This window comes from Prunus avium, chromosome 3 (genome assembly GCF_965620075.1).
Source record: "Prunus avium chromosome 3, drPruAviu1.hap1.1, whole genome shotgun sequence".
Classification (NCBI taxonomy): domain Eukaryota; kingdom Viridiplantae; phylum Streptophyta; class Magnoliopsida; order Rosales; family Rosaceae; genus Prunus; species Prunus avium.
In genome coordinates, this window is record NC_142286.1 from 13984977 (window position 1) to 14057065 (window position 72089).

The following is a 72089-nucleotide window of genomic DNA, read 5'->3' on the forward strand; positions in this document are numbered from 1 at the left end:
TCATTTGGTGAGTTTTGAGTGAAATCCAATCGCTAGAAGTATGGAATCCACCTAGCACTCCAATTAGGAATGAACTGCCGTTGAACTTGAATTGTCCAATTTCTTACACCTACAGATTTCGGATCGAGCCCAAAACTTGGGCAACATCATAATATGGTGGGAGGAGTCATTTGGTGTGTTTTTTGTGAAATCCAATCGCTAGAACTATGAATTACCCCAACCACTCCAATTTGGAACGAACTGCTTTTGAACTTGGATTGTCCAATTTCTTACACCTATTAATATCTGATCGAGCCCAAAACATGGGCAACATCATAATATGGTGGGAGGAGTCATTTGGTGAGTTTTGAGTGAAATCCAATCTCTAGAACAATGAATTACCCCAACCGCTCCAGTTTGGAACGAACTGCCTTTGAACTTTAATTGTCCCATTTCTTACACCTATTGATTAGGGATCGAGCCCAAAACTTGGGCAACATCATAATACGGCGGGAGGAGTCATTTTGTGAGTCTTTAGTGAAATCCAATCGCTAGAAGTATGGAATACACCAAGCACTCCAATTAGGAACGAACTGCCGTTGAACTTGTATTGTCCAATTTCTTACACCTATAGATTTCGGATGGAGCCCAAAACTTGGGCAACATCATAATATGGTGGGAGGAGTCATTTGATGTGTTTTGAGAGAAATCCAATCGCTAGAACTATGAATTACCACAAACACTCCAATTTGGAACGAACTGCTTTTGAACTTGAATTGTCCAATTTCTTACAACTCTTGATTTTGGATCGAGCCCAAAACTTGGGCACCATTGTAATGTGGTGGTAGGAGTCATTTGGTGAGTTTTGAGTGAAATCCAATCGCTAGAAGTATGGAATCCACCTAGCACTCCAATTAGGAATGAACTGCCGTTGAACTTGAATTGTCCAATTTCTTACACCTACAGATTTCGGATCGAGCCCAAAACTTGGGCAACATCATAATATGGTGGGAGGAGTCATTTGGTGTGTTTTTTGTGAAATCCAATCGCTAGAACTATGAATTACCCCAACCACTCCAATATGGAACGAACTGCTTTTGAACTTGGATTGTCCAATTTCTTACACCTATTAATATCTGATCGAGCCCAAAACATGGGCAACATCATAATATGGTGGGAGGAGTCATTTGGTGAGTTTTGAGTGAAATCCAATCTCTAGAACAATGAATTACCCCAACCGCTCCAGTTTGGAACGAACTGCCTTTGAACTTTAATTGTCCCATTTCTTACACCTATTGATTACGGATCGAGCCCAAAACTTGGGCAACATCATAATACGGCGGGAGGAGTCAATTGTCAAGTTTTGAGTGAAATCCAATCGCTAGAAGTACGGAATACACCAACCACTCGAATTAGGAACGAACTGCCGTTGAACTTGAATTGTCCAATTTCTAATACCTGTTTATTTCGGATCGAGCCCGAAACTTGGGAAAATCATAATATGGTAGGAGGAGTCATTTGGAGAGTTTTGAAACAAATCCAATCGCTAGAAGTATGGAATACACCAACCACTCCAAATTGGAACGAACTGCCGTTGAAATTGAGTTGTCCAATTTCTTACTCCTATTGATTTCGGATGGAGCCCAAAACTTGGGCAACATCATAATATGGTGGGAGAAGTCATTTGGTGAGTTTTGAGTGAAATCCAACAGCTAGAAGTATGGAATACACCAACCACTCCAATTTGGAACGAACTGCCGTTGAACTTGAATTGTCCAATTTCTTACACCTGTTGATTTCGGACCAAGCCCAAAACTTGGGCAACATCATAATACGGTGGGAGTCATTTGGTGTGTTCTGAGTGAAATCCAATCGCTAGAAGTACGGAATACACCAACCACTCCAATTAGGAACGAGATGCCGTTGAACTTGGATTGTCCAATTTCTAATACCTGTTGATTTCGGATCGAGCCCAAAACTTGGGCAACATCATAATATGGTGGGAGGAGTCATTTGGAGAGTTTTGAGTGAAATCCAATCGCTAGAACTATGAATTACCCCAACCACTCCAATTTGTTACGAACTGCCTTTGAACTTGAATGGTCCAATTTCTTCCACCTATTAATATCTGATCGAGCCCAAAACATGGGCAACAACATAATATAGTGGGAGGAGTCATTTGGAGTGTTTTGAGGGAAATCCAATCGCTAGAAGTATGGAATACACCAACCACTAGAATTAGGAACGAACTGCCGTTGAACTTGAATTGTCCAATTTCTAATACCTATTGATTTCGGATCGAGCTCATTATGTGGTGGCAGGAGTCATTCGGTGACTTTTGAGTGAAATCCAATCGCTAGAAGTATGGAATACACCGACCATTCCAATTAGGAACGAACTGCCGTTGAACTTGAATTGTCCAATTTCTTACACCAATTGATTTCGGATCGAGCCCAAAACTTGGGCAACATCATAATATGGTGGGAGGAGTCATTTGGTGTGTTTTCAGTGAAATCCAATCGCTAGAACTATGAATTACGCTACCCACTCCAATTTCGAACGAACTTCCATCGAATTTGAATTGTCCAATTTCTTACACCTACTGATTTCGGATCAAGCCCAGAACTTGGGCAACGTCATAATATGGTTGGAGGAGTCATTTGGTGAGTTTTGAGTGAAATCCAATCGCTAGAAAGATGAATTACCCTAACCACTCCAATTTGGAACGAACTGTCGTGGAACTTGAATTGTCCATTTTCTTACACCTATTGATTTCGGATCGACCCCAAAACTTAGGCAACATCATGATATGGTTCGAGGAGTCATTTCGTGAGTTTTGAGTGAAATCCAATCGCTAGAAGTATGGAATACACTAACCACTCCAATTAGGAACGAATTGCCGTTGAACTTGAATTGTCCAATTTCTTACACCTATTGATTTCTGATCATCCCAAAACTTGGGCAATACCATAATATGGTGGGAGGAGCCATTTGGCGTGTTGTGAGTGAAATCCAATCGCTAGAAGTGTGGAATACACCAACCGCTCCAATTAGGAACAAACTGCCGTAGAACTTGAATTGTCCAATTTCTTACACCTATTGATTTCGGATCGACCCGAAAACTTGGGCAACACCATAATATGGGGGGAGGAGTCATTTGGTGTGTTTTGGGTGAAATCCATTCGCTAGAAGTATGGAATACACCAACCACTCCATTTAGGAACGAACTGCCGATGAACTTGAATTGTCCAATTTCTAGAACCAATTGATTTCGGATCGAGCCCAAAACTTGGGCAACATGATAATATGGTGGGAGGAGTCATGTGGCGAGTTTTGAGTGAAATTAAATCGCAAGAGGTATGGAATACACCAACCACTCCAAATAGGAACAAACTTCCGTTCAACTTGAGTTGTCCAATTTCTTACACCTATTTATTTCTGATTGAGACGAAAACTTGGGCAACAACATAATATGGTAGGAGGAGTCTTTTGGTGAGTTTTGAGTGAAATCTAATCGCTAAAAGTATGGAATACACTAACCACTCCAATTAGGAACGAACTGTCGTAGAACATGAAATGTCCAATTTCTTACACCTATTGATTTCGGATCGGGCCCAAAACTTGGGCAACATCATAATACTGTGGGAGGAGTCATGTGGTGTGTTTTGAGTGAAATCCAATCTCGTGAACTATGAATTTCCCCAACCACTCCAATTTGGAACGAACTGCCTTCGAACTTGAATTGTCCAATTTCTCACCCCTATTGATTTCAGATCGAGCCCAAAACTTGGGAAACATCATAATATGGTGGGAGGAGTCATTTGGTGTCTTTTGAGTGAAATCCAATTGCTAGAACTATGAATTATCTCAACCACGCCAATTTGGAACGAACTGCCGTTGAACTTGAATTGTCCAATTTGTTACACCTATTGATATCGGATCGAGCCCAAAACTTGGACAACATCATAATATGGTGGGAGGAGTCATTTGGTGAGTTTTCAGTGAAATACAACCGATAGAAGTATGAAATACACCAACCACTCCAATTTGGAATGAACTGCCGTTGAACTTGAATTGTCCAATTTCTTACACCTATTGATTTCGTATCGAGGCCAAAACTTGGGCAACATCATAATATGGTGGGAGGAGTCATTTGGAGTGTTCTAAGTGAAATCGAATCACTAGAACTATGAATTACCCCAACCACTCCAATTTGGAACGAACTGCCGTAGAACTTGAATTGTCCAATTTCTTACACCTATTGATTTCGGATCGAGCCCAAACTTTGGGGAACATCATAATATGGTGGGAGGAGTCATTCGGAGTGTTTTGGGTGAAATCCAATCACCAGAAGTACGGAATACACCAACCACTCAAATTAGGAACGAACTGCCGTTGAACTTGAATTGTTCGATTTCTAATACCAATTGATTTCAGATCGAGCCAAAAACGTGGGCAACATCATAATATGGTGGGAGGAGTGATTTGGTGAGTTTTGAGATAAATCCAATCGCTAGAAGTATGGAATACACCAACCATTCCAATTAGGAACGAACTGCCGTTGCACTTGAATTGTCCAATTTCTTACACCTATTGATTACGGATCGAGCCCAAAACTTGGTCAACATCACAATACGGTGGGAGGAGTCATTTGGTGTGTTTTGAGTCAAATCCGATCGCGTGAACTATGTATTACCCCAACCACTCCAATTTGGAACGAACTGCCGTTGAACTTGAATTGTCCAATTTCTTACACCTATTGATTTCGGATCGAGCCCAAAACTTGGGCAACATCATAGTATGGTGGGAGGGGTCATTTGGTGTCTTTTGAGTGAACTCCAATCGCTAGAACTATGAATTATCCCAACCCCTCCAATTTGGAACGAACTCCCTTCGAACTTGAATTGCCCAATTTCTTACAACTATTGATTTCGGATCGAGCCCAAAACTTGGGCAACATCACAATATGGTGGGAGGAGTCATTTGGTGTCTTTTGCGTGAACTCCAATCGCTAGAACCGTGAATTATCCCATCCACTCCAATTTGGAACGGACTGCCTTTGAACTTGAACTGTATAATTTCTTACACCTATTGATTTCGGATTGAGCCCAAAACATGGGCAACATTATAATATGGTGGGAGGAATCATTTGGTGAGTTTTGAGTGAAATCCAAACGCGAGAATTATGGAATACACCAACCACCCCAATTAGGAACGAACGGCCGTTGAACTTGAATTGTCTAATTTCTTACACCTATTGATTTCGGATCGAGCCCAAAACATGGGCAACATCATAATATGGTGGGAGGAGTCATGTGGTGTGTTTTGAGTGAAACCCAATCGCTAGAACTAAGAATTACCCCAACCACTCCAATTTGGAACGAACTGCCTTCGAACGTGAATTGTCCAATTTCTTACACCTATTGATCTCGGATCGAGCCCAAAACTTGGGCAAAATCATAATATGGTGGGAGGAGTCATTTGGTGAGTTTTGAGTGAAATCCAAACGCTAGAAGTATGGAATACACCAACCACTCCAATGAGGAACGAATTGCCGTTGAACTTGAATTGTCCAATTTCCTACACCTACTGTTTTCAGATCGAGCCCAAACCTTGAGTAACATCATAATGTGGTGGTAGGAGTCATTTGGTGAGTTTTGAGTGAAATCCAATCGCTAGAAGTATGGAATACACCAACTACTCCTATTTGGAACGAACTGCCGTTGAACTTGAATTGTCCAATTTCTTACACCTATTAATTTCGGATCGACCCCAAAACATGGGCAACATCAAAATATGGTGGGAGGAGTCATTTGGTGAGTTTTGAGTGAAATTCAATCGCTAGAAGTATGGAATACACCAACCACCCCAATTAGGAACGAACTGCCGTTGAACTTGAATTGTCCAATTTCTTGCACCTATTGATTTCGGATCGAGCCCAAAACTTGGGCAACACCATAATATGGTGGGAGGAATCATTCAGTGAGTTTTGAGCGAAATCCAATCGCTAGAAGTACGGAATACACCAACCACTCCAATTAGGAACGAACTGCCGCTGAACTTGAATTGTCCAATTTCTTACACCTACTGTTTTCAGGTCGAGCCCAAAACTTGGGCAACATCATAATATGGTGGGAGGAGTCATTTGGTGTGTTTTGAGTGAAATCCAATCCCTTGAACTACGGAATACACCAACCACTCCAATTTGGAACGAACTGCCGTTGAACTTGAATAGTCTGATTTCTAATACCTATTGATTTCGGATCGAGCCCAAAACTTGGGCAACATCATAATACGGTGGGAGGAGTCATTTGGTGAGTTTTGAGTGAAATCCAATCGCTAGAAGTACGGAATACACCAACTACTCCTATTTGGAACGAACTGCCGTTGAACTTAAATTGTCCAATTTCTTACACCTATTAATTTCGGATCGACCCCAAAACATGGGCAACATCAAAATATGGTGGGTGGAGTCATTTGGTGAGTTTTGAGTGAAATTCAATCGCTAGAAGTATGGAATACACCAACCACCCCAATTAGGAACGAACTGCCGTTGAACTTGAATTGTCCAATTTCTTGCACCTATTCATTTCGGATCGAGCCCAAAACTTGGGCAACACCATAATATGGTGGGAGGAATCATTCGGTGAGTTTTGAGTGAAATCCAATCGCTAGATGTATGGAATACACCAACCACTCCAATTAGGAACGAACTGCCGTTGAACTTGAATTGTTCAATTTCTTACACCTATTGATTTCGGATTGAGCCCAAAACTTGGGCGACACCATAATATGGTGGGAGGAGTAGTTTGGTGTGTTTTGAGTGAAATCCAATCGCTAGAACTATGAATTTCCCCAACCACTCCAATTAGGAACGAACTGCTGTTGAACTTGAAGTGTCCAATTTCATACACCTATTGATTTCGGATCGACCCCAAAACTTGGGCAACATCATAATATGGTGGGAGAAGTCATTTTTTGTATTTTGAGTGAAATCAAATCGCTAGAACTATGAATTACCCCAACCACTCCACTTTGGAACGAACTGCCTTTGAACTTGAATTGTCCAATTTCTTACACCTGTTGATTTCGGATCGAGCCCAAAACTTGGGTAACATCATAATATGGTGGGAGGAGTCATTTGGCATTTTTTGAGTGAAATCCAATCGCTAGAAGTACGGAATACACCAACCACTCCAATTAGGAACGAACTGCTGTTGAACTTAAAGTGTCCAATTTCATACACCTATTGATTTCGGATCGACCCCAAAACTTGGGCAACAACATAATATGGTGGGAGAAGTCATTTTTTGTATTTTGAGTTAAATCAAATCGCTAGAACTATGAATTACCCCAACCACTCCACTTTGGAACGAACTGCCTTTGAACTTGAATTATCCAATTTCTTACACCTGTTGATTTCGAGCCCAAAACTTGGGCAACATAATCATATGGTTGGAGGAGTCATTTGGTGAGTTTTGAGAGAAATCCAAACGCTAGAACTTTGAATTACCGCAACCACTCCAATGTGGAACGAACTGCCTTCGAACTTGAATTGTCCAATTTCTTACACCTATTAATTTCGGATCGAGCCCAAAACTGGGGCAACATCATAATATGGTGGGAGGATTCATTTGGTGTGTTTTGAGTGAAATCCACTCGCTACAAGTACGGAATACACCTACCACCCCAATTAAGAACGAATTGCCGTTCAACTCGTACTGTCCAATTTCTTACACCTATTGATTTCGGATCGAACCCAAAACTGGGGCAACATCATAATATGGTGGGAGGATTCATTTGATGTGTTTTGAGTGAAATCCACTCGCTACAAGTACGGAATACATCTACCACCCCAATTAAGAACGAATTGCCGTTCAACTCGAACTGTCCAATTTCTTACACCTATTGATTTCGGATCGAGCCCAAAACTTGGGCAACATCATAATATGGTTGGAGGAGTCATTTGGTGTGTTTTGAGTGAAATCCAATCGCTGGAAATACGGAATAAACCAACCACTCCAATTAGGAACGAACTGCCGTTGAACTTGAATTGTCCGATTTCTAATACCTATTGATTTCGGATCTATCCCAAAACTTGGGCAACAACATAATATGGTGGGATGAGTCATTTGGTGAGTTTTGAGTGAAATCCATTCGCTAGAAGTATGGAATACACCAACCACTCCAATTAGGAACGAACTGCCGTAGAACTTGAATTGTCCAATTTCTTACACCTATTCATTTTGGATCGAGCCCAAACCATGGGCAACATCATAATATGGTGGGAGGAGTCCTTTGTTTTGTTTTGAGTGAAATCCAATTGCTAGAACTATGAATTACCCCAACCACTCCAATTTCGAACGAACTGCCTTTGAACATGAATTGTCCAATTTCTTACACCTATTGATTTCGGATCGAGCCCAAAACTTGGGAAACATTATAATATAGTGGGAGTAGTCACTTGGTGAGTTTTGAGTGAAATCCAATCGCTAGAAGTATGAATTACCCCATCCACTCCAATTTGGAACGAACTGCCTTTGAACTTGAATTGTCCAATTTCTTACACCTATTGATTTTGGATCGAGCCCAAAACTTGGGCAACATCATAATACGGTGGGAGGATTCATGTGGTGTGTTTTGTGTGAAATCAAATCGCTAGAAATACGGAATACACCAACCAGTCCAATTAGGAACGAACTGCCGTTGAACTTGAATTGTCCGATTTCTAATACCAATTGATTTCGGATCGAGGCCAAAACTTGGGCAACATCATAATGTGGTGGGAGGAGTCATTTGGTGAGGTTTGAGTGAAATCCAATCGCTAGAAGTTTGGAATACACCAACCACTCCAATTCGGAACGAACTGCCGTTGAACTTGAATTGTTCAATTTCTTACACCTATTAATTTCGGATCGAGCCCAAAACTTGGGCAACATCATAATATGGTGGGAGGAGTCATTTGTTGTGTTTTGAGTGAAATCCAATCGCTGGAACTATGAATTACCCCAACCACTCCAATTTGGAACGAACTACCTTCGAACTTGAATTGTCCAATTTCTTACACCTATTGATTTCGGATCGAGCCCAAAACTTGGGCAACATCATAATACGGTGGGAGGAGTCATTTGGTGTGTTTTGTGTGAAATCCAATCGCTAGAAATACGGAGACACCAACACTACTACAAAAATCGAAATAGACGACAGTAATCCACCGTCGTGGATTCTGTTTTTCAACCGTCGTGAAAGCGAGCGACATCTTTTGATGCATAAAACCACGACGGTAAATCCCCGTCGTCTATTATTTGTAAAGACGACGCTTTTACTCAAAACCGTCGTCTATTATATGTAAATAGACGACGCTTTTACTCAAAACCGTCGTCTATTATTAAGTGAAGATGACGTTTTGTTTATAAAAAGGGTCGTCTATTATGAAGTGAAGACGACCCTTTTTATATGAAAATGGTCGTCTATTATGAAGTAAAGACAACCCTTTTCGTATAAAAAGGGTCGTCTATTATATGTAAAGACGACAGTTTTTTTTTTTAAAAAGGGTCGTCTATTATTAAGTAAAGAACTATGTTTTATTATATCCAAAGACGTCGGTTTTGTTAAAAAGCCATCATCTATTAAATGTGAAGACGACGATTTCTTGAAATATTGTCGTCTATTAACTCTAAGACAACGACTTTTTAGTAAAACCGTCGTTGATTGTATATAAAAAGACGTTATGGTGTTAAAAGAGGTCATTGATAATATATACAGATGACAGTTTTTCCAATAAAACCATCGTTTTATTATCTTTAGTGTTTTGAAGAGTCAATAGTTATTACATAGTCAACCAATCTTTATTCTATTACATACTTCCTACCTATAATTAGAAATAACGGAGCTCACAAATTCTACTAATTTGATTTTAACTTCATCAATTTGTTCTTGGGTTCACTTAGCTCTGCCTTCTTGCACATTTTCCAAGTTGTTGGTGTCGGAAAAGGAAAGACCTGCATGAAAGAGACCCCAATACTCTTAAACATAAACTTGTTTAGCAGTAACCTAACCTTAGCAAAAAGATCTATGCAGCTCTAGAATGACAGCAGAACACAATTGGCATAATTGGCAAAGTACCTGTTCTTGTGGTGGCACCATAACAAATGAAAAATCAGAGTTTCAGAAAATTAACAATGAAATTCCAAAATAATTAAAGTAAACAACAAAAACAAAAAGTATTTTGGACCTGATGATGTTGTCGGTCCAAAAACAAACGGATCTAGTGAGGGATGGGTATATTTTGCCTCATCTTCTTCGTCAGCTTCTTCTTGATTACGAAGGCCTTGTGGGACGGCTGTGCATATTTATAAAAAACCAAAATGAGAAACTCACTTAAATCCCACAAAATTAGCACAATACATGAACAAACATATATATATATATATATATAGACCGATTTCCATAAGTCTTTCTAGATCGAGTCGCTGAGTTTGATGAGCGAGTTGAGTGCCTGAGAGCGAGATCTTCTTTGAAGAAAGTGAAGGTCGAGATCTTTCAAATCAAACCTTTCAACCAGTTTTGATTCTCAAATACAGAACCTCCCTCTACATCTTATGGATCTGCGAAGACCTCAATCTCTCAACTCCTTCATTGATATCGATTTTTTGATGATTTTGTAGAGAGTTTCATGAGGGTGTTTTAGAGAGTGCGGGAGGGTTTCAAGGAGGGAGAGATAAGGTTTTCAGAGACGGGGGAAAATATGAAAATTTGTCGAGCGTGAATTCACTTAAGAAGCCTTTTTTTAGCGTGTTTTAAAAGACGACGCTTGTTAATGAGAGATAAGGTTTTCAAAGACGGGTGAAAATTTGAAAATTTGTCAAGCGCAAATTCACTTAAGTGGCCATTTTTTTAGCGTGTTTTAAAAGACGACGCTTTTAAAAAAAACCGTCATCTTAACATATAATAGACGACCCTTTTTTAAAAAAACCGTCATCTTTACATATAATAGAAGACCCTTTTTATATGAAAAGGGTCGTCTTTACTTCATAATAGACGACCCTTTTTATTAAAAAAACCGTCGTCTTTACTTAATAATAGACGACCCTTTGTTTTAAAAAGCGTCATCTTTACTTCATAATAGACGACCCTTTTTTTAAAAAAACCGTCATCTTTACTTCACAATAGACGACCCTTTTTTTATTTATACTTTCATTAAATACAACATAAGATTTTGTGGTATCCACTAGTGTAAATATTTTAAATTGAAGATCAAATTGAGTCATTGTATTCATATAGGGTCAAGGAGTGTAGCTGTAAAAAATCATCAAAATCGGAGTTAAAATAACCGTTAAATCTTGATTTTTCGTTTACAACCGTCGAAATGTTTTGTCCCGTTACTTGATCTCTGAATTTTTTTTTTTCCAATTTTTGGCGTATATGATCTCAATGTGTAAACAAACAAGTTTGACGATTGGATCGTTGAAACTAGTTTCGTAGAATGCGTATGCCATCAAAACAATATATTCACTAACAATTAAGAGTTTATTTATGGAAAATGCTAGGGAGACCAACTTGGGATACCAACTTGTGTACCAACTCTCTAATAGAGCGTGGGACCCGTTGTATTGGTGGGCTCCACCTTTATTAGAGAGTTGGTACACAAGTTGGTATCCCAAGTTGGTCTCCCTAGCATGACCCTTTATTTATACTTTCATTAAATATAACATAAGATTTTGGGGTATCCACTAGTGTAAATATTTTAAATTGACGATCGAATGCAGTCATTGTATTCATAGTGTAGCTGTAAAAAATCATCAAAATCAGAGTTGAAATAACTGTTAAGTCTTGATTTTTTGTTTATAACCGTCGAAATGTTTTGTCCCGTTACTTGATCTCTGATTTTTTTTTTTTTCCGATTTTTGGCGTATATGATCTCGATGTGTAAACAAACAAGTTTGACGGTTGGATTGTTGAAATTAGTTTCGTAGAATGCGTATGCCATCAAAACAATATATTCACTAACAATTAAGAGTTTATTTATACTTTCATTAAATATAACATAAGATTTTGGGGTATCCACTAGTGTAAATATTTTAAATTGACGATCGAATGCAGTCATTGTATTCATAGTGTAGCTGTAAAAAATCATCAAAATCAGAGTTGAAATAACCGTTAAATCTTGTTTTTAAAAAAACGTCATGTTTACTTCACAATAGACGACCCTTTTTAAAAACAAACCGTCATCTTTACATATAATAGACGACCCTTTTTATAAAAAAAACCGTCGTCTTTACATATAATAGACGACCCTTTTTATATGAAAAGGGTCGTCTTTAATTCATAATAGACGACCCTTTTCATATAAAAAGGGTCGTCTTTACTTCATAATAGACGACCATTTTCATATAAAAAGGGTCGTCTTTACTTCATAATAGAAGACCCTTTTTATAAAAAAAACCGTCATCTTTACATATAATAGACCACCCTTTTCATATAAAAAGGGTCGTCTTTACTTCATAATAGACGACCATTTTTATAAAAAAACCATCGTCTTTACATATAATAGACGACCCTTTTTATATGAAAAGGGTCGTTTTTACTTCATAATAGACGACCATTTTCATATAAAAAGGGTCGTCTTTATTTCATAATAGACGACTCTTTTTATAAAAAAAACCGTCGTCTTTACTTAATAATAGACGACCCTTTTTATAAAAAAAAACCGTCATCTTTACATATAAAAGACGACAGTTCTTTCAAAACAACCATGTCTTTACCAAAAAAAGGACACTTGATTTTTAAAAGACGACGCTTGTCATACCTGCTGTCGTTGTTTTTTGGTCAGATTTTAACTCTGAAGAAAAGTTTTTTAATAAGACGACGCTTTTTTATTTGTGTGCGTCGTTATAAAAAAATTCTCAACAGTATCTCCATTTTTTAGTTGTTTAAGTCACTTATCCATGACGGTTTTTTGTTACCGTCGTCTTTTTAAAAACAACGACGGTTTATTGTTCTATCGTCGTCTTTTTCTGGTCGTCTTTTGCCCTTTTTGTAGTAGTGCAACCACTCCAATTAGGAACGAACTGCCGTTGAACTTGAATTGTCCAATTTCTAATACCCATCGATTTCGGATTGACCCCAAAACTTGGTCAACATCATAATATTGTGGGAGGAGTCATTTGGTGTGTTTTGAGTGAAATCCAATCGCTAGAAGTTTGGAATACACAAACCACTCCAATTAGGAACGAACTGCCGTTGAACTTGAATTGTTCAATTTCTGACACCTATTGATTTCGGATCGAGCCCAAAACTTGGGCAACACCATAATATGGTGGGAGGAGTCATTTGGTCTATTTTGAGTGAAATCCAATCTCTAGAACTATGAATTACCCCAACCACTCCAATTAGGAACGAACTGCCGTTGAACTTGAATTTTCCAATTTCTAATACCTATAGATTTCAGATTGAGCCCAAAACTTGGGCTACATCATAATATGGTGGGAGGAGTCATTTGGTGTGTTTTGAGTGAAATCCAATCGCTAGAAGTACGGAATACACCAACCACCCCAATTAGGAACGAACTGCCGTTCAACTGGAATTGTCCAATTTCTTACACCTATTGATTTTGGATCGAGCCCAACACTTGGGCAACATCAAAATATGGTGGGAGGAGTCATTTGGTGTGTTTTGAGTGAAATCCAATCGCTAGAACTATGAATTATCCCAACCACTCCAATTTGGAACGGACTGCCTTTGAACTTGAATTGTCCAATTTCTTACACCTATTGATTTTGGATTGAGCCCAAAACTTGGGCAACATCATAATAGGGTTGGAGGAGTCATTTGGTGTGTTTTGAGTGAAATTCAATCGCTAGAAATACGGATTACACCAACCACTCCAATTTGGAACGAACTGCCGTTGAACTTGAATTGTCCGATTTCTAATACCTATTGATTTCGGATTGAGCCCAAAACTTGGGCAACAACATAATATGGTGGGAGGAGTCATTTGGTGAGTTTTGAGTGAAATCCAATCGCTAGAACTTTGAATTACCTCAACCACTCCAATTTGGAACGAACTTCCTTCGAACTTGAATTGTCCAATTTCTTACACCTATTGATTTCGGATCGAGCCCAACACTTGGGCAACATCATAATATGGTGGGAGGAGTCATTTGGTGTGTTTTGAGTGAAATCCAATCGCTAGAACTATGAATTATCCCAACCACTCCAATTTGGAACGGACTGCCTTTGAACTTGAATTGTCTAATTTCTTACACCTATTGATTTCGGATCGAGCCCAAATCTTGGGCAACATCATAATATGGTTGGAGGAATCATTTGGTGTGTTTTGAGTGAAATACAATCGCTAGAAATACGGAATACACCAACCACTCCAATTAGGAACGAACTGCCGTTGAACTTGAATTGTCCGATTTCTAATACCTATTGATTTCGGGTCGAGCCCAAAACTTGGGCAACAACATAATTTGGTGAGTTTTGAGTGAAATCCAATCGCTAGAAGTATGGAATGCACCAACCACTCCAATTAGGAACGAACTGCCGTAGAACTTGAATTGTCCAATTTCTTACACCCAAGGATTGAAATATCGGCCGATACACCGATTTATCGGCCGATATATTTATATTTTGAACTGTCGACACCGAAACTTGGGGGTAAGGCCATATGTTCCCCTGTATCAACGATATATCCCCGATAAGTGCGATATCCCCGATATATTGCCGATATCCCCGATATTTCCCAATACCCATAACAGAACCTAAAAAAAATTCAGAATTTTTTAAGACAATTGAAGCAAATTAGGACCCAAAAATAGCTAATCCTTGCCCATAACCCTATAATTTATTAATATGAAGAATCTATGCATAGTCCACTACCCACATACCTCCAATACATCTGAAGAGGACGTGGCGATCAGTTTTGGATCTGTGGGCATAGGAACTAGACCTAGTACGAACTCAAATGAATCTGATGGCTATGGTTATGTCATGTCTGATTATAGTGGAATTAGTTATAGAGCTCAAGATGATGAAACAGATTATAAGCCTACTAGTTTAGTTAATCCTAACTATCCCATATATGGGAGGATATTAGTGTCTGCCGCGCAGATCTCACGCCCTGGAGTTCCGGGCCGAGGGGATATGCGTTAACACGGGGTTTCCTGCTTTTGGGTGCGGTGCGGTTGTGCGCGGGCGTGCCAGCACGGTTTACCGTGCGTTGATGTTTCGATGAGTTTTGGATGGGTGAATGGTGCGCCTGTTTGATCTGTCTTCCTAGTCAAATGATTGTAGCCGAGAGAGGAACTGGTCTCGGCTGCTAGGTTCACGGCCTGAACTACAAGGCCGTCGAGTGATGGTGTTGGTGGTGGATTTTGGGCGGTGCTCCGGCGCGCTGCTCAGGGAGCGACGGTCGTGTGATATATGGGGTGAGTGAACGAACAACAAGGATGGTGCTCCGGCGCCTTGAAAATCAAGGGTCGTATGATATATTGATGAATGGATTCTGCTTACAATCTAACACTACTCCTAGGAAAGCAAGTAAAGATATTGAAAGTGCATTACAGAAAAAAAATAAGTTGCTCCGTGGGAGGCTTGTTTTGGTGTTTGAACCCTTTGAATGTAGCTTGAGTCTTGTATTTATAGGAAGAGTCCCTGGATGAGTAATCGAGGCTGAATTTGCGCATAGTGGAGTCTGATTAGCGCAAGTGGGCAATCCAATCAACATTTGGGATCGTGAAGTATGGTGATGAGACCCCAGAAATCCTGGTGAATCTCGGCCGCCGCGCTCAATCGTGGGTTTTGAACCTCTGGCCGTGGAGACGCATTTATTGCCTGAATAGCTGGTGAACCAACATCTCAAGCTGTCAGAATCCTTGTGAGAATGTCCACGTCTAATCACTCTGATCTTCATCACCAAATCCTGACTTCAGTCACTTCCCACCTTCCCTCATGCATTAAATGCTACTTTGTGGCCAATGGGTTTTGCTGCATTAAACAGGCACTACTTCATTAAATGCAGCCTGGGACCCTGCTATCACGTGATGATTTGCCTTTAAAGCCTTGGCCGCAATTTTGTTCGACCTCGGCCTCGGCCTAAGCTTGAGGCCGAGATGATTATGCATTGGCATTTCCTCTTTGAATTTTAAAGAAAGAGAAATGCCCTGGCGAAACGCTGCGTTTCAGCCTCTGTGAACAAGTGCCAAGGCCGAGAGAAAGGGCTCCTTCGGCCAGCTCATGGCCGAGATTTATCAGGCACAAACATTGTCCCCACATCCCTGGATTCTTCGGCCTCGGCATGGGTTGGGGCCGAATGGATTCCAAGGGATGGACCCTTTGCATTCCTTTCTGAAGTGATTGACAACTGGGGTATTAAATGCGCAGGCCAGTCGGCGCATTCCGCGCATTTAATGCCTCAAACACATCGCGCAGGCCATCATTGCCCAGGGCGTCGCGTCGCCTCGTCAAATGAAACGACGGTCACTGTCATAACTTCGCGTGCTCTGAATGTGCTGTCAGGCCGTTTCATCTTTCGAGATCAAACCTCCGTTTTGAGCTCCAGTGCTAGTATAAAAACCCAAACTCCTTCGTATTTTCCTTCACACTCCCAGGCTTCCTGAACTCGTTTTTTTTTTCTTTGAAGGTTCATACTGTCCTTCCCCAGTTACTTCCCCCTCATTCCCTAAACTTAACATTATTATCCAGCGAGCCTCTTTCTTGCTCCAATCGTTCTGGAACCCTTTTTTTGACTCCTGGGCTTCGGCCTGGACTCCGCCCTCCCTTATTACCAACTGTCCTAATGATCTTTATTGTAGCTTCCTCAAAACCAGGGAGCCAAACCTGCTGAGTCGCATGACTTGGCAATTTGGCCTGGTCCAGATGACTTGGCAGTTCGATGAGGGATGATGACCTCGACGGCCGAATACTTGGATCACACCCATGGCCGGAGCGACGGCCTTTATCAAGGCTGAAGTGATGGCTTCTACCATAACCGGAATGACGACAGCTTACCATGTCCGTAGTGATGGCCGCAGTCACGGTCTAAACGATGGCCGCTGATCGGTTCATAATTGTATATCATTTTGTACCCTTCTAGCTTATGATTTGGTTATGTTTTTGAGTTAAACTTGTGCTTTTAATCCTTTTTGTGTTTATCTTTCAGCTTTAGGTAACAATGATGGCTTTGGATAGGAAATGATGCAATCCATGCATGTTAAAGCCTGATTTGGATAAAGGGAAGAAGTGCTTAAAGACAAACTCAATTTGGCTACAGCCCCCTGCCAGTCCAGTTCCGTAGGTCATATTGCAAGCTTTGTTTCAACAACCTACATAGCTCGAATGAGGCCACATTCTTCATGAACGTTGTTCCAATTGGTGTGTACTATAACATATCCAAAATTCAGCCCCATTGGATAAATCTGGAGTCCGTTACCTAGCAAACACAGAACCATGCTCAGGATGGATCTTATCAGGGCGGAAAATGAGTTAGCAATTTGTTTCGGCCTTAACTTCTTCCTCCGACCTTGGATTGGCCCAAATAACATATGGCTGGAAAGCAGACATTCTGAACTTCAATTTCGAGTGCTTAAAGTCCTAATTTGAGTAAGCGAAGCCCAAGTTGTAAGCCCTTGAAGTTGCTGGTCATGCTGACCTCAGCATGTGCTGGTTGGATGCTTGGTCAAGGTGAGCTAGGTATGAGCTATCATTTCTGGTTGGAAGCTTGGTCATGGTGACATGAAGATGAGCTAGGGCTGCTGGTGGGATCTATTGGTGAAGTGCATCAACCAATTCAAGATTTTCTAATACAAGTGCATCACCCAATTTAGATTTTCTAATACAAGTGCATCAACCATTTCAGATTTTATAAAACAAGTGTTGTATGCATTAGCCATATTGAATTCAGATTTTCACTTCCCCTAGGCCTATAAATAGGGAAGTTCTCTAAGCTTGTAAACACACCCCAAGGGGGGGAGCTCTCAAACACTTCTCTAGAGCTCCCTTCCCTTCTCTCCCTCAAATTCTCTTAGTTTCATTTTCTAGTTTTCAATTGTTGTAATGAAATATTTGTGCTGAAATTCTCCTTAAGTTTTTCTTAGTTCCACTTTACTTTTCATTATGTAAATTCTTTTCTTTAGTTTTTCAAGTTTGATTAGTTTCCAAGTTTCAATTATGGTTCATGTTCTTATTCATTATGCTTATAAGTTAATATGCTAGTTTGAATGATTGATCACCATTTAGGCTTGCATGTTAGCTATCTTGGTTTGAATTAAGAGTATACACCATGCTTTAATTCGAATTGAACTATGAATAGGAAGAGTATGTATGGACATTCGACAACAGGGATTAGATACATGCTTGGTTGTTTAAATTGTTCTTCTATGCTTAATGGGTTCCTAATGCTTAATTTTAGGTTAGACAACAAATGATCAAATTAGGGAATTAGGAACACAAGGTTATGACCACACACCATGGCTTAATCATACTTTAGCTAGAATCAATCCATTAATCTAATTGAACTTGGGAACTTATCTGCTTGAGTTAGTTATTTCTTTCTTCCTTGTTTTATTTATTTCCTTTCTTTTTCATTTCTGTTTTGTGTAGGGAAACTAAATTGGATCATTCAATCACCAATCCTCGTGGGATCGACCTCGCACTTACATATGCTATACTACCAAACGGCTCGTGCACTTGCGAGTATCACAAGTTGAGGATGCAACTGAATCATTTTGGGGCAGCTGTATTTACACAACAGCCGCTGCCACCGCAGGAATGGCGATTGCTTACCACGGCTAGAATGGCAGTGGCCATCCGTGTCCGGAGTGACGGCCCATGCGCCTCCCATGGCCTGGAGTGAGGCCCTGGGCGTAGGCTGGCCGTGGATGATGACGACATAGGTAGCGAAGGTCCTGCCTCGGGGGAAACGTCTGATCGTCTCGCAGAAAGGACCGAGGAGCCGAAGCGCGTAGATTTAGGGTGTGACTTTTCTTATGTGTTTGTACTCGGCCAGGACCTGGCCGTCTTTTTGTAAACGCACCCCTCTTTCATCCTAAATGAATAAAATGAAGTATGATTTCTTTTAATTTGTCTTTGTTACTTTGTATACCCCACTTCGTCGTTTGCAAATCTCACAACCCTTCCGCGGCCGTCTCCCATAATGACGGGATATACTTCTTCAGATATTGGCCGTTGATCGGCAAGTTGTGCCGTTCCCCATCTCTATCCTTCAACGGAAATGCACCTCGGCCAAGAATTCGCTCGATGATGAACGGTCCTTCCCAGTTGGGCGAGAATTTGCCGAACCGAGGGTCCTTTGTCCCAATAGGAAGTACGGCTCGCCAAACTAGGTCGCCTTCGGCGAAGGCCTTTTGCTTAACCCTTTTGTTGTAAGCTCTCGCCGCGATTTGCCGAGTCGCATGACTTGGCAATTTGGCCTGGTCCAGATGACTTGGCAGTTCGATGAGGGCGAGAAGATCTGGGATGATGACCTCGACGTGGCCGAATTTGGGCGGCCGAATACTTGGATCACACCCATGGCCGGAGCGACGGCCTTTATCAAGGCTGAAGTGATGGTTTCTACCATAACCGGAATGACGACCGCTTACCATGTCCGGAGTGATGGCCGCAGTCACGGTCTGAACGATGGCCGCTGCCACCGCAGGAATGGCGACTGCTTACCACGGCTAGAATGGCAGTGGCCATCCGTGTCCGGAGTGACGGCCCATGCGCCTCCCATGGCCTGGAGTGAGGCCCTGGGCGTAGGCTGGCCGTGGATGATGACGACATAGGTAGCGAAGGTCCTGCCTCGGGGGAAACGTCTGATCGTCTCGCAGAAAGGACCGAGGAGCCGAAGCGCGTAGATTTAGGGTGTGACTTTTCTTATGTGTTTGTACTCGGCCAGGACCTGGCCGTCTTTTTGTAAACGCACCCCTCTTTCATCCTAAATGAATAAAATGAAGTATGATTTCTTTTAATTTGTCTTGGTTACTTTGTATACCCCACTTCGTCGTTTGCAAATCTCACAACCCTTCCGCGGCCGTCTCCCATAATGACGGGATATACTTCTTCAGATATTGGCCGTTGATCGGCAAGTTGTGCCGTTCCCCATCTCTATCCTTCAACGGAAATGCACCTCGGCCAAGAATTCGCTCGATGATGAACGGTCCTTCCCAGTTGGGCGAGAATTTGCCGAACCGAGGGTCCTTTGTCCCAATAGGAAGTACGGCTCGCCAAACTAGGTCGCCTTCGGCGAAGGCCTTTTGCTTAACCCTTTTGTTGTAAGCTCTCGCCGCGATTTGCCGAGTCGCATGACTTGGCAATTTGGCCTGGTCCAGATGACTTGGCAGTTCGATGAGGGCGAGAAGATCTGGGATGATGACCTCGACGTGGCCGAATTTGGGCGGCCGAATACTTGGATCACACCCATGGCCGGAGCGACGGCCTTTATCAAGGCTGAAGTGATGGTTTCTACCATAACCGGAATGACGACCGCTTACCATGTCCGGAGTGATGGCCGCAGTCACGGTCTGAACGATGGCCGCTGCCACCGCAGGAATGGCGACTGCTTACCACGGCTAGAATGGCAGTGGCCATCCGTGTCCGGAGTGACGGCCCATGCGCCTCCCATGGCCTGGAGTGAGGCCCTGGGCGTAGGCTGGCCGTGGATGATGACGACATAGGTAGCGAAGGTCCTGCCTCGGGGGAAACGTCTGATCGTCTCGCAGAAAGGACCGAGGAGCCGAAGCGCGTAGATTTAGGGTGTGACTTTTCTTATGTGTTTGTACTCGGCCAGGACCTGGCCGTCTTTTTGTACACGCACCCCCCTTTCATCCTAAATGAATAAAATGAAGTATGATTTCTTTTAATTTGTCTTGGTTACTTTGTATACCCCACTTCGTCGTTTGCAAATCTCACAACCCTTCCGCGGCCGTCTCCCATAATGACGGGATATACTTCTTCAGATATTGGCCGTTGATCGGCAAGTTGTGCCGTTCCCCATCTCTATCCTTCAACTGAAATGCACCTCGGCCAAGAATTCGCTCGATGATGAACGGTCCTTCCCAGTTGGGCGAGAATTTGCCGAACCGAGGGTCCTTTGTCCCAATAGGAAGTACGGCTCGCCAAACTAGGTCGCCTTCGGCGAAGGCCTTTTGCTTAACCCTTTTGTTGTAAGCTCTCGCCGCGATTTGCTTTTGCGCCTGCATCAAGTTATAGGCATCGAGCCTAGATTGCTCCAAATCTTCCAAACCCTTAGCCATGGCCTGTGCATAACGCTCCTCCTCATGCCCAGGCTGCTCGGCCACACGAAGAGACCGAACCTTTAACTCCATCGGGACGATGGCGTCGTGACCGTAGGTTAAGGCGTAAGGAGATGTGCCCGTGGCCGACCGCTTTGAGGTTCGATAAGCCCAAAGAGCTTCGGGGAGTAAGTCGTGCCACGCCCTAGGCTTTTCCTCGATCATCTTCTCTAGGATGCCCTTGATTACTTTGTTACTTGCTTCGGCCTGTCCATTGGATTGAGGGTAGTAAGGTGTTGAGTGGATCAATTTGATCCCCATCTTTTCAGTGTATTCCCGCGTCTCGGCCGATGCGAATACCGGGCCGTTGTCGGCCGTGATAGTCTCTAGAATACCGAACCGATGAACGATGTGATTGTCAAAGAATTTGACCACCTGTGCGCTGGATATTGACCGATAGGACTCGGCCTCGACCCATTTGGTGAAATAGTCGGTTGCCACTAAAATCCAAGCGTGTTGGTTGGACGCGGCCGGATGGATTTTTCCGATGATATCCACGGCCCACCCTCTGAATAGCCATGGTTTGGTAACCGGGTGGAAGGTTTCGGCTGGTACCCTTTGTATGGGGCCGTAGATTTGACACTTGATACATCCCCTTGCATACTCTATGCAATCTTTCAAAATGGTCGGCCAGTAATAGCCGTGCCTCCGGACCAACCACCTCATCTTGACCCCAGACTGATGAGCACCACAAATCCCCTCGTGAGACTCATTCATGATGACCTTGATGTCCTTGGCGCTAGGACATAGGAGCAACAAACCGTCTGATCCCTTTCGGTACAGCTCATTTTGATAAATCAAATAACACCGAGCTTGGAACCGTGTAGTCCTTTCATGGCTGCCAGAAGGGTTGCGTAGATACTTCACTATGGGGTAGCGCCAATCGGCTTCGGCCGTATCGATCTCGTCGGTGATGTCAGCCGAAAACACTTGCATTGTCATTCCTCGCTCGGTCAAGGCTGGCAAGGTACGTCTCTCGATTCTTATCACACGATCGCAGTCAGTGCTTGGGATGTTTACGCCAGACGCTACCTGGGCCATCTCATTGGCCTCGCCGTTTTCGGCGCGCGGTATGTGAACAAAAGAAATTCTAGAGAATCCATCGGCCGTGTTGAGGGCCGTCACATAATATACGGCCAAATTCTCACTCGTACATTGGTATTCCCCAGTCAACTGGTTAATCACCAGCTGAGAGTCGCCGTAGACCAAAACACGTGTTGCCTTCATTTCTCTTAAAATCTCGAGACCAATGATGAGCGCTTCGTACTCAGCTTGATTATTAGTGCATTTGAAATCGAGTTGGAAAGCGAACTGCCACTTCTGCCCTTGAGGAGATTCAATCACAACTCCGGCTCCTGACCTAGCCTCGGTGCTGGAACCGTCAAAGAACATGGTCCAAAAATTCTTTTCCATGCGGGCCATACCGATCTCGACCTCCAACTCGTCTTCTTGTCCCTGGGCCGGGTGATGAGCCAGAAAATCAGCCAAAGCCAGACCCTTGACCGATTTCTGAGCCACGTATTGAAAGGTGAATTCGGACAATGCCATCGTCCATTTCCCGATGCGGCCGCGGATGATCGGCCGGGTAAGCATATATTTGATGAGATCGGTTTTAGAAATGATCTGAACAACCGAAGGAAGCATATAATGCCGCAATTTGGTGGCCGCGAAATAGAGGGCTAGGCATAGTTTTTCGATCGGCGAATAGTTCAATTCGGCCGTGTTGAGGGTGCGGCTCAGATAGTGCACTGCTTGTTCTCGCCCAGACTCGTTGTTCTGAGCCAGCAGACAGCCGATAGAACCCTCTGAAGCCGAAATGTAAAGCCTCAATGGTTTCCCCCTTTTCGGCGGCATCAGGACCGGTGGTTGGGACAAATACTTCTTGATGTCGTCGAGGGCCGCCTGATGCTCTGCTCCCCATACGAACCGCTCGGTGTCTTTGAGTTTGAGCAAGGGAGACAACGGCTGAATTTTTCCCGCTAGATTAGATATGAAGCGTCGTAAAAAGTTCACCTTACCGAGAAAGGACTGCAGCTCCTTCTTAGTCCTCGGCGGAGGGGCCGCCATAATGGCCGTAGCCTTATTTTTATCGACCTCGATTCCTCGTTGGTGAACCAAGAAGCCGAGGAAATTCCCGGCGGTGACACCAAAAGCACATTTCTTCGGGTTCATTTTTAGGCCGTGCGCTCGCATTCGGTCAAAAGCCTGTCGAAGATGTCCTACGTGGTCGGCTCTGGACGGGGACTTTACAACCACATCGTCGATGTAGACTTCAACGGTTCGGCCTATAAGGTCGTGGAAAATAAGGTTCATGGCTCTCTAATATGTTGCGCCGGCATTTTTTAGGCCGAATGGCATGACCACCCACTCGTAGGTGCCGATTGCCCCTGGACACCTGAACGCCGTTTTATGAACATCTTCCTCGGCCACAAAAATCTGGTTGTAACCCGCATGGCCATCCATGAAAGACAGGAGTTCGTGCTTTGCGGCTCCGTCCACCAGGAGATCCGACATGGGCATGGGATATTCGTCTTTGGGGGTCGCGAGGTTCAGATTTCGGAAATCGGTGCAAACCCTCAAAGCCCCAGACCTTTTCAAGACTGGCACAATGTTGGCCAGCCATTGAACGTACCGGGCCGTTCGTATGAAGCCGGCTTTAAGGAGCCGCTCAATCTCCTCCTTTACCCTAAGCTGTACCTCGGTCGAGAAACGCCTTGCCGGCTGTTGGAAAGGCTTGAACCCTCCTTGATTCTTAATTCATGCTCGACCAAACTTCTTGGCAAACCAGGCATTTCATGATAATCCCAAGCAAAACAGTCCTTATATTCATGGAGCAAGCCGATAACCTCGGCCGCTAACTCAGGATCCAAAGATGGCTTACAAAAAGAGGCCGTGGTTCGGCCTCGGTCCCTACATTAATTTCTAACAAAGGGTCCTGTACTTCAGGGTAGTTGTCCTCCATTTCGGCGGGCGCTATTTCTAGGTCATCCAACGTCAATGCGTCCGTTTCGTCCGCTTCATGGAGGAATTCGATCAGGTTGATTGGTGAATTTGGCCGTAAGGATTCCGCCGCCCAGTGTTCCAGCAGACGCTCTACCAAATCCCTCACGGCCTCTACCCCCTCTTCTTTAGTGGCCTTCTCTGTCATTTAAAGACTGGTGAGGTCGATCAACACTTCAAGCGCCGAATCCTGTCGGATATTCTCGGCGCCTAACTCCAGCACTTTCTGGGCCGTCGTCCTGGTTGGTCGGCCGTTTGCATCGTGGCTGGTGAGGACAACCCATCCAACATCATCGTCGTAAATTCGAGCTTGCACGGCGTTGGCCTCGAATGGTTTTTCGTCGGCCGGGTGTATGGAGACCTTTTGGCCGTCCCAAAAGAATAACAATTGGAAAAGGGAAGACGGTATACACCCAGATTGATGGATCCAATCACGGCCGAGTAATACGTTGTAGTCGACACTTGATTCGACCACGTAGAAGGCCGCGACCCTCGTCTGAACGGCCACGGCAATCTTCAGGGGCAATACGCCAATGGTTTTTTACTTATCGCCGACAAAACTACTCATGACCACGTCGCTGGGGATGAGGTCCTCCTTCGACTTGTCCAGCTTTCTCATTAAGGAACAGGGAAGGATGTTGACTGTCGCCCCACAGTCAACGAAGACCTTGGATATAGGCACGCCCTCTATGTGAGCCGAGATATACAACGGCTTCAAGTGCCGGTATTTGTTCGGCTCGTCTCTTGGTATTACCTCGTTAAACGCAACGGCCAGCAATTCCTCCTTAGTTTTTGGCCTCTGATCAAATTGCTCCACGGGCACATCATCCTCTAAATGTTTGTGCCTGATAAATCACGGCCACGAGCTGGCCGAGGGAACCCTTTCTTTCGGCCCTGGCACTTGTTTGCAGAGGCTGAAACGCAGCGTTTCGCCAGGGTACTTCGCCTTCTTAAAAATAAAGGAAGGAAATGCTAAGGCACGATCATCTCGGCCTCAAGCATAGACCGAGGCCGAGGCCGAACAAAATTGCGGCCAAGACATTAAAGGCAAATCATCACGTGACAGCAGGGACCTAGGCTTCATTTAATGAAGTAGTGCCTGTTTAATGCAGCAAAACCCATTGGCCACAAAGTAGCATTTAATGCTTGAGGGAAGATGGGAAGTGACTGAAGTCAGGATTTGGTGATGAAGATCAGAGTGATTAGACGTGGACATTCTCACAAGAATTCTGACAGCTTGAGATGTTGGTTCACCAGCTATCTAGGCAATAAATGCGTCTCCACGGCCAGAGGTTCAGAACCCACGATTGAGCGCGGCGGCCGAGATTCACCAGGATTTCTGGGGTCTCATCACCATACTTCACGATCCCAAATGTCGATTGGATTGCCCACTTGCGCTAATCAGACTCCACTATGCGTAAATTCAGCCTCGATTACTCATCCAGGGACTCTTCCTATAAATACAAGGCTCAAGCTACATTCAAAGGGTTCAAACACCAAAACAAGCCTCCCACGGAGCAACTTATTTTCTTCTGTAATGCACTTTCAATATCTTTACTTGCTTTCCTAGGAGTAGTGTTAGGTTGTAAGCATAATCCATTCATCAATATATCATACGACCCTTGATTTTCATGGCGCCGGAGCACCATCTCTGTTTGTTCGCTCACTCACCCCATATATCACACGACCGTCGCTCCCTGAGCAGCGCGCCGGAGCACCGCCCAAAACCCACCACCAACACCATCACTCAACGGCCTTGTAGTTCAGGCCGTGAACCTAACAGCCGAGACCAGTTCCTCTCTCGGCTACAATCGTTCGACCAAGAAGACAGATCAAACAGGCGCACCATTCACCCATCCGACGCTTATCAAAACATGAACGCACGGTAAACCGTGCTGGCACGCCCGCGCACAACCGCACCGCACCCAAAAGCAGGAAACCCCGTGTTAACGCACGTCCCCTTGGCCCGGAACTCCAGGCCGTGAGATTTGCGCGGCAGACACTAAACCGCCGGTCTGCCCTCTCGGGGCTGAAAACTCGAATGGCAGCACCAGGACCATGTTGATGCCGACTTCCTCCGGCTCCTGCGGGTTTCCCCTACCGGCTTCCCCTTCGGTCTCAGAGCCGTCTTTGGTGAGAGCCGTTTCCTCGACCATCCCTAGGATTCCTTCATATTCTTCATCGGAGATTCCTATTGTGGGGTCGTCCTCGGCCTCATGTCCAAAGAGAGGATCTTCGAAACCCTCGTCCATCAGCTTCACGGCCCCCGCACTATCGGTTATGGATGTTTTGACCTCAGGGGGTTCTGAGGTTTCTACTTCCATTCTGAGGGTCAGTCTGGCCTCTGCCAACGCGTCCCTGGCTGCTAGGTAATCGTCTAGGCGGCTTACTCGGCCATTTTCCTCAGTCGTCAAACCAAAGAACGTGTCCGTCGGTGTAACAGCAAAATATCGGCGGAGATATTCCAAATCGCCCCTGCTGAAGGGGATTTTAGCCTCTAATCCGCCAAGGTTGGGCTGGTAACTCGGCAGGCCTCTTGCCCTGGACTCCCTGTTTGCCTGGTATACGGCCTTAATGGCCGAGTCAGAACCGCTGGTGATGAGGAGTGCTTTTGCCTTTGTGTTCTTGAGGGCCAACTCCACGATTTCTCGGTTCTCAGGGGTCATACCATATAGATCCACGGCCGAATGGTCTTTATGGAATTCTTTGAGGAAGGATAGACCGTTGGCCGAAAAAGGGGGATCCCTCCCGTGGTAGATGTCGACGACACCCTCGCCCATTCCTTCCGCGACCGCGGCCTTTGGCTGGGTTGAAATGGCCGGCGAACCACGGGGACTTTCGTCGTGCCTAGGGCACCACGCCCTCAAAGGCCTGGTGCCGGCTGCTCTTACGGCTGGGGAGACAACCTGTCAAACGTCGCCACTTTCTTCTGGCGTTTGAAGCTCTCGGCCTCGTTCGTCTGCTGAACCTGCCTCTGCATTCTCCTTAGCTGGGTTTTCGTCAGTGGTTCGGTCCTGCCCCCAGGCCGTGCATGGTACCAACGGTCATCCTTTATGACTGGGGGTTTGAACGTTTTTACCGATCTTGGGGGAGCCTCTTCTCCGCGACTGGCCGAAGCGCTGGGGTTTTGTGGCCCTAGTCGGCTGAAAACAGCTCTGTTGGTCGGCTGCCGACCGTACTGACCACCGAATCTTCTTGCGGCCGTTTGAGATGGCTCGGTGGCCTTCCTCTTGTTCTCCTGCGGCTCGGGCTGGCCGATCTTACACCTGCATCGTTCGCAAAGGGCTGGCTCGAGTTCGGCCAAAGGCTCCTTTCCTTTTGCCGAACTGCGAACTCCTCTATCCTCGGCCGGGAGTTGAGCATCGACCATGTTCACGACAGGTGGAGGGAATGGCTTGGAGTCGACCTGCATGGCCGCCTTCTCCGGAAACTGGAGCTTCTTCTCGTCTATCAATTTCTGGATAACGTCTCGCAAGACAACGCAGTTGTTGGTGTTATGAGACCAAGAACTGTGGTACTTGCAAAACGTTTTTCCTTTGAGCTCTTCGGGCTTCGGAGTCTTATGGCCGAAGGACAATTTTACCTTCTTCTCGACCACCAGCAGGTCGAAGATAGCTTCGGCCCTTGTTAAGTCAAAAGTGTATGCCTTCGTTTCCCGGGTCGCGAACTTGGCGTCGGGGATCTTTGTGCGGCTGTTGTCAGTTTTAACGAACCCTCTGCAAACGAAGGGTTTGTCTATGCTGACTTCGGCCGAGCTCATCTCGATCTCATCGCCCTCGGCCTCTGCGGAGCCGTCTGCTTCGGCGTAGCTGACGATGGGATTCCTGTAATAGGTTCCCTTTGAGGCCGTTTTCTTCTGCATCTCCTCTTTCAACAAGGACGCATATCTGTCCACCTTGTTGGTCAGGTCATGCATGTCCCGAAATTCGATCCCCTGGAATTTCTTCCAGTATTCGAATTCCAATCCTTCCTCGGCCATCTTGACGAACTCCCTCTCTGGTAGGTTCGTGCGGCACCAATTCCTACATGTTTTGAACCGCTGTAGGTAATCGCGAGGTGATTCGTCCGATGCTTGGCTCATTCTTGCCAACTCGGCGACCGTAATTTCTCGGTTGGTCTGGTAGAAATGTTCGTGGAACACCCTTTCCATATCAGACCAATCCCTTATTGAGTTCGGCGGAAGGTTTGTAAACCACGAAAATGCCGCGCCGGTCAACGAATGAACAAAAAGTCGGAGTCTCTGAGCGTCCGAATCGGCCTCTCCACACTGGGCCGTGAAACGGCCGATGTGTTCAATGGAAGAGGTCTGCCCATCCCCGGAGAAAAGCATGAACTCTGGCAATCGATAGTTCCGGGGGAGGAGGGTTCGGTCAATTTCTAGCGGATACGGCCTCGTGTATCTTGGCATGTCCGGCCGCCTCTGAGCTAAGCCGTCTTCGATCATCCGCCGGACATCTTCGTGCCTCCTGTTGGGCTGCAAACGGCCGCGTGGCCTGTGGCACCTCGTTCTGAGGCCTTGCCTGCTGGGCCATTTGAACAAAAAGCTCGGCCGGGATGACCGAGCTGGTCGATGCTAGATGAGCACCGTAGGTTTGACCAGCGTGCATATGCGTTGTTGCTGGGACGGCCGACCCATAGTGAAGGTGGGAGCCCAACGGACACGACGACGCCTGCAAAGGTGGTGAGACGGTCAGGCTCCCCTGACCGTACTGTTGTGTCGTCACTGCGGATGCTTTGCTTGGGCCAGGATGGGTGCGGACGACGGCAGTATGAACCGAGCCGAGCGGGTGAACCGCGAGATGTGTGAAACTGTCGTGCCCTAGTGATACGGCCAAAGCATGGAGCGGTCCGCGCGTTGTCTCTGCCGAGTAGGTTGGTCGGGAATTCGTCCAAACGGGCTGGGATTGCTCCCAGCTGTTTGTTGGTGGCAGAGAATGCTGGCCGTAGCCGGATGCTTGGGTATGGGCCGAGACGCCGAGGCTGCTGCTTTCGCCGTAGGGCTCGATTCTGTCGCGCTCTTGGCTCCTCGGTCCGGTTCTGGGAGGTGTGGCGGGCGAGGCCACCGGCATCCTCTCTTGAAAGAGCGTTCGCAGTTCTGAGGAGAACCTGTCCATCGCGGCCATGAAGGATGTTTCTATCCTGTAAGCCTGCTTGGACATCAGTTCCTCCACCACTGCTTGTTCCTGCATGGATTCGGCCGTGCGATCCGTCGTTACTGGAGCGCCGGCCGAGATCCCGACCGTATGTTCGGTCTTGATACTTGTGATTGGTGAGATGGACTCAGGAGTCTCAGAAGTCATTTCGACTGCTTTGTTTTTCAGCTTTGCCTGTGCCCTGGTTTCCACCATAAGTTTTTGACAGAGATCCCACCGGGCGTGCCAAAAGTGTCTGCCGCGCAGATCTCACGGCCTGGAGTTCCGGGCCGAGGGGATATGCGTTAACACGGGGTTTCCTGCTTTTGGGTGCGGTGCGGTTGTGCGCGGGCGTGCCAGCACGGTTTACCGTGCGTTGATGTTTCGATGAGTTTTGGATGGGTGAATGGTGCGCCTGTTTGATCTGTCTTCCTAGTCAAACGATTGTAGCCGAGAGAGGAACTGGTCTCGGCTGCTAGGTTCACGGCCTGAACTACAAGGTCGTCGAGTGATGGTGTTGGTGGTGGATTTTGGGCGGTGCTCCGGCGCGCTGCTCAGGGAGCGACGGTCGTGTGATATATGGGGTGAGTGAACGAACAACAAGGATGGTGCTCCGGCGCCTTGAAAATCAAGGGTCGTATGATATATTGATGAATGGATTCTGCTTACAATCTAACACTACTCCTAGGAAAGCAAGTAAAGATATTGAAAGTGCATTACAGAAAAAAAAATTAAGTTGCTCCGTGGGAGGCTTGTTTTGGTGTTTGAACCCTTTGAATGTAGCTTGAGTCTTGTATTTATAGGAAGAGTCCCTGGATGAGTAATCGAGGCTGAATTTGCGCATAGTGGAGTCTGATTAGCGCAAGTGGGCAATCCAATCGACATTTGGGATCGTGAAGTATGGTGATGAGACCCCAGAAATCCTGGTGAATCTCGGCCGCCGCGCTCAATCGTGGGTTTTGAACCTCTGGCCGTGGAGACGCATTTATTGCCTGAATAGCTGGTGAACCAACATCTCAAGCTGTCAGAATCCTTGTGAGAATGTCCACGTCTAATCACTCTGATCTTCATCACCAAATCCTGACTTCAGTCACTTCCCACCTTCCCTCATGCATTAAATGCTACTTTGTGGCCAATGGGTTTTGCTGCATTAAACAGGCACTACTTCATTAAATGCAGCCTGGGACCCTGCTGTCACGTGATGATTTGCCTTTAAAGCCTTGGCCGCAATTTTGTTCGACCTCGGCCTCGGCCTAAGCTTGAGGCCGAGATGATTATGCCTTGGCATTTCCTCTTTTAATTTTAAAGAAAGCGAAATGCCCTGGCGAAACGCTGCGTTTCAGCCTCTGCGAACAAGTGCCAAGGCCGAGAGAAAGGGCTCCTTCGGCCAGCTCATGGCCGAGATTTATCAGGCACAAACAATTAGGGAGCTCAAGAGAGACGTATGTGCACCATGTTCAAACATGGCTTACAAAGTTGTTCCTCATTGTTTCAACCTCATAGGAGCTCTTCATTTATGTAGATGGACACTTATCTAAATTGTAATCCAAAGTTTAAACAAACTATGGATTTATTCATGGTTTATTCATTCTAATCAACATTTTATTTTCAAACTTTTCATTAACGCGAATTACATACCACTTATATTTCATCATATGTATATCTTATTATTAGTAAATTTTGAGTTTTATTTGTTCAATACATTCATTGATAATGTAAATAACATTTATGAAAGTTTTACACCAAAATTATGCATTTCAATGCCTATATCTATCATTTTTGTTGATTTTAACCGATACGTAAAACGATAACGATATATCCCGCGAAATATTCGTAAATTGGAGGTCCGATATTATCTGCACGGCCGATATTTTAATCCTTGCTTACACCTATTAATTTTGGATCGAGCCCAAAACTTGGGCAACATCATAATATGGTGGGAGGAGTCCTTTGTTTGTTTTGAGTGAAATCCAATCGCTAGAACTATGAATTACCCCAACCACTCCAATTTGGAACGAACTGCCTTCGAACATGAATTGTCCAATTTCTTACACCTATTGATTTCGGATGGAGCCCAAAACTTGGGCAACATCATAATATGGTTGAAGGAGTCATTTGGTGTGTTTTGAGTGAAATCCAATCTCTAGAAATACGGAATACACCAACCACTCCAATTAGGAAAGAACTGCCGTTAAACTTGAATTGTCCGATTTCTAACACCTATTGACTTCGGATCGAGCCCAAAACTTGGGCAACATCATAATATGGAGGGAGGAGTCATTTGGTGAGTTTTGAGTGAAATTCAATTGCTAGAAGTATGGAATACACCAACCACTCCAATTAGGAACGACATGCCGTAGAACTTGAATTGTCCAATTTCTTACACCTATTAATTTCGGATCGAGCCAAAAACTTGGCCAACATCATAATATGGTGGGAGGAGTCCTTTGTTTTGTTTTGAGTGAAATCCAATCGCTAGAACTATGAATTACCCCAACCACTCCAATTTGGAACGAACTGCCCATGAACTTGAATTGTCCAATTTCTTACACCTATTGATTTCGGATCGAGCCCAAAACGTGGGCAACATCATAATATGGTGGGAGGAGTCATTTGGTGTGTTTTGAGTGAAATCCAATGGATACAACTATGAATTACCCCAACCACTCCAATTTGGAACGAACTGCCTTTGAACTTGAATTGTCCAATTTCTTACAGCTATTGATTTCGGATCAAGCCCAAAACTTGAGCAACATCATAATATGGAGGGAGGAGTCATTTGGTGAGTTTTGAGTGAAATTCAATTGCTAGAAGTATGGAATACACCAACCACCCCAATTAGGAACGAACTGCCACTGAACTCGAATTGTCCAATTTCTTACACTTATTGATTTCGGATCGAGCCCAAAACTTGGGCAGCATCTTAATATGGTGGGAGGAGTCATTTGGTGTGTTTTGAGTGAAATCCAATCGCTAGAACTATAAATTACCCCAACCACTCCAATTTGGAACGAACTGCCTTTGAACTTGAATTGTCCAATTTCTTACACCTATTGATTTCGGATCGAGCCCAAAACTTGGGCAACATCATAATATGGTGGGAGGAGTCATTTGGGGTGTTTTGAGTGAAATCCAATCGCTTCAAATACGTAATACACCAACCACCCCAATTAGGAACGAACTGCCCTTGAACTCGAATTGTCCAATTTCTTACACCAATTGATTTTGGATCGAGCCCAAAACTTGGGCAACATCATAATATGGTGGGAGGAGTCATTTGGTGTGTTTTGAGTGAAATCCAATCGCTATAAGTATGGAATACACCAACCACTCCAATTTGGAACGAACCGCCGTAGAACTTGAATTGTCCAATTTCTTACACCTATTGATTTCGTTTCGTGCCCAAAACATGGGCAACATCATAATATGGTGGGAGGAGTCATTTGGTGTGTTTTGAGTGAAATCCAATCGCAAGATGTACGGAATACACCAACCATTCCGATTAGGAACGAACTGACGTTCAACTTGAATTGTCCGATTTGTAGTACCTATTGATTTGGGATCGAGGCCAAAACTTGGGCAACATCATAATATGTTGGGCGGAGTGATTTGGTGAGTTTCGAGTGAAATCCAGTCGCTGGAAGTGTGGAATACACCAACCATTCCAATTTGGAACGAACTGCCGTTGAACTTGAATTGTCCAATTTCTTATAGCTATTGATTTCGGATCGAGCCCAAAACTTGGGCAACATCATAATATGGTGGGAGCAGTCATTTGGTGTGTTTTGAGTGAAATCGAATCACTAGAACTATGAATTACCCCAACCACTCCACTTTGGAACGAACTGTTTTCGAACTTGAATTGTTCAATTTCTTACACCCATTGATTTCGGAACGAGCCCAAAACTTGGTCGACAACATAATACAGTGGGAGGACTCGTTTAGTGTGTTTTGAGGGAAATCCAATTGCTAGAACTATGAATTACCCCCAACCACTCCAGTTTGGAAAGAACTGCCCTCGAACTTGAATTGTCCAATTTCTAACACCTATTGATTTCGAATCGAGCCCAAAACTTGGTCAACATCATAATATGGTGGGAGGAGTCAATTGGGGTGTTTTGAGTGAAATCCAATCACTAGAAGTATGAATTACCCCAACCACTCCAATTTGGAACGAACTGCTGTAGAACTTGAATTGTCCAATTTCTCACACCTGTTGATTTCGGATCGAGCCCAAAACTTGGGCAACATCATAATATGGTGGGAGGAGTCATTTGGTGTGTTTTGAGTGAAACCCAATCGCTAGAAGTATGGAATACACCAACCACTCCAATTTGGAACGAACCGCCGTAGAACTTGAATTGTCCAATTTCTTACACCTATTGATTTCGTGTCGTGCCCAAAGCTTGGGCAACATCATAATATGGTGGGAGGAGTCATTTGGTGTGTGTTGAGTGAAATCCAATCGCAAGATGTACGGAATACACCAACCACTCCAATTTGGAACGAACCGCCGTAGAACTTGAATTGTCCAATTTCTTACACCTATTGATTTCGTTTCGTGCCCAAAGCTTGGGCAACATCATAATATGGTGGGAGGAGTCATTTGGTGTGTTTTGAGTGAAATCCAATCGCAAGATGTACGGAATACACCAACCACTCCAATTAGGAACGAACCGCCGTAGAACTTGAATTGTCCAATTTCTTACACCTATTGATTTCGGATCGAGCCCAAAACTTGGGCAACATCATAATATGGTCGGAGGAGTCATTTGGTTAGTTTTGAGTGAAATCCGATCTCAAGAACTACCTAAAACACCAACCACTCCAATTAGGAACGTACTTCCTTTGAACTTGAATTGTCCAATTTCTTACTCCTATTGATTTCGGATCGAGCCCAAAACTTGGGCAACATCATAATATGGTCGGAGGAGTCATTTGGTTAGTTTTGAGTGAAATCCGATCTCAAGAACTACCCAAAACACCAACCACTCCAATTAGGAACGTACTTCCTTTGAACTTGAATTGTCCAATTTCTTACACCTATTGATTTCGGATCGAGCCCAAAACTTGGGCAACATCGTAATATGGTGGGAGGAGTCATTTGGTTAGTTTTGAGTGAAATCTGATCTCTAGAACTATGGAATACACCAACCACTCCGATTAGGAACGAAATGCCGTTGAACTTGAATTGTCCAATTTCTTATACCTATTGATTTCGGATTGAGCCCAAAACTTGGTCAACATCATAATATGGTGGGAGGAGTCAATTGGGGTGTTTTGAGTGAAATCCAATCACTAGAACTATGAATTACCCCAACCACTCCAATGTGGAACGAACAGCCGTCGAACTTGAATTGTCCAATATCTTACGCCTATTGATTTCGGATCAACCCCAAAACTTGGGCAACATCATAATATTGTGGGAGGAGTCATTTGGTGAGTTTTGAGTGAAATCCAATCGCTAGAAGTATAAATTACCCCAACCACTCCAATTTGGAACGAAATGCCTTCGAACTTGAATTGTCCGATTTCTTACACCTATTGATTTCGGATCGAGCCCAAATCTTGGGCAACATCATAATATGGTGGGAGGAGTCATTTGGTGTGTTTTGAGTGAAATCCAATCGCTAGAAGTATGGAATACACCAACCACTCCAATTTGGAATGAACCGCCGTAGAACTTGAATTGTCCAATTTCTTACACCTATTGATTTCGTTTCGGGCCCAAAGCTTGGGAAACATCATAATATGGTGGGAGGAGTCATTTGGTGTGTTTTGAGTGAAATCCAACCGCAAGATGTACGGAATACACCAACCACTCCAATTTGGAACGAACTGACGATCAACTTGAATTATCCGATTTCTAATACTTATTGATTTCGGATCGAGCCCAAAACTTGGGCAACATGATAATATGTTGGGCGGAGTGATTTGGTGAGTTTCGAGTGAAATCCAATTGTTGGAAGTGTGGAATACACCAACCATTCCAATTTGGAACAAATTGCCGTTAAACTTGAATTGTCCAATTTCTTATACCTATTGATTTCGGATCGACCCCAAAACTTGGGCAACATCATAATATGGTGGGAGCAGTCATTTGGTGTGTTTTGAGTGAAATCCAATCTCTAGAACTATGAATTACCCCAACCACTCGAATTTGGAACGAACTGCCTTCGAACTTGAATTGTCCAATTTCTTATACCTATTGATTTCGGATCGGGCCCAAAACTTGGGCAACATCATAATACGGTGGGGGGAGTCATTTGGTGGGTTTTGAGTGAAATCCAATCGCTAGAACTATGAATTACCCCAAGCACTCCACTTTGGAACGAACTATTTTCGAACTTGAATTGTTCAATTTCAAACACCTATTGATTTCGGAACGATCCCAAAACTTGGGCAACATCATAATACAGTGGGAGGAGTCGTTTAGTGTGTTTTGAGTGAAATCCAATCGCTAGAACTATGAATTACCCCAACCACTCCAGTTTGGAAAGAACTGCCCTCGAACTTGAATTGTCCTATTTCTAACACCTATTCATTTTGAATCGAGCCCAAAACTTGGTCAACATCATAATATGGTGGGAGGAGTCAATTGGGGTGTTTTGAGTGAAATCCAATCACTAGAACTATGAATTACCCCAACCACTCCAATTTGGAACGAACTGCCGTCGAACTTGAATTGTCCAATATCTTACGCCTATTGATTCCGGATCAACCCCAAAACTTTGGCAACATCATAATATTGTGGGAGGAGTCATTTGGTGAGTTTTGAGTGAAATCCAATCGCTAGAAGTACGGAATACACCAACCACTCCAATTAGGAACGAATTGCCGTTGAACTTCAATTGTCCGATTTCTAATACCTATTAATTTCAGATCGAGCCCAAAACTTGGTCAACATCATAATATGGTGGGAGGAGTCATTTGGTGTGTTTTGAGTGAAATCCAATCTTTAGAACTATGAATTATCCCAACCACTCCAATTTGGAACGAACAGCCGTCGAACTTGAATTGTCCAATATCTTACGACTATGGATTTCGGACCGACCCCAAAAATTGGGCAACATTGTAATATTGTGGGAGGAGTCATTTGGTGAGTTTTGAGTGAAATCCAATCGCTAGAAGTATGGAATACAACAACCACCCCAATGAGGAACGAACTGCCGTTGAACTTGAATTGTCCAATTTCTTACACCTATTGATTTCAGAACGAGCCCAAAACTTTGGCAAGATCATAATATGGTGGGAGGAGTCATTTGGTGTGTTTTTAGTGAAATCCAATCTTTAGGACTATGAATTACCCCAACCACTCCAATTTTGAACGAATTGCCTTCGAACTTGAATTGTCCAATTTCTTAAACCTATTGATTTCGGATCGAGCCCAAAACTTGGGCAACATCATAAAATGGTTGGAGGAGTCATGTGGTGTGTTTTGAGTGAAATCCAATCGCTAGAACTATGAATTACCCCAACCTCTCCAATTTGGAACGAACTGCCTTCGAACTTCAATTGTCCAATTTCTTACACATATTGATTTCGGATCGAGCCCAAAACTTGGTCAACATCATAATATGGTGAGAGGAGTCAATTGGTGTGTTTTAAGTGAAATCCAATCTCTAGAACTATGAATTACCCCAACCACTCCAATTTGGAACGAACTGCCGTCGAACTTGAACTGTCCAATATCCTACGCCTGTTGATTTCGGACCGACCCAAAACTTGGGCAACATCGTACTATTGTGGGAGGACTCATTTGGTGAGTTTTGAGTGAAATGCAATCGCTAGAAGAATGGAATACACCAAAAACCCCAATGCGGAACGAACTGCCTTTGAACTTGAATTGTCCAATTTCTTACACCTTTTGATTTCAGATCGATCCCAAAACTTGGGCAACATCATAATATGGTGGGAGGAGTCATTTGGTGTGTTTTGAATGAAATTCAATCGCTAGAACTATGAATTATCCCAACCACTCCAATTTGGAACAGACTGCCTTTGAACTTGAATTGTCCAATTTCTTACACCTACTGAGTTCGGGTCGAGCCCAAAACTTGGGCAACGTCATAATATGGTGGGAGGAGTAATTTGTTTTGTGTTGAGTGAAATCCAATCGTCCCCAACCACTCCAATTTGGAACGAACTGCCGTCGAACTTGAATTGTCCAATATCTTACGCCTATTGATTTCGGATCGACCCCAAAACTTGGGCAACATCAAAATATTGTGGGAGGAGTCATTTGGCGAGTTTTGAGTGAAATCCAATCGCTTGAACTATGAATTACCCCAACCACTCCAATTTGGAACGAACTCCCTTCGAACTTGAATTGTTCAATTTCTTACACCTATTGATTTCGGATCGAGCCCAAAACTTAGGCAACATCATAATATGGTGGGAGGAGTCATTTGGTGTGTTTTGAGTGAAATCCAATCGCTAGAAGTATGGAATACACCAACCACTCCAATTTGGAACGAACCACCGTAGAACTTGAATTGTCCAATTTCTTACACCTATTGATTTCGTTTCGTGCCCAAAGCTTGGGCAACATCATAATATGGTGGGAGGAGTCAATTGGTGTGTTTTGAGTGAAATCCAATCGCAAGATGTACGGAATACACCAACCACTCCAATTAGGAACGAACTGACGTTCAACTTGAATTGTCCGATTTCTAGCACCTATTGATTTCAGATCTAGCCCAAAACTTGGGCAACATCATAATATGGTGGGAGGAATCATTTGGTGTGTTTTGAGTGAAATCCAATCGCTAGAAGTATGGAATACACCAACCACTCCAATTTGGAACGAACCACCGTAGAACTTGAATTGTCCAATTTCTTATACCTATTGATTTCGGATCGACCCCAAAACATGGGCAACATCATGATACGGTGGGGGGAGTCATTTGGTGGGTTTTGAGTGAAACCCAATTGCTAGAACTATGAATTACCCCAACAACTCCACTTTGGAACGAACTGTTTTCGAACTTGAATTGTTCAATTTCTTACACCTATTGATTTCGGAACGAGCCCAAAACTTGGTCAACATCATAATATGGTGGGAGGAGTCAATTGGGGTGTTTTGAGTGAAATCCAATCACTAGAACTATGAATTACCCCAACCACTCCAATGTGGAACGAACAGCCGTCGAACTTGAATTGTCCAATACCTTACGCCTATTGATTTCGGATCAACCCCAAAACTTGGGCAACATCATAATATTGTGGGAGGAGTCATTTGGTGAGTTTTGAGTGAAATCCAATCGCTAGAAGTATAAATTACCCCAACCACTCCAATTTGGAACGAAATGCCTTCGAACTTGAATTGTCCAATTTCTTACACCTATTGATTTCGGATCGAGCCCAAATCTTGGGCAACATCATAATATGGTGGGAGGAGTCATTTGGTGTGTTTTGAGTGAAATCCAATCGCTAGAAGTATGGAATACACCAACCACTCCAATTTGGAATGAACCGCCGTAGAACTTGAATTGTCCAATTTCTTACACCTATTGATTTTGTTTCGTGCCCAAAGCTTGGGAAACATCATAATATGGTGGGAGGAGTCATTTGGTGTGTTTTGAGTGAAATCCAACCGCAAGATGTACGGAATACACCAACCACTCCAATTTGGAACGAACTGACGATCAACTTGAATTGTCCGATTTCTAATACTTATTGATTTCGGATCGAGCCCAAAACTTGGGCAACATGATAATATGTTGGGCGGAGTGATTTGGTGAGTTTCGAGTGAAATCCAATTGTTGGAAGTGTGGAATACACCGACCATTCCAATTTGGAACGAACTGCCGTTGAACTTGAATTGTCCAATTTCTTATACCTATTGATTTCGGATCGACCCCAAAACTTGGGTAACATCATAATATGGTGGTAGCAGTCATTTGGTGGGTTTTGAGTGAAATCCAATCGCTAGAACTATGAATTACCCCAACCACTCCACTTTGGAACGAACTGTTTTCGAACTTGAATTGTTCAATTTCTTACACCTATTGATTTCGGAACGAGCCCAAAACTTGGGCAACATCATAATATGGTGGGAGGAGTCAATTGGGGTGTTTTGAGTGAAATCCAATCACTAGAACTATGAATTACCCCAACCACTCCAATTTCGAACGAACTGCCGTCGAACTTGAATTGTCCAATATCTTACGCCTATTGATTTCGGATCAACCCCAAAACTTGGGCAACATCATAATATTGTGGGAGCAGTCATTTGGTGAGTTTTGAGTGAAATACAATCGCTAGAAGTACGGAATACACCAACCACTCGAATTAGGAACGAACTGCCATTGAACTTCAATTGTCCGATTTCTAATACCTATTGATTTCAGATCGAGCCCAAAACCTGGGAACCAACATAATATGGTGGGAGGAGTCATTTGGTGAGTTTTGAGTGAAATCCAATCGCTAGAAGTATGGAATACACCAACCACTGCAATGAGGAACGAACTGCCGTTGATCTTGGAATTATCCAATTTCTTACACCTATTGATTTCGGATCGACCCCAAAACTCGGGCAACATCATAATATGGTGGGAAGAGTCATTTGGTGTGTTTCGAATGAAATCCAATCGCTCGAACTACGAATTATCCCAACCACTACAATTTTGAACGAACTGCCTTTGAACTTGAATTGTCCAATTTCTTACACCTATTGATTTCGGATCGAGCCCAAAACCTGGGCAACATCATAATATGGTGGGAGGAGTCATTTGGTGTGTTTTGAGTGAAATCCAATCGCTACAGCTATGCATTATCCCAACCACTCCAATTTTGAACGGACTGCCTTCGAACTTGAATTGTCCAATTTCAAACACCAATTGATTTCGGATCGAGCCAAAAACTTGGGCAACATCATAATATGGAATACACCAACCACTACAATTAGGAACGAACTGCCGTAGAAATTGAATTGTCCAATTTCCTACACCTATTAATTTCGGATCAAGCCCAAAACTTGGGCAACATCATAATATGGTGGGAGGAGTCATTTGGTGTGTGTTGAGTGAAATCCAATCGTCCCCAACCACTCCAATTTGGAACGAACTGCCTTCGAACTTGAATTGTCCAATTTCTTACACCTATTGATTTCGGATCGAGCCCAAAACTTGGGCAACACCATAATACAGTGGGAGGAGTCATTTGGTGAGTTTTGAGTGAAATGCATTTGCTAGAAGTATGGAATACACCAACCACCCCAATTTGGAACGAACTGCCGTCGAACTTGAATTGTCCAACATCTTAAGCATATTGATTTCGGATCGACCCCAAAACTTGGGCAACATCATAATATGGTGGGAGGAGTCATTTGGTGTGTTTTGAGTGAAATCCAATCGCTAGAAGTATGGAATACACCAACCACTCCAATTTGGAACGAACCTTCGTAGAACTTGAATTGTCCAATTTCTTACACCTATTGATTTCGTTTCGTGCCCAAAGCTTGGGCAACATCATAATATGGTGGGAGGAGTCATTTGGTGTGTTTTGAGTAAAATCCAATCGCAAGATGTACGGAATACACCAACCACTCCAATTAGGAACGAACTGACGTTCAACTTGAATTGTCCGATTTCTAGTACCTATTGATTTCGGATCGTGCCCAAAACTTGGGCAACATCATAATATGTTGGGCGGAGTGATTTGGTGAGTTTCGAGTGAAATCCAATTGTTGGAAGTGTGGAATACACCGACCATTCCAATTTGGAACGAACTGCCGTTGAACTTGAATTGTCCAATTTCTTATACCTATTGATTTCGGATCGACCCCAAAACTTGGGTAACATCATAATATGGTGGTAGCAGTCATTTGGTGGGTTTTGAGTGAAATCCAATCGCTAGAACTATGAATTACCCCAACCACTCCACTTTGGAACGAACTGTTTTCGAACTTGAATTGTTCAATTTCTTACAGCTATAGATTTCGGAACGAGCCCAAAACTTGGGCAACATCATAATACAGTGGGAGGAGTCGTTTAGTGTGTTTTGAGTGAAATCCAATCGCTAGAACTATGAATTACCCCAACCACTCCAGTTTGGAAAGAACTGCCCTCGAACTTGAATTGTCCAATTTCTAACACCTATTGATTTCGTATCGAGCCCAAAACTTGGTCTACATCATAATATGGTGGGAGGAGTCAATTGGGGTGTTTTGAGTGAAATCCAATCACTAGAACTATGAATTACCCCAACCACTCCAATTTGGAACGTACTGCCGTCGAACTTGAATTGTACAATATCTTACGCCTATTGATTTCGGATCAACCCCAAAACTTGGGCAACATCATAATATTATGGGAGGAGTCATTTGGTGAATTTTGAGTGAAATCCAATCGCTAGAAGTACGGAATACACCAACCACTCCAATTAGGAACGAACTGCCATTGAACTTCAATTGTCCGATTTCTAATACCTATTGATTTCAGATCGAGCCCAAAACTTGGGCAACAACATAATTTGGTGGGAGGAGTCATTTGGTCAGTTTTGAGTGAAATCCAATCTTTAGAACTACGAATTACCCCAACCACACCAATTTGGAACGAACTGCCGTTGAACTTGAATTGTGCAATTTCTTACACCTATTGATTTCAGATCGAGCCCAAAACTTGGGTAACATCATAATATGGTGGGAGGAGTCATTTGGTGTGTTTTGAATGAAATTCAATCGCTAGAACTATGAATTATCCCAACCACTCCAATTTGGAACAGACTGCCTTTGAACTTGAACTGTCCAATTTCTTACACCTATTGATTTTGGATCGAGCCCAAAACTTGGGCAACATCATAATATGGTGGGAGGAGTCATTTGGTGTGTTTTGAGTGAAATCCAATTGGTAGAAGTATGGAATACACCAACCACTCCAATTAGGAACGAACTGCCGTTGAACTTGAATTGTCCGATTTCTAAGACCTATTGATTTTGGATCGAGCCCAAAACTTGGGCAACATCATAATATGGTGGGAGGGGTCATGTGGTGAGTTTTGAGTGAAATCCAATTACTAGTTGTATGGAATATACCAACCGCTCCAACTAGGAACGAACTGCCGTAGAACTTGAATTGTCCAATTCCTTACACCTATTGATTTCGGATCGAGCGCAAAACTTGGACAACATCATAATATGGTGGGAGGAGTCATTTGGTGTGTTTGAGTGAAATCCAATCGGTAGAAGTACGGAATACACCAACCACTCCAATTAGGAACGAACTGCCGTTGAACTTGAATTGTCCGATTTCTAATTCCTATTTATTTCCGATCGAGCCCAAAACATGGGCAACATCATAATACGGTGGGAGGAGTCATTTGGGTAGTTTTGAATGAAATCCAATCGCTAGAAGTATTGAATACACCAACCACTCCAATTAGGAACGAACTGCCGCAGAACTTGAATTGTCCAATTTCTTACACCTTTTGATTTCGGATCGAGCCGAAAACTTGGACAACATCATAATACAGTGGGAGGAGTCATTTGGTGAGTTTTGAGTGAAATGCATTTGCTAGAAGTATGGAATACACCAACCACCCCAATTTGGAACGAACTGCCGTTGAATTTGAAATGTCCAATTTCTTACACTATTGATTTCGGATCGAGCCCAAAACTTGGGCAACAGCATAATATGGTGGGAGGAGTCATTTGGGGAGTTTTGAATGAAATCCAATCGGTAGAAGTGCAGAATACACCAACCACTCCAATTAGGAACGAACTGCCGTTGAAGTTGAATTGTCCGATTTCTAATACATATTGATTTCGGATCGAGCCCAAAACTTGGGCAACAGCATAATATGGTGGGAGGAGTCATTCGGTGTGTTTTGAGTGAAATCCAATCGCTAGAAATATGGAATACACCAACCACTCCAATTAGGAACGAATTGCCGTAGAACTTGAATAGTCCAATTTCTTACACCTATTGATTTCGGATCGAGCCCAAAACTTGGGCAACATCATAATACAGTGGGAGGAGTCATTTGGTGTGTTTGAGTGAAATCCAATCGATAGAAGTACGGAATACACCAACCACTCCAATTAGGAACGAACTGCCGTTGAACTTGAATTGTCCGATTTCTAATTCCTATTTATTTCGGATCGAGCCCAAAACATGGGCAACATCATAATACGCTGGGAGGAGTCATTTGGGTAGTTTTGAATGAAATCCAATCGCTAGAAGTATTGAATACACCAACCACTCCAATTAGGAACGAACTGCCGCAGAACTTGAATTGTCCAATTTCTTACACCTTTTGATTGCGGATCGAGCCGAAAACTTGGACAACATCATAATACAGTGGGAGGAGTCATTTGGTGAGTTTTGAGTGAAATGCATTTGCTAGAAGTCTGGAATACACCAACCACCCCAATTTGGAACGAACTGCCGTTGAATTTGAAATGTCCAATTTCTTACACTATTGATTTCGGATCGAGGCCAAAACTTGGGAAACATCATAATATGGTGGGAGGAGTCGTTTGGTATGTTTTGAGTGAAATCCAACCGCTAGAACTATGGAATACACCAACCACTACAATAAGGAACGAACTGCCGTAGAACTTGAATTGTCCAATTTCTTACACCTATTGATTTCGAATCGAGCCCAAAACCTGGGCAACAACATAATATGGTGGGAGGAGTCAGTTGGTGTGTTTTGAGTGAAATCCAATCGCTTGAACTTTGAATTACCCCAACCACTCGACTTTGGAACGAACTGCCTTCGAACTTGAATTGCCCACTTTCTTTCAACTATTGATTTCAGATCGAGCCCAAAACCTGGGCAACATCATAATACGGTGGGAGGAGTCATTTGGTGAGTTTTGAGTGAAATCCAATCGCTAGAAGTGCGGAATACACCAACCACCCCAATTAGGAACGAATTGCCGTTGAAGTTGAATTGTCCAATTTCTAACACCTATTGAATTCGGATCGAGCCCAAAACTTGGGCAACATCGTAATATGGTGGGAGGAGTCATTTGGTGAGTTTTGAGTGAAATCCAATCGCTAGAATTATGGAATACAGCAACCACTCCAATTACGAACGAACCGCCGTAGAACTTGAATTGTCCAATTTCTTTCACCTATTGATTTCGGATCGAGCCCAAAACTTGGGCTACATCATAATAAGGTGGGAGGAGTCATTTGGTGAGTTTTGAGTGAAATCCAATCGCTAGAAGTGTGGAATACAGCAACCACTCCAATTAGGAACGAACTGCCGTTGAACTTGAATTGTCCAATTTCTTACACCTATTGATTTCCGCTCGAGCCCAAAACTTGGGCAACACCATAATATGGTTGGAGGAGTCATTTGGTGTGTGTTGAGTGAAATCCAATCGCTAGAACTATGAATTACCCCAACCACTCCAATTTGGAACGAACTGCCTTTGAACTTGAATTGTCCAATTTCTTACACCTATTGATTTCGGATCGAGCCCAAAACTTATGCAACATCATAACATGGTGGGAGGAGTGTTAAGCTCATAATTTCATACATATACATGCCCTATTTACTTACTTCTTTTGCTTAGTTTCCTAGATTTATAAGTTATTTGCCTCCCTTTGTGTGTTTTGTAGGCCCAAAAAGCAAGAGAGCATAATTCATGCAATTCAAGCATGTTAAGGCCTAATTTGGATGAATGGAAGAAGAGCTTAAAGACAAACTCATTTTTCCTACAGCCCCTTGCCAGTCTAGTTTCGTGGGTCACATTGTAAGATCTGTTTCAGCAACCTACACAGCTCGGATGAGGCCACATTCGTCATGAATGTTGTTCCAATGGGTGTGTACTATAACATATCCAAAATTCAGCCCCATTGGATAAATCTGGAGTCCGTCACCTAGCAAACACAGACCCATGCTCAGGATGGATTTTTGTCAGCGAGCAAAACGAGTTAACAATTTGTTTCAGCCTTAACTTCCTCCTCCGAGCTTGGATTGGGCCAATACTTGTGTGGTTGGATCATACACATTCTGAACTTCACAATTGACATCTTAAAGTCTTCATTTCATTCAGCCTAGCCCAATTCGTAAGCCCTTGAAGTTGCTGGTCATGCTGACATGAGGATGAGCTGGTTGGAAGCTTGGTCATGGTGAGCTAGGCATGAGCTATTGTAGCTGGTTGGAAGCTTGGTCATGCTGACATGAAGATGAGCTTGGGCTGCTGGTGGGATTTATTGGTGAAGTGCATCAACCAATTCAGATTTTATAATGCAAGTGTTGTATGCATTAGTGAAGTGCATCAACCAATTTAGATTTTATAATGCAAGTGTTGAATGCATTAGCCATATTGAATTCAGATTTATCACTCCCCTCTCCCTATAAATACCACATCCATTCCACATTCAAGACACAACAAATCCTGGGATTTACAACCCCACAATTCACTCCAACCATCCTCAAACACTCTCACAATCCCAAACACTCCAACAATCACCAAAACAACTCCAGCTTTCTTCTCTTCCATTTCCCTACGAATTTCATCTTCCTTAGCCATCACCACTCACTCAAACTCATCCCAAATCACCTCCATATCCTTCATACATCTTTCTAGAAGTGGGGAAGCTCTTGGAGAAGCATTAGAAGTGGAGAAGCACTTGGAGAAGCCTTGGACACCACAAGAACTTCAGAAAAAGGGTTTTTCTACTCTTATTGCATTCATTATGTTTTCTCATTTCTGTTCAAGTCTCTTTTCCATTATGAGTAGCTAAATCCATAACTAGGGCTTCGATGTAACCTAACATGAATATTCTGGGTTTATAAGTTTGGAGTTTCAAGTTTGATTCATGATTCATGTTCTTATTCATTATGCTTATAAGTTAACATGCTTGTTTGAATGATTGATCACCATTAGAACTTGTTTGTTAACTATCTTGGTTTGAATTAAGAGTATACACCATGCTTTAATTCGAATTGAACTATGAATACGAAGAGTATGTATGGACATTCGACAACAGGGATTAGATACATACTTGGTTGTTTAAAATGTTCTTCTATGCTTAATGGGTTCCTAATGCTTAATTTTAGGTTAGACAACAAATGATCAAATTAGGGAATTAGGAACACAAGGTTAGGACCAAACACCATGGCCTAATCATACTTTAGCTAGAATCAATCTTTGAATCTGAATTAGACTTGTTACTTGAATCTTTATAACCCAGAATTGAATTGTTATGGTGAATCGAATGCCCTAGTCTCCAAACCTGTGTTTTAACCTTCAAAACCACCCTTTGTTACTTTTGTTTACTTGCTTTCCGTTGAAATTTCAGTTTGTTCATTTCTTTCTATAATCACAAGCATTCTCACTTCAAAGTTCATTTTAATCTTGCTGCATTTGTTTTCAAACTCACTCTTGCTTTAAATTCTGTTTTAGATTTAACTTCCTAACTTCTTGAATTCGGTAATCTAAAGTACATAACTAATTTGAACTTCTCAGTCTTCGTGGGTACGACCTCGTACTTGTCTTGCTATACTACTAATTGCCCCGTACAATTGCGAGTTAACATATTATTAACAACAAGGAGTCATTTGGTGTGTTTTAAATGAAATTCAATCGCTAGAACTATGAATTATCCCAACCACTCCAATTTGGAAAAGACTGCCTTTGAACTTGAATTGTCCAATTTCTTACACCAATTGATTTCGGATCAAGCCCAAAACTTGGGCAACATCACAATATGGTGGGAGGAGTCATTTGGTGTGTTTTGAGTGAAATCCAACCGCTAGAAGTATGGAATACACCAACCACTCCAATTAGGAACGAGCTGCCGTTGAACTTGAATTGTCCAATTTCTAATACCTATTGATTTCGGATCGACCCCAAAACTTGGGAAACATCATCATATGGTGGAGGGAATCATTTGGTGTGTTTTGAGTGAAATCCAATCGCTAGAACTACGGAATACACCAACCACTCCAATTAGGAACGAACTGCCGTTGAACTTGAATTGTCCAATTTCTAATACCTATTGATTTCGGATCGAGCCCAAAACTTGGGCAACATCATAATACGGTGGGAGGAGTCATTTGGTGAGTCTTGAGTGAAATCCAATTGCTAGAAGTATGGAATACACCAACCACCCCAATTAGGAACAAACCGCAGTTGAACTTGAATTGTCCAATTTCTTACACCTATTGATTTCGAATCGAGCCCAAAATTGGGCAACATCAAAATATGGTGGGAGGAGTCATTTGGTTTGTTTTGAGTGAAATCCAATCGCTAGAACTATGAATTACCCCAACCACTCCAATTTGGAACGAACTGCCTTCGAACTTGAATTGTCAAATTTCTTACACCTATTCATTTCGGATAGAGCCCAAAACTTGGGCAACATCATGATATGATGGGAGGTATCAATTGGTGTGTTTTGAGTGAAATCCAATCGCTAGAACTACGAATTACCCCAACCACTGCAATTTGGAACGACCTGCCGTTGAACTTGATTTGTCCAATTTCTTACACTTATTGATTTCGGATCGAGCCCAAAACTTGGGCAACATCATAATATGGTGGGAGGAGTCATTTGATGTGTTTTGAGTGAAATCCAATCGCTAGAAATATGAATTACCCCAACCACTCCAAGTTGGAACGAACTGCCTTAGAACTTGAATTGTCCAATTTCTTACACCTATTGATTTCGGATCGAGCCCAAAACTTGGGCAACATCGTAATATGGTGGGAGGAGTCATTTGGTGAGTTTTGAGTGAAATCCAATCGCTAGAAGTATGGAATACAGCAACCACTCCAATTACGAACGAACTGCCGTAGAACTTGAATTGTCCAATTTCTTACACCTATTGATTTCGGATCGAGCCCAAAACTTGGGCTACATCATAATATGGTGGGAGGAGTCATTTGGTGACTTTTGAGTGAAATCCAATCGCTAGAAGTATGGAATACAACAACCACTCCAATTAGGAACGAACTGCCGTTGAACTTGAATTGTCCAATTTCTTACAACTATTGATTTCGGATAGGGCCCAAAACTTGGGCAACATCATAATATGGTGGGAGGAGTCATTTGGTGTGTTTTGAGTGAAATCCAATCGCTAGAACTATGAATTACCCCAACCACTGCAATTTGGAACGACCTGCCGTTGAACTTGATTGGTCCAATCTCTTACACCTATTGATTTCGGATCGAGCCCAAAACTTGGGCAACATCATAATATGGTGGGAGGAGTTATTTGATGTGTTTTGAGTGAAATCCAATCGCTAGAAATATGAATTACCCCAACCACTCCAAGTTGGAACGAACTGCCTTCGAACTTGAATTGTCCAATTTCTTACACCTATTAATTTCGGATCGAGCCCAAAACTTGGGCAACATCATAATATTGTGGGTGGAATCGTTTGGTGAGTTTTGAGTGAAATCCAATCACTAGAAGTATGCAATACACTAACCACCCCAATTAGGAATGAACTACCGTTGAACTTGAATTGTCCAATTTCTTACACTAATTGATTTCGGATCGAGCCCAAAACCTGGGAAACAACATAATATGGTGGGTGAGTTTTGAATGAAATCCAACTGCTAGAAGTATGGAATACACCAACCACCCCAATTTGGAACGTACTGTTGTTGAACTTGAATTCTCCAATTTCATACACCTGTTCATTTTGGATCGAGAGCAAAACTTGGGCAACATTGTAATATGGTGGGAGGAGTCATTTGATGTGTTTTGTGTGAAATCCAATCCCTAGAAGTACGGAATACACCAACCACTCCAATTAGGAACGAACTGCCGTTGAACATGAATTGTTCGATTTCTAATACCTATTGATTTCGGATCGAGCCCAAAACTTGGGCAACATCATGATATGATGGGAGGTATCAATTGGTGTGTTTTGAGTGAAATCCAATCGCTAGAACTACGAATTACCCCAACCACTGCAATTTGGAACGACCTGCCGTTGAACTTGATTTGTCCTATTTCTTACATCTATTGATTTCGGATCGAGCCCAAAACTTGGGCAACATCATAATATGGTGGGAGGAGTCATTTGATGTGTTTTGAGTGAAATCCAATCGCTAGAAATATGAATTACCCCATCCACTCCAAGTTGGAACGAACTGCCTTCGAACTTGAATTGTCCAATTTCTTACACCTATTGATTTCGTATCGATCCCAAAACTTGGGAAACATCATAATATGGTGGGAGGAGTCATTTGGGGTGTTTTGAATGAAATCCAATCGCTAGAACTATGAATTACACCAACCACTCCAATTAGGAACGAACTGCCGGTTAACTTGAATTGTCCGATTTCTAATACCTATTGATTTTGGATCGAGCCCAAAACTTGGAACGAACTGTCTTTGAACTTCAATTGTAAAATTTCTTACACCTACTGATTTCGGATCGAACTCAAAACTTGGGCAACATCATAATATGGTGGGAGGAGTCGTTTGGTGTGTTTTGAGTGAAATCAAATAGTCAAAACTATGAATTACCCCAACCACTCGAATTTGGAACGAACTGCCTTCGAACTTGAATTGTCCAATTTCTTACACCTATTGATTTCGGATCGAGCCCAAAACTTGGGCTACATCATAATATGGTGGGAGGAGTCATTTGGTGACTTTTGAGTGAAATCCAATCGCTAGAAGTATGGAATACAACAACCACTCCAATTAGGAACGAACTGCCGTTGAACTTGAATTGTCCGATTTGTAATACCTATTGATTTTGGATCGAGCCCAAAACTTGGAACGAACTGTCTTTGAACTTCAATTGTAAAATTTCTTACACCTACTGATTTCGGATCGAGCTCAAAACTTGGGCAACATCATAATATGGTGGGAGGAGTCGTTTGGTGTGTTTTGAGTGAAATCAAATAGTCAGAACTATGAATTACCCCAACCACTCGAATTTGGAACGAACTTCCTTCGAACTTGAATTGTCCAATTTCTTACACCTATTGATTTCGGATCGAGCCCAAAACTTGGGCAACATCATAATATGGTGGGAGGAGTCATTTGGTGTGTTTTGAGTGAAATCCAATCGTTAGAACTATGAATTACCCCAACCACTCCAATTTGGAACGAACTGCCTTCAAACTTGAACTGTCCAATATCTTACACCTATTGAGTTCGGATCGAGCCCAAAACTTGGGCAACATCATAATATGGTGGGAGGAGTCATTTGGTGAGTTTTGAGTGAGATCCAATCGCTAGAAGTACGGAATACACCAACCACTCCAATTAGGAACGGACTGCCGTAAAACTGAAATTATCCAATTTCTTACACCTATTGATTTCGTATCGATCCCAAAACTTGGGCAACATCATAATATGGGGGGAGGAGTCATTTGGTGTGTTTTGAGTGAAATCCAACCTCTAGAAGTATGGAATACACCACACCACTCCAATTAGGAACGAACTGCCGTAGAACTTGAGTTGTCCAACTTTTTACACCTACTAATTTCGGATTGAGCCCAAAACTTGGGCAACAGCATAATATGGTGGGAGGAGTCATTTGGGGTGTTTTGAGTGAAATCCAATCGCTAGAACTATGAATTACCCCAACCACTCCAATTTGGAACGAACTGCCGTAGAACTTGAATTCCCCAATTTCTTGTACCCATTGATTTCGGATCGAGCCCAAAACTTGGGCAACAGTATAATATGGTGGGAGGAGTCATTTGGTGAGTTTTGATTGAAATCCAATCGCTAGAAGTATGGGATACACCAACCAGTCCAATTAGGAACGAACTGTCGTAGAACTTGAATTGTCCAATTTCTTACACCTATTGATTTCGAATCGACCCCAAAACTTGGGCGACATAATAATATGGTCGGAGGAGTCATTTGGTGGGTTTTGAGTGAAATCCAATCGCTAGAAGTATGGAATACAGCAACCACTCCAATTAGGAACGAACTACCGTGGAACTCGAATTGTCCAGTTTCTTACACCTATTGATTTCGGATCGACCCCAAAACTTCGGCAACAACATAATATGGTGGGAGGAATCGTTTGTTGAGTTTTGAGTGAAATCCAACCGCCTCATGTGTGGAATACACCAACCCCTCCAAATAGGAACGAACTGCCGTAGAACTTGAATTGTGCAATTTCTTACCCCTATTGATTTCGGATCGAGCCCAAAACCTGTGCAACAACATAATATGGTGGGAGGAGTCATTTGGTGAGTTTTGAGTAAAATCCAGTCGCTAGAAGTGTAGAATACACCAACCACTCCAATTAGGAACGAACTGCCGTTGCACTTGAATTGTCCAATTTCTTACACCTAATGATTTCGGATCAACCCCAAAACTTGGGCAACATCAAAATATGGTGGGAGGAGTCATTTGGGGTGTTTTGAGTGAAATCCAATCGCTAGAAGTATGGAATACACCAACCACTCCAATTAGGAACGAACTACCGTTGAACTCGAATTGTCCAGTTTCTTACACCAAATGATTTCGGATCGACCCCAAAACGTGGGCAACATCATAATATGGTGGGAGGAGTCGTTTGTTGAGTTTTGAGTGAAATCCAACCGCTAGAAGTGTGGAATACGCCAACCGCTCCAATTAGGAACGAACTGCCGTAGAACTTGAATTGTCCAATTTCTTACAACTATTACCTTCGGATCGAGCCCAAAACTTGGGCAACATCATAATATGGTGGGAGGAGTCCTTTGGTGTCTTTTGAGTGAAATCCAATCGCAAGAACTATGAATTACCCCAACCACTCAAATTTGGAACGAACTGCCTTTGAACTTGAATTGTCCAATTTCTTACACCTATTGATTTCGAATCGAGCCCAAAACTTGGGCAACATCATAATATGGTGGGAGTAGTCATTTGGTGAGTTTTGAGTGAAATACAATCGCTAGAAGTACGGAATACACCAACCACTCCAATTACGAACGAACTGCCGTTGAACTTGAATTGTCCAATTTCTAATACCTATTGATTTCGGATCGAGCCCAAAACTTGGGCAACTTCATTGTATGGTGGGAGGAGTCATTTGGTGAGTTTTGAGTGAAATCCAATCTCTAGAAGTATGGAATAAACCAGCCACTCCAATTAGGAACGAACGGTCGTCGCACTTGAATAGTCCAATTTCTTACACCTATTGATTTCGGATCGACCCCAAAACTTGGGCAACATCATAATATGGTGGGAGGACTCATTTGGTTAGTTTTGAGTGAAATCCAATTGCTAGAAGTGTGGAATACACCAACCACTCCAATTAGGAACAAACTGCCGTAGAACTTGAATTGTCCAATTTCTTATATCTATTGATTTCGGATCGAGCCCAAAACTTGGGCAACATCATAATATGGTGGGAGGAGACATTTGGTGTGTTTTGAGTCAAATCCAATCGCTAGAAGTACGGAATACATCAACCACTCCAATTAGAAATGAACTGCCGTAGAACTTGAATTGTCCAATTTTTTACACCTATTGATTTCGGATCGAGCCCAAAACTTGGGCAACATCATAATATGGTGGGAGGAATCATTTGGTGTGTTTTGAGTGAAATCCAATTGCTTGAAGTACGGAATACACCAACCACTCCAATTAGAAATGAACTGCCGTAGAACTTGTATTGTCCAATTTCTTACACCTATTAATTGCAGATCGAGCCCAAAACTTGGGCAACCTCATAATATGGTGGGAGGAGTCGTTTGTGGAGTTTTGAGTGAAATCCAATCGCTAGAAGTGTGGAGTACACCAACCACTCCAACTAGGAACGAACTGCTGTAGAACTTGAATTGTCTAATTTCTTACACCTACTGATTTCGGATCTGGCCTAAAACGTGGGCAACCGCATAATATGGTGGGAGGAGTCGTTTGGTGGGTTTTGAGTGAAATCCAATCGCTGGAAGTATGTAATACACCAACCACTCCAATTAGGAACAAATTGCCGTTGAAATTGAATTGTCCAATTTCTTACACCTTTTGATTTCGGATGGAGCCCAAAACTTGGGCAACATCATAATATGGTGGGAGGAGTCATTTGGTGAGTTTTGAGTGAAATCTAATTGCTAGAAGTGTGGAATACACCAACCACTCCAATTAGGAACAAACTGCCGTTGAAATTGAATTGTTCAATTTCTTACACCTATTGATTTCGGATCGAGCCCAAAACTTGGGCAACATCATAATATGGTGGGAGGAGTCATTTGGTGGGTTTTGAGTGAAATCCAATCGCTAGAAGTACGGAATACACCAACCACTCCAACTAGTAATGAACTGCCGTAGAACTTGAATTGTCCAATTTCTTACACCTATTGATTTCGGATCGAGCCCAAAACTTGGGCAACATCATAATATGGTGGGAGGAATCATTTGATGTGTTTTGAGTGAAATCCAATTGCTACATGTACGGAATACAACAACCACTCCAATTAGGAATGAACTGTCGTAGAACTTGAATTGTCCAATTTCTTACACCTATTGATTTCGGATCGAGCCCAAAACTTGGGCAACCTCATAATATGGTGCGAGGAATCATTTGGTGAGTTTTTGAGTGAAATCCAATCGCTAGAAGTATGGAAAAAACTAGCCACTCCAATTAGGAACGAACGGCCGTTGAACTTGAATTGTCCAATTTTTTACACCTATTGATTTCGGATCGAGCCCAAAACTTGGGCAACATCATAATATTGTGGGAGGAGTCATTTGGTGAGTTTTGAGTGAAATCCAATCTCAAGAAGTGTGGAATACACCAACCAATCCAATTAGGAACAAACTGCCGTTGAAATTGAATTGTCCAATTTCTTACACCTATTGATTTCGGATCGAGCCCAAAACTTGGGCATCATCATAATATGGTGGGAGGAGTCATTTGGTGAGTTTTGAGTGAAATCCAATCGCTAGAAGTGTGGAATACACCAACCACTCCCTTTAGGAACGAACTGTCGTAGAACTTCAATTGTCCAATTTCTTACACCTATTGATTTCAGATCGACCCCAAAACTTGGGCAACCTCGTAATATGGTGGGAGGAGTCATTTGGTGAGTTTTGAGTTAAATCCAATCGCTAGAAGTATGGAATAAACTAGCCACTCCAATTAGGAACGAACGGCCATTGAACTTGAATTGTCCAATTTCTTACACCTATTGATTTCGAATCTAGCCCAAAACTTGGGCAACTGCATAATATCTTGGTTGGAGTCGTTTGTTGAGTTTTGAGTGAAATCCAATCGCTAGAACTATGACTTACCCCAACCACTCAAATTTGGAACGAACTGCCTTTGAACTTGAATGTCCAATTTCTTACACCTATTGATTTTGGATCGAGCCCAAAACTTGGGCAACATCAAAATATGGTGGGAGGAGTCCTTTGGTGTGTTTTGAGTGAAATCCAATCGCTAGAACTATGAATTACACCAACCACTCAAATTTGGAACGAACTGCCTTTGAACTTGAATTGTCCAATTTCTTACTCCTCTTGATTTCGGATCGAGCCCAAAACTTGGGCAGTATCATAATATGGTGGGAGGAGTCATTTGGGGAGTTTTGAGTGAAATCCAATCGCTAGAAGTCTGGAGTACACCAACCACTCCAACTAGGAACGAACTGCCGTAGAACTTGAATTGTCCAATTTCTTACACCTACTGATTTCGGATCTAGCCCAAAACTTGGGCAACCGCATAATATGGTGGGAGGAGTCGTTTGGTGAGTTTTGAGTGAAATCCAATCGCTACAAGTGTGGAATACAACAACCACTCCAATTAGGAACAAACTGCCGTTGAAATTGAATTGTCCAATTTCTTACACCTATTGATTTCGGATCGAGCCCAAAACTTGGGCAACATGATAATATGGTGGGTGGAGTCATTTGCTGTGTTTTGAGTGAAATCCAATCGCTAGAAGTATGGAATACACCAACCACTCCAATTAGGAACGAAATGCCGTTGAACTTGAATTGTCCAATTTCTTACACCTATTGATTTCGGATCTAGCCCAAAAGTTGGGCTACCGCATAATAACTTGGGAGGAGTCGTTTGTTGAGTGTTGAGTGAAATCCAATCGCTAGAAGTATGGAATACACCAACCACTCCAATTAGGAACAAACTGCCGTTGAAATTGAATTGTCCAATTTCTTACACCTATTGATTTCGGATCGAGCCCAAAACTTGGGCAACATCATAATATGGTGGATGGAGTCATTTGGTGAGTTTTGAGTGAAATCCAATCGCTAGAAGTGTGGAATACACCAACCACTCCAATTAGGAACAAACTGCCGTTGAAATTGAATTGTCCAATTTCTTACACCTATTGATTTCGGATCGAGCCCAAAACTTGGGCAACATGATAATATGGTGGGAGGAGTCATTTGGTGTGTTTTGAGTGAAATCCAATCGCTAGAAGTACGGAATACACCAACCACTCCAACTAGTAATGAACTGCCGTAGAACTTGAATTGTCCAATTTCTTACACCTATTGATTTCGGATCGAGCCCAAAACTTGGGCAACATCATAATATGGTGGGAGGAATCACTTGATGTGTTTTGAGTGAAATCCAATTGCTACATGTACGGAATACCCCAACCACTCCAATTAGGAATGAACTGTCGTAGAACTTGAATTGTCCAATTTCTTACACCTATTGATTTCGGATCGAGCCCAAAACATGGGCAACCTCATAATATGGTGCGAGGAGTCATTTGGTGAGTTTTGAATGAAATCCAATCGCTAGAAGTATGGAATAAACTAGCCACTCCAATTAGGAACGAACGGCCGTTGAACTTGAATTGTCCAATTTCTTACACCTATTGATTTCGGATCGACCCCAAAACTTGGGCAACATCATAATATGGTGGGAGGAGTCATTTGGTGAGTTTTGAGTGAAATCCAATCGCTAGAAGTATGGAATAAACTAGCCACTCCAATTAGGAACGAACTGCCGTAGAACTTGAATTGCCCAATTTCTTACACCTATTGATTTCGGATCGAGCCCAAAACTTGGGCAACATCAAAATATGTTGGGAGGAGTCCTTTGGTGTGTTTTGAGTGAAATCCAATCGCTAGAACTATGAATTACACCAACCACTCAAATTTCGAACGAACTGCCTCTGAACTTGAATTGTCCAATTTCTTACACCTATTGATTTCGTATCGAGGACTTTTTCCTCGACCATTCCGAGGATTCCCTCATATTCCTCGTCGGTGATTCCTAAGGTGGGATCCTCTTCGGCCTCATGTCCGAAGAGAGGATCACCGAAACCCTCGATCATAGGCCTTGCGGTCCTCGGGGAACCAGCTGGGGATGCTTTGATCTCAGGGGGGTCCGAGGCCTCGACCTCCTCCTTGAGGGCCCGTTTAGCTTTTGCCAGCGCGTCCCTGGCCGCTAAGCAATCGTCTAAGCGGCTTACTCGAGCCTTTTCCTTGGTCGTCAAGCCAAAGACAGTGTCCGCCAGAGTCACAATAAAGTACTGGCGAAGATATTCTAAATCGCCCTTGCTGAAGGGGGCTTTCGCCTCTGATCCGCTGAGGTCGGATTGGTAACTTGGCAGACCTCTCGCTCTGGCTTCCCTGTTTGCTTGGTATACGGCCTTAATGTCCGAGTCAGAACTGCTGGTGATGAGGAGCCCTTCTGCCTTTGTGTTCTTGAGGGTCAACTCCACGATTTCGCGGCTCTCAGGGGTCATGCCGTATAGGTCCGTGGCCGAGTGGTCTTTATGGAATTCCATGAGAAAGGACAGACCGTTGGCCGAAAAAGGGGGGTCCCTTCCACGGTAGATGTCGATGATACCCTCATCTGTTCTTTCCAGGGCCGCGGCCTTCGGCTGAAACGAAATGGCCGCCGTTCCACGGGGACTCTCGTCCTGCCTAGGGTGCCACGCTCTTGGAGGCTTGGTACTAGCCGTTTTTGCCGCCGAGGGGACGATTGGAGTGGATGGTGTCTCGTCTGCAGCTGCCATTTTCTTTTGGCGCTTGGAACCTTCGGCCTCAGTTGCCTGCATTCTGGCCTGCTGAACCTGTCTCTGCATTCTCCTCAGCTGAGTTTTTGTCAGTGGCTCGGCCCTGCCCCCAGGCCGTGCATGGTACCAGCGGTCATCCCGTATGACCGGTGGTTGGAAAGTTTTCACTGGCCTTGGGGCGACCTCGTCCTTGGGGCTCATCGAGGTACCGTGGGTTTGTGCCCCCAGTCGGTCGAAAACCGCCCTGCTGGCAGGCCGACGGTCGTACTGACCGCTAAACTTCTTCATGGCTGGTTGGGATGGCTCGGTGGCCTTCCTCTTGTTCTCATGCGGCCTTTGCTGACCGATCTCATGCTTGTAACGCTCGCACAGCAGTGGCTCTAATTCGGCCAGCGGCCCCTTTCCTTTCGCCGCCCGACGAATTTCCCTATACCCAGTGGGGAGTTGGGCGTCGACCATGTTGACGACGGGTGGAGGGAATGGCTTGGAGTCAACCTACATGGCCGCCTTCTCCGGAAACTGGAGCTTCTTTTCGTCTATCAACTTCTGGATGACATCTCGCAGGACAACGCAGTTGTTGGTGTTGTGGGACCAAGAACTGTGGTATTTGCAAAACGTCTTCCCTTTGAACTCGTCGGGTTCCGGGATTTTATGGCCGAAAGACAATTTGACCTTTTTCTCGGCCAGCAGCAGATCGAAGATAGCCTCGGCCCTTGTTAGGTCAAAAGTATAGGGCTTTGTTTCCCTCGTTGCGAACTTGGCGTCGGGGATTTTTGTGCGACTATTGTCGGTTTTGACAAGCCCTTTGCATACGAAGGGTTTGTCTATGCTGACTTCGGCCAAACTCATCTCCACCTCATCGCTCTCGGCCTCTACAGAGCCGTCTGCTTCGGCGTAGCTGACGATGGGATTCCTGTAGTAAGTCACTTTTGAGGCCGTCTTCTTCTGCATCTCTTCTTTTAACAAGGAGGCATATCTGTCCACCTTGTTTGTCAAGTCATGCATGTCTCGGAATTCGATTCCCTGGAATTTCTTCCGGTAGTCGAATTCCAAGCCCTCTTCGGTCATCTTGACAAACTCCCTCTCTGGCAGGTTCGTGCGGCACCAGTTCCTGCATATTTTGACTCGTTGTAGGTAGTCGCGAGGTGATTCGTCTGATGCCTGGCTCATCCTTGCCAGCTCGGTGACCGTTATTTCTCGGTTGGTCTGATAGAAATGTTCGTGGGATATCCTTTCCATATCAGACCAATCCCTTACTGAGTTCGGCGGAAGGTTTATGAACCATGAAAACGCCGCGCCGGTCAAAGAATGGACAAATAAACGGAGCTTCTGGGCGTCCGAATCGGCCTCTCCACACTGGGCCGTGAAGCGGCCTATGTGTTCAATGGAGGAGGTCTGCCCATCCCCGGAGAATAGCATGAATTCTGCCAATCGATAGTTCTGGGGAAGAGGGGTCCGGTCGATTTTCGGCGGGTACGGCCTCGTATATCTTGGCGCATCTGGCCGCCACTGGGCCAGGCCGTCTTCGATCATCCGCCGGACGTCTTCGAATCGGAGCCCTTGAGGTCGCGCCTCCTGCTGGGCCGCATACAGCCGCGAGGCCTGTTGCACATCGTTCTGTGGTCTTATCTGCTGGGCCATTTGAACAAGGGGCTCGGCCGAGACGACCGAGCTGGTTGACGCAAGATGAGCGCCGTGGGTTTGGCCGAGGTGCATGTCTGTTGCCGCTGGATTGGCCGAACCGTAGTGGAGGTGAGAGCCCAGCGGAAACAACGATGCCTGCGATGGTGGTGAGACGGTCGGATTGCTCTGACCGTACTGTTGTGATGATACAGCGATCGCATTGCGTGGGCCAGGGTGAGTCTGGACGGCCGCAGTGTGCACTGGGCCGAGTGGATGGATAGCAGGATGTGTGTGACTCCTCCCACCATATTATGATGTTGCCCAAGGTTCGGCCTCGATCCAAAATCAATAGGTGTGAGAAATTGGACAATTCAAGTTCAACGGCAGTTCGTTCCTAATTGGAGTGGTTGGTGTATTCCATACTTCTAGCGATTGGATTTCACTCCAAACTCACCAAATGACTCATCCCACAATATTATGATGTTGCCCAAGTTTTGGGCTCGATCCAAAATCAATAGGTGTGAGAAATTGGACAATTCAAGTTCAACGGCAGTTCGTTCCAAATTGCAGTGGTTGGGGAAATTCATAGTTCTGGAGATTGGATTTCACTCAAAACACACCAAATGACTCCTCCCTCCACATTATGATGTTACCCAAGTTTTGGGCTCGATCCGAAATCAACAGGTGTGTGAAATTGGACATTTCAAGTTCAACGGCAATTCGTTCCAAATTGGAGTGGTTGGGTAATTCATAGTTCTAGCGATTGGATTTCACTCAAAACTCCCCAAATGACTCCTCCAACCATATTATCGTTTCGCCCAACTTTTGGGCTCGATCCGAAATCAACAGGTGTGAGAAAATGGACAATTCAAGTTCAAAGGCAGTTCGTTCCAAATTGCAGTGGTTGGGGAAATTCATAGTTCTGGAGATTGGATTTCACTCAAAACACACCAAATGACTCCTCCCACCATATTATCATGTTGACCAAGTTTTGGGCTCGATCCGAAATCAACAGGTGTGAGAAATTGGACAATTCAAATTCAACGGCAGTTCGTTCCTAATTGGAGTGGTTGGTGTATTCCACACTTCTAGTGATTGGATTTCACTCAAATATCACCAACTGACTCCTCCCACCATATTATGATGTTGCCCAAGTTTTGGGCTCGATCCGAAATCAATAGGTGTTAGACATTGGACAATTCAAGTTCAACGGCAGTTCGTTCCTAATTGGAGTGGTTGGTGTAATTCTTAGTTCTGGCGATTGGATTTCACTCAAAACACACCAAATGACTCCTCCCACCATATTATGACGTTACCCAAGTTTTGGGCTCGATCCGAATTCAATAGGTGTGAGAAATTGGACAATTCAAGTTCAACGGCAGTTCGTTCCAAATTGGTGTGGTTGGGGTAATTCATAGTTCTAGCGATTGGATTTCACTCAAAACTCACCAAATGGCTCCTCCCACCATATTATGGTTTTGCCCAACTTTTGGGCTCGATCTGAAATCAATAGGTGTGAGAAATTGGACAATTGAAGTTCAACGGCAGTTCGTTCCTAATTGGAGTGGTTTTCTTGTATTCCATACTTCTGGCGATTGGATTTCACTCAAAACCCACCAAATGACTCCTCCCACCATATTATGTTGTTGCCCAAGTGTTTGGCTCAATCCGAAATCAATAGCTGTGAGAAATTGGACAATTCATGTGCAACGGCAGTTCGTTCCTAATTGGAGTGATTGGTGTATTTCATACTTCTAGCGATTGGATTTCACTCAAAACTCCCCAAATGACTCCTCCAACCATATTATCGTTTTGCCCAACTTTTGGGCTCGATCCGAAATCAACAGGTGTGAGAAAATGGACAATTCAAGTTCAAAGGCAGTTCGTTCCAAATTGCAGTGGTTGGGGAAATTCATAGTTCTGGAGATTGGATTTCACTCAAAACACACCAAATGACTCCTCCCACCATATTATGATGTTGACCAAGTTTTGGGCTCGATCCGAAATCAACAGGTGTGAGAAATTGGACAATTCAAGTTCAACGGCAGTTCGTTCCTAATTGGAGTGGTTGGTGTATTCCACACTTCTAGTGATTGGATTTCACTCAAATATCACCAACTGACTCCTCCCACCATATTATGATGTTGCCCAAGTTTTGGGCTCGATCCGAAATCAATAGGTGTTAGACATTGGACAATTCAAGTTCAACGGCAGTTCGTTCCTAATTGGAGTGGTTGGTGTAATTCTTAGTTCTGGCAATTGGATTTCACTCAAAACACACCAAATGACTCCTCCCACCATATTATGACGTTACCCAAGTTTTGGGCTCAATCCGAATTCAATAGGTGTGAGAAATTGGACAATTCAAGTTCAACGGCAGTTCGTTCCAAATTGGTGTGGTTGGGGTAATTCATAGTTCTAGCGATTGGATTTCACTTAAAACACCCCAAATGACTCCTCCCACCATATTATGATGTTGCCCAAGTTTTGGGCTCGATCCGAAATCAATAGGTGTGAGAAATTCAACAATTCAAGTTCAACGACAGTTCGTTCCTAATTGGAGTGGTTGGTGTAATTCATAGTTCTGGCCATTGGATTTCACTCAAAACACACCAAATAACTCCTCCAACCATATTATGATGTTGACCAAGTTTTTGGCTCGATCCGAAATTAACACGTGTGAGAAATTGGACAATTCAAGTTCAACGGCAGTTCGTTCCTAATTGTTGTGGTTGGTGTATTCCATACTTCTGGCGATTGGATTTCACTCAAAACTCACCAAATGACTCCTCCCACCATATTATGATGTTGCCCAAGTTTTTGGCTCAATCCGAAATCAATAGCTGTGAGAAACTGGACAATTCATGTGCAACGGCAGTTCGTTCCTAATTGGAGTGGTTGGTGTATTCCATACTTCTAGGGATTGGATTTCACTCAAAACTAACCAAGTGAGTCCTCCCACCATATTATGATGTTGCCCAAGTTATGGGCCCGATCCGAAATCAAATGGTGTAAGAAATTGGACAATTCAAGTTCAAAGGCAGGTCGTTCAACATTGGAGTGGTTGGGGTAATTCATAGTTCTAGCGATTGGATTTCACTCACAACACACCAAATGACTCCTCCCACCATATTATGATGTTGCCCAAGTTTTGGGCTCGATCCGAAATCAATAAGTGTAAGAAATTGGACAATTCAAGTTCAAAGGCAGTTCGTTCCAAATTTGAGTGGTTGGGGCAATTCATAGTTCTGCAGATTGGATTTCACTCAAAACACACCAAATGACTCCTCCCACCACATTATGATGTTACCCAAGCTCGATCCGAAATCAACAGGTGTGGGAAATTGGACAATTCAAGTTCAACGACAGTTCGTTCCAAATTGGAGTTGTTGGGGTAATTCATAGTTCTAGCGATCGGATTTCACTCAAAACTCCCCAAATGACTCCTCCCACCATATTATGATTTTGCCCAACTTTTGGGCTCGATCCGAAATCAATAGGTGTGAAAAATTGGACAATTCCAGTTCAACGGCAGTTCGTTCCTAATTGGAGTGGTCGGTGTATTCTATACTTCTGGTGATTGGATTTCGTCAAAACTCACCAAATGACTCCTCCCTCCATAATATGATGTTGCACAAGTTTTGGGCTCGATTCGAAATCAATAGGTGTAAGAAATTGGACAATTCAAGTTCAAAGGCAGTTCGTTCCAAATTAGAGTGGTTTGGGTAATTCATAGTTCTAGCAATTGGATTTCACTCAAAACACACCAAATGACTCCTCCCACCGTATTATGATGTTGCCCAAGTTTTGGGCTCGATCCGAAATCAATAGGGGTGAGAAATTCAACAATTCAAGTTCAACGGCAGTTCGTTCCTAATTGGAGTGGTTGGTGTAATTCATAGTTCTGGCGATTCGATTTCACTCAAAACATACCAAATGACTCCTCCCACCATATTATGATGTTGACCAAGTTTTGGGCTCGGTCCGAAATCAACAGGTGTGAGAAATTGGACAATTCAAGTTGAACGGCAGTTCGTTCCTAATTGGAGTGGTTGGTGTATTCCATACTTCTAGCGATTGGATTTCACTCAAATATCACCAACTGACTCCTCCCACCATATTATGCTGTTGACCAAGTTTTGGGCTCGATCTGAAATCAATAGGTGTGAGACATTGGACAATTCAAGTACAACGACAATTCGTTCCTAATTGGAGTGGTTGGTGTATTCCATGCTTCTGGCGATTGGATTTCACTCAAAACTCACCAAATGACTCCTCCCACCATATTATGATGCTGCCCAAGTTTTTGGCTCAATCCGAAATCAATAGCTGTGAGAAATTGGACAATTCATGTGCAACGGCAGTTCGTTCCTGATTGGAGTGGTTGGTGTATTCCATAACTCTAGCGATTGGATTTCACTCAAAACTAACCAAATGAGTCCTCCCACCATATTATGATGTTGCCCAAGTTTTGGGCTCGATCCGAAATCAATAGGTGTGAGAAATTCAACAATTCAAGTTCAACGGCAATTCGTTCCTAATTGGAGTGGTGTGTGCAATTCATAGTTCTGGCGATTGGATTTCACTCAAAACACATCAAATGACTCCTCCCACCATATTATGATGTTGACCAAGTTTTGGGCTCGATCTGAAATCAACAAGTGTGAGAAATTGGACAATTCAAGTTCAACGGCAGTTCGTTCCAAATTGCAGTGGTTGGGGAAATTCATAGTTCTGGAGATTGGATTTCACTCAAAACACACCAAATGACTCCTCCCTCCACATTATGATGTTACCCAAGTTTTGGGCTCGATCCGAAATCAACAGGTGTGTGAAATTGGACATTTCAAGTTCAACGGCAATTCGTTCCAAATTGGAGTGGTTGGGTAATTCATAGTTCTAGCGATTGGATTTCACTCAAAACTCCCCAAATGACTCCTCCAACCATATTATCGTTTCGCCCAACTTTTGGGCTCGATCCGAAATCAACAGGTGTGAGAAAATGGACAATTCAAGTTCAAAGGCAGTTCGTTCCAAATTGCAGTGGTTGGGGAAATTCATAGTTCTGGAGATTGGATTTCACTCAAAACACACCAAATGACTCCTCCCACCATATTATCATGTTGACCAAGTTTTGGGCTCGATCCGAAATCAATAGGTGTGAGAAATTCAACAATTCAAGTTCAACGGCAGTTCGTTCCAAATTGGTGTGGTTGGGGTAATTCATAGTTCTAGCGATTGGATTTCACTCAAAACTCACCAAATGGCTCCTCCCACCATATTATGGTTTTGCCCAACTTTTGGGCTCGATCTGAAATCAATAGGTGTGAGAAATTGGACAATTGAAGTTCAACGGCAGTTCGTTCCTAATTGGAGTGGTTGGTGTATTCCATACTTCTGGCGATTGGATTTCACTCAAAACCCACCAAATGACTCCTCCCACCATATTATGTTGTTGCCCAAGTGTTTGGCTCAATCCGAAATCAATAGCTGTGAGAAATTGGACAATTCATGTGCAACGGCAGTTCGTTCCTAATTGGAGTGATTGGTGTATTTCATACTTCTAGCGATTGGATTTCACTCAAAACTCCCCAAATGACTCCTCCAACCATATTATCGTTTTGCCCAACTTTTGGGCTCGATCCGAAATCAACAGGTGTGAGAAAATGGACAATTCAAGTTCAAAGGCAGTTCGTTCCAAATTGCAGTGGTTGGGGAAATTCATAGTTCTGGAGATTGGATTTCACTCAAAACACACCAAATGACTCCTCCCACCATATTATGATGTTGACCAAGTTTTGGGCTCGATCCGAAATCAACAGGTGTGAGAAATTGGACAATTCAAGTTCAACGGCAGTTCGTTCCTAATTGGAGTGGTTGGTGTATTCCACACTTCTAGTGATTGGATTTCACTCAAAACTAACCAAGTGAGTCCTCCCACCATATTATGATGTTGCCCAAGTTATGGGCCCGATCCGAAATCAAATGGTGTAAGAAATTGGACAATTCAAGTTCAAAGGCAGGTCGTTCAACATTGGAGTGGTTGGGGTAATTCATAGTTCTAGCGATTGGATTTCACTCACAACACACCAAATGACTCCTCCCACCATATTATGATGTTGCCCAAGTTTTGGGCTCGATCCGAAATCAATAAGTGTAAGAAATTGGACAATTCAAGTTCAAAGGCAGTTCGTTCCAAATTTGAGTGGTTGGGGCAATTCATAGTTCTGCAGATTGGATTTCACTCAAAACACACCAAATGACTCCTCCCACCACATTATGATGTTACCCAAGCTCGATCCGAAATCAACAGGTGTGGGAAATTGGACAATTCAAGTTCAACGACAGTTCGTTCCAAATTGGAGTTGTTGGGGTAATTCATAGTTCTAGCGATCGGATTTCACTCAAAACTCCCCAAATGACTCCTCCCACCATATTATGATTTTGCCCAACTTTTGGGCTCGATCCGAAATCAATAGGTGTGAAAAATTGGACAATTCCAGTTCAACGGCAGTTCGTTCCTAATTGGAGTGGTCGGTGTATTCTATACTTCTGGTGATTGGATTTCGTCAAAACTCACCAAATGACTCCTCCCTCCATAATATGATGTTGCACAAGTTTTGGGCTCGATTCGAAATCAATAGGTGTAAGAAATTGGACAATTCAAGTTCAAAGGCAGTTCGTTCCAAATTAGAGTGGTTTGGGTAATTCATAGTTCTAGCAATTGGATTTCACTCAAAACACACCAAATGACTCCTCCCACCGTATTATGATGTTGCCCAAGTTTTGGGCTCGATCCGAAATCAATAGGGGTGAGAAATTCAACAATTCAAGTTCAACGGCAGTTCGTTCCTAATTGGAGTGGTTGGTGTAATTCATAGTTCTGGCGATTCGATTTCACTCAAAACATACCAAATGACTCCTCCCACCATATTATGATGTTGACCAAGTTTTGGGCTCGGTCCGAAATCAACAGGTGTGAGAAATTGGACAATTCAAGTTGAACGGCAGTTCGTTCCTAATTGGAGTGGTTGGTGTATTCCATACTTCTAGCGATTGGATTTCACTCAAATATCACCAACTGACTCCTCCCACCATATTATGCTGTTGACCAAGTTTTGGGCTCGATCTGAAATCAATAGGTGTGAGACATTGGACAATTCAAGTACAACGACAATTCGTTCCTAATTGGAGTGGTTGGTGTATTCCATGCTTCTGGCGATTGGATTTCACTCAAAACTCACCAAATGACTCCTCCCACCATATTATGATGCTGCCCAAGTTTTTGGCTCAATCCGAAATCAATAGCTGTGAGAAATTGGACAATTCATGTGCAACGGCAGTTCGTTCCTGATTGGAGTGGTTGGTGTATTCCATAACTCTAGCGATTGGATTTCACTCAAAACTAACCAAATGAGTCCTCCCACCATATTATGATGTTGCCCAAGTTTTGGGCTCGATCCGAAATCAATAGGTGTGAGAAATTCAACAATTCAAGTTCAACGGCAATTCGTTCCTAATTGGAGTGGTGTGTGCAATTCATAGTTCTGGCGATTGGATTTCACTCAAAACACATCAAATGACTCCTCCCACCATATTATGATGTTGACCAAGTTTTGGGCTCGATCTGAAATCAACAAGTGTGAGAAATTGGACAATTCAAGTTCAACGGCAGTTCGTTCCAAATTGCAGTGGTTGGGGAAATTCATAGTTCTGGAGATTGGATTTCACTCAAAACACACCAAATGACTCCTCCCTCCACATTATGATGTTACCCAAGTTTTGGGCTCGATCCGAAATCAACAGGTGTGTGAAATTGGACATTTCAAGTTCAACGGCAATTCGTTCCAAATTGGAGTGGTTGGGTAATTCATAGTTCTAGCGATTGGATTTCACTCAAAACTCCCCAAATGACTCCTCCAACCATATTATCGTTTCGCCCAACTTTTGGGCTCGATCCGAAATCAACAGGTGTGAGAAAATGGACAATTCAAGTTCAAAGGCAGTTCGTTCCAAATTGCAGTGGTTGGGGAAATTCATAGTTCTGGAGATTGGATTTCACTCAAAACACACCAAATGACTCCTCCCACCATATTATCATGTTGACCAAGTTTTGGGCTCGATCCGAAATCAATAGGTGTGAGAAATTCAACAATTCAAGTTCAACGGCAGTTCGTTCCAAATTGGTGTGGTTGGGGTAATTCATAGTTCTAGCGATTGGATTTCACTCAAAACTCACCAAATGGCTCCTCCCACCATATTATGGTTTTGCCCAACTTTTGGGCTCGATCTGAAATCAATAGGTGTGAGAAATTGGACAATTGAAGTTCAACGGCAGTTCGTTCCTAATTGGAGTGGTTGGTGTATTCCATACTTCTGGCGATTGGATTTCACTCAAAACCCACCAAATGACTCCTCCCACCATATTATGTTGTTGCCCAAGTGTTTGGCTCAATCCGAAATCAATAGCTGTGAGAAATTGGACAATTCATGTGCAACGGCAGTTCGTTCCTAATTGGAGTGATTGGTGTATTTCATACTTCTAGCGATTGGATTTCACTCAAAACTCCCCAAATGACTCCTCCAACCATATTATCGTTTTGCCCAACTTTTGGGCTCGATCCGAAATCAACAGGTGTGAGAAAATGGACAATTCAAGTTCAAAGGCAGTTCGTTCCAAATTGCAGTGGTTGGGGAAATTCATAGTTCTGGAGATTGGATTTCACTCAAAACACACCAAATGACTCCTCCCACCATATTATGATGTTGACCAAGTTTTGGGCTCGATCCGAAATCAACAGGTGTGAGAAATTGGACAATTCAAGTTCAACGGCAGTTCGTTCCTAATTGGAGTGGTTGGTGTATTCCACACTTCTAGTGATTGGATTTCACTCAAATATCACCAACTGACTCCTCCCACCATATTATGATGTTGCCCAAGTTTTGGGCTCGATCCGAAATCAATAGGTGTTAGACATTGGACAATTCAAGTTCAACGGCAGTTCGTTCCTAATTGGAGTGGTTGGTGTAATTCTTAGTTCTGGCGATTGGATTTCACTCAAAACACACCAAATGACTCCTCCCACCATATTATGACGTTACCCAAGTTTTGGGCTCAATCCGAATTCAATAGGTGTGAGAAATTGGACAATTCAAGTTCAACGGCAGTTCGTTCCAAATTGGTGTGGTTGGGGTAATTCATAGTTCTAGCTATTGGATTTCACTTAAAACACCCCAAATGACTCCTCCCACCATATTATGATGTTGCCCAAGTTTTGGGCTCGATCCGAAATCAATAGGTGTGAGAAATTCAACAATTCAAGTTCAACGACAGTTCGTTCCTAATTGGAGTGGTTGGTGTAATTCATAGTTCTGGCCATTGGATTTCACTCAAAACACACCAAATAACTCCTCCAACCATATTATGATGTTGACCAAGTTTTTGGCTCGATCCGAAATTAACACGTGTGAGAAATTGGACAATTCAAGTTCAACGGCAGTTCGTTCCTAATTGTTGTGGTTGGTGTATTCCATACTTCTGGCGATTGGATTTCACTCAAAACTCACCAAATGACTCCTCCCACCATATTATGATGTTGCCCAAGTTTTTGGCTCAATCCGAAATCAATAGCTGTGAGAAACTGGACAATTCATGTGCAACGGCAGTTCGTTCCTAATTGGAGTGGTTGGTGTATTCCATACTTCTAGGGATTGGATTTCACTCAAAACTAACCAAGTGAGTCCTCCCACCATATTATGATGTTGCCCAAGTTATGGGCCCGATCCGAAATCAAATGGTGTTAGAAATTGGACAATTCAAGTTCAAAGGCAGGTCGTTCAACATTGGAGTGGTTGGGGTAATTCATAGTTCTAGCGATTGGATTTCACTCACAACACACCAAATGACTCCTCCCACCATATTATGATGTTGCCCAAGTTTTGGGCTCGATCCGAAATCAATAAGTGTAAGAAATTGGACAATTCAAGTTCAAAGGCAGTTCGTTCCAAATTTGAGTGGTTGGGGCAATTCATAGTTCTGCAGATTGGATTTCACTCAAAACACACCAAATGACTCCTCCCACCACATTATGATGTTACCCAAGCTCGATCCGAAATCAACAGGTGTGGGAAATTGGACAATTCAAGTTCAACGACAGTTCGTTCCAAATTGGAGTTGTTGGGGTAATTCATAGTTCTAGCGATCGGATTTCACTCAAAACTCCCCAAATGACTCCTCCCACCATATTATGATTTTGCCCAACTTTTGGGCTCGATCCGAAATCAATAGGTGTGAAAAATTGGACAATTCCAGTTCAACGGCAGTTCGTTCCTAATTGGAGTGGTCGGTGTATTCTATACTTCTGGTGATTGGATTTCGTCAAAACTCACCAAATGACTCCTCCCTCCATAATATGATGTTGCACAAGTTTTGGGCTCGATTCGAAATCAATAGGTGTAAGAAATTGGACAATTCAAGTTCAAAGGCAGTTCGTTCCAAATTAGAGTGGTTTGGGTAATTCATAGTTCTAGCAATTGGATTTCACTCAAAACACACCAAATGACTCCTCCCACCGTATTATGATGTTGCCCAAGTTTTGGGCTCGATCCGAAATCAATAGGGGTGAGAAATTCAACAATTCAAGTTCAACGGCAGTTCGTTCCTAATTGGAGTGGTTGGTGTAATTCATAGTTCTGGCGATTCGATTTCACTCAAAACATACCAAATGACTCCTCCCACCATATTATGATGTTGACCAAGTTTTGGGCTCGGTCCGAAATCAACAGGTGTGAGAAATTGGACAATTCAAGTTGAACGGCAGTTCGTTCCTAATTGGAGTGGTTGGTGTATTCCATACTTCTAGCGATTGGATTTCACTCAAATATCACCAACTGACTCCTCCCACCATATTATGCTGTTGACCAAGTTTTGGGCTCGATCTGAAATCAATAGGTGTGAGACATTGGACAATTCAAGTACAACGACAATTCGTTCCTAATTGGAGTGGTTGGTGTATTCCATGCTTCTGGCGATTGGATTTCACTCAAAACTCACCAAATGACTCCTCCCACCATATTATGATGCTGCCCAAGTTTTTGGCTCAATCCGAAATCAATAGCTGTGAGAAATTGGACAATTCATGTGCAACGGCAGTTCGTTCCTGATTGGAGTGGTTGGTGTATTCCATAACTCTAGCGATTGGATTTCACTCAAAACTAACCAAATGAGTCCTCCCACCATATTATGATGTTGCCCAAGTTTTGGGCTCGATCCGAAATCAATAGGTGTGAGAAATTCAACAATTCAAGTTCAACGGCAATTCGTTCCTAATTGGAGTGGTGTGTGCAATTCATAGTTCTGGCGATTGGATTTCACTCAAAACACATCAAATGACTCCTCCCACCATATTATGATGTTGACCAAGTTTTGGGCTCGATCTGAAATCAACAAGTGTGAGAAATTGGACAATTCAAGTTCAACGGCAGTTCGTTCCGAATTGGAGTGGTTGGTGTAATTCTTAGTTCTGGAGATTGGATTTCACTCAAAACACACCAAATGACTCCTCCCACCATATTATGATGTTACCCAAGTTTTGGGCTCGATCCGAAATCAATAGGTGTGAGGAATTGGACAATTCAAGTTCAACGGCAGTTCGTTCCTAATTGGAGTGGTTGGTGTATTCCATACATCTAGCGACTGGATTTCAGTCAAAACACACCAAATGACTCCTCCCACCATATTATGATGTTGCCCAAGTTTTGGGCTCGATCCGAAATCAATCGGTGTGAGAAATTCAACAATTCAAGTTCAACGGCAGTTCGTTACTAATTGGAGTGGTTGGTGTAATTCATAGTTCTGGCAATTGGATTTCACTAAAAACACACCAAATGACTCCTCCCACCATATTATGATGTTGACCAAGTTTTGGGCTCGATCCAAAATCAATAGGTGTAAGAAATTGGACAATTCAAGTTCAACGGCAGTTCGTTCCTAATTGGAGTGGTTGGTGTATTCCATACTTCTAGCGACTGGATTTCAGTCAAAACTCACCACATGACTCCTCCCACCATATTATGATGTTGCCCAAGTTTTGGGCTCGATCCGAAATCAATAGGTGTGAGAAATTGGACAATTCAAGTTCAACGGCAGTTCGTTCCAAATTGGTGTGGTTGGGGTAATTCTTAGTTCTAGCGTTTGGATTTCACTAAAAACTCACCAAATGACTCCTCCCACCATATTATGATGTTGCCCAAGTTTTGGGCTCGATCCGAAATCAATAGGTATGAGAAATTCAACAATTCAAGTTCAACGGCAATTCATTCCTAGTTGGAGTGGTTGGTGTAATTCATAGTTCTGGCGATTGGATTTCACTCAAAACACATCAAATGACTCCTCCCACCATATTATGATGTTGACCAAGTTTTGGGCTCGATCCGAAATCAACAAGTGTGAGAAATTGGACAATTCAGGTTTAACGGCAGTTCGTTCCTAATTGGAGTGGTTGGTGTATTCCATACTTTTGGCGATTAGATTTTACTCAAAACTCACCAAATGACTCCTCCCACCATATTATGCTGTTGCGCAAGTTTTTGGCTCAATCCGAAATCAATAGGTGTGAGAAATTGGACAATTCAAGTTCAACGGCAGTTCGTTCCAAATTGGTGTGGTTGGGGTAATTCATAGTTCTAGCGATTGAATTTCACTCAAAACACACCAAATGTCTTCTCCCACCAAATTATGATGTTGCCCAAGTTTTGGGCTCGATCCGAAATCAATAGGTGTAAGAAATTGGACAATTCAAGTTCAGCGGCAGTTCGTTACTAATTGGAGAGGTTGGTGTAATTCATAGTTCTGGCGTTTGGATTTCACTCAAAACACAGCAAATGACTCCTCCCACCATGTTATGATGTTGACCATGTTTTGGGCTCGATCCGAAATCAATAGGAGTAAGAAATTGGACAATTCAAGTTCAAAGGCAGTTCGTTCTAAATTGGAGTGGTTGGGGTAATTCATAGTTCTAGCGATTGGATTTCACACAAAACACACCGAATGACTCCTCCGACCATATTATGATGTTGACCGAGTTTTGGGCTCGATCCGAAATCAACAGGTGTGAGAAATTGGACAATTCAAGTTCAAAGGAAGTTCGTTCCAAATTGGAGTGGTTTGGGTAATTCATAGT

The 72089-nt window shown here is 43.2% G+C and overlaps 1 protein-coding gene across 1 annotated transcript; it reads right to left on the reverse strand.

Moving 5' to 3' along the window:
- Positions 1 to 20891: 20891 nt before the first annotated feature.
- Positions 20892 to 57744, reverse strand: LOC148295684 (uncharacterized). Its single transcript, XM_088250571.1, has 3 exons — positions 57069 to 57744; positions 56466 to 56957; positions 20892 to 23083 (listed from the first exon to the last, which is right to left on the reverse strand). The coding sequence occupies exons 1-3, from the start codon at positions 57742 to 57744 to the stop codon at positions 20892 to 20894; spliced, it is 3360 nt and encodes a 1119-aa protein (XP_088106697.1).
- Positions 57745 to 72089: the final 14345 nt, after the last annotated feature.

Bases quoted from the DNA above. Each gene is read 5' to 3' on its own strand.
- LOC148295684 (XM_088250571.1), bottom strand. From the start codon at position 57,744: ATGGTCGACGCCCAACTCCCCACTGGGTATAGGGAAATTCGTCGGGCG. The intron at 56,958-57,068 runs GTCTGTCCTTTC...ACACAAAGGCAG, and splicing joins CCCCCCTTTTTCGGCCAACG to AAGGGCTCCTCATCACCAGC. The intron at 23,084-56,465 runs GTGTAAGAAATT...TTTCGGCTTCAG, and splicing joins CCTCGATACGAAATCAATAG to AGGGTTCTATCGGCTGTCTG.